At 44.9% G+C, this 72089-nt stretch overlaps 1 protein-coding gene across 7 annotated transcripts; it reads left to right on the top strand.

Annotated features, from left to right (window-relative positions):
* The first annotated feature begins 26109 nt into the window (after positions 1 to 26109).
* On the top strand, positions 26110 to 70443 carry LOC115479198 (hyaluronidase-like). Of its 7 annotated transcripts, none has more exons than XM_030217013.1 (5): positions 26110 to 26192; positions 39700 to 39782; positions 55592 to 56560; positions 68372 to 68461; positions 69993 to 70443. In XM_030217013.1, exons 3-5 carry the CDS (start codon positions 55628 to 55630, stop codon positions 70422 to 70424), a joined length of 1455 nt encoding a protein of 484 aa, XP_030072873.1. In that variant the 5' UTR covers positions 26110 to 26192; positions 39700 to 39782; positions 55592 to 55627; the 3' UTR covers positions 70425 to 70443. The 7 variants fall into 7 exon arrangements, with proteins under 7 accessions (XP_030072873.1, XP_030072871.1, XP_030072877.1 ...); XM_030217011.1 differs by lacking the exon at positions 26110 to 26192 and adding an exon at positions 26208 to 26364; XM_030217012.1 differs by lacking the exon at positions 26110 to 26192 and adding an exon at positions 28994 to 29010.
* Positions 70444 to 72089: the final 1646 nt, after the last annotated feature.

The raw sequence follows: 72089 nt of genomic DNA, 5'->3' as shown, positions 1-72089 counted from the left end.
AAGACAGCCGGCCTTGTTGTTTTCTGCATATTGGCTAGTTCTTGGTTGGCTAGTGAACTAAAAATGGTATTATATTTGTGTCTTAATTTAGTAATAGAAGTGAAGGTGTAAGGTGAGGGGGTTTTAATGTAATCAAACTCTAATCTTCTTATGTCATTCTCAATATTTGTTAGCTCAGATTTTTGTTTCTTCTGCCAGTTAGAGATATAATGGACCCTCTGGTGTAAGCCTTTAAGGTGCCCCACTATGAGGGGAGAGATGTGTCATCAGGGCTGTTAAAGTGAGAATAATCTACTATGGATTGTTTAATCTTTGCAACAAAATCAGGGCTGAGGGGAATTTACAGTTCAATCACCACTGAGGAGAAGAAGAGGTGGGGGATTGTAATGAAAAAAGGATCTGGCTCCCTCTTAAAGAACACATCACGTTCAAAATTTGTACAATACAATAAGTCATATGCAAGATGGAGTAAAGAGTAGAGGAGGGGAAGAGAGGGGGGTCAACAGGGGAGAGGAATAAGGGAATTCAAGGGATCAAGCAGGAGTGGAGCAAGAACGATTACACAGGTAAGTCTTTAGAGATTTCTTGAATAGGCTGTGTTCGGCTGTCTCCTTTAACTGTGATGGTAGAGCATTCCAGAAATGGGGGCATGTGTAGCTGAACGACGAGGCAAAGAGCAGCTCATATCTCAAGTTCCTGCAGTTAGGAAAGTGGGCGGGAAGTCGATAAGGCTAAACATATAGGTTGGGGCCTCTCCGTAGACAATCTTGTGAACAAGAACAACACAATAATATCAAATTGTTCATAAGCATCATATCAAGAGATTTACCCATATGTTACATGGCTATTGATAATCAAAGTTAGAATAAAGGTTGAGCAAAAGAAACTAATGGAATATGCTTCATTGTAATGGAGAGGAGAAATCCTCATGAGCTGCAGGAGAAAAGTCACTAGGTGGATGATAAGTTACCTGAGTTAAGAGTCCATAAAATCAATGTCTTGTTGCTCCAGATAATTGCCAGCTGATGCTGAGCGTTCATTCAATCAAGCAGCGTCTCGCTTGATTGAATGAACGCTCAGCATCAGCTGGCAATTCAGTTCGATTGTCTGGAAACTCCTTCTTATATACTGTGAAGATATATTCTGACCCCTGAGTCAGGCGCTTGTGCGCCGAAACACGGCCCGTGTCAGGTCTTTTTCACAATAAAGGACAGCTATTATCTCTTTCTTGAAGGCCCATTGTTGCTTTTTTGTCTGTACTGTATGCTTGTATGCTGTATAACCCTCTCTTCTGTGACTGCGTAAATTGAAGATGGAGCATCTGAGTTATCCATTTGGAAAGGAAGGAGACCATATCGGGACACTCCAGTAAGCCAAGGATGCAGAAATTGCACCGGAGGGAGCGATTGCTCAGGTCAATTTCATGCTCCAATAGCAGTGTAACAGAATAGTTTTGGGAGGGCCTGAAGCTGCACCTCGTGCACATTGAGCCTATTCTCAGAGTGCTCCACTTTTAGTGTTAAAGAGGACATCTCCTGTTTGAGATCAGCCATATCTCTTTTGATGTTGGTAAGAGTGTCCAAATTCTCTTTGAGTATGTCCTTTATGTGAAGGATCTCCTGCATAACACTGTGAAGGGACATCTCTTCGGTTTTACAGGAGTCCAGTTTGCTCAGTGAGGGAGGCTAAATATTGGTGCGTTTCACTCCCTGTCTGTGTTGCTTCTGATTTTTTTGAGGAAGCCATCAGGAAGAAAGAGAGCTCATGGATGGTAAAGAAAATGCAGGTTAAAAGTCCGGATGATGGGAGGAAGTGACATCACTGGGAAGCATGGTCGTCTAGCTTCATAGCTCCCTCACCCACCACTGAACTATCGGGTAAAATAGCGATCTAATGGGAGAAAGGCTAAGCAACAGCTAGCGGATTCCTCCTCTAAACAGCTGACAAAATGAGTAAAACCGCTTCTACTCGGAAAAAAGAAGTGGACAAGGCGGAGAAAAGCATGGCGAGCAAGGCCGCGAAGCACCGCGAATCTCCTGAGCGTGCCTCCCTGTCGGACTCGGACTCAGCGTTGTCCATGTCTGAAGCGCGAGCCCCCCCTTCAAAAAAAGGTATGACCGGCGAACTCCGCAAGTTTCTCTCCAATATTCAGATGGAGATTAAACAATCCAAAGATGAAATACTGGAGTGGATGGACACGCTCAGCGCCGACCTCAGGGAACTGGGAGGCAGAGTGGAGGAGGCAGAACTGAAAATAGATGAACACGCCGAAACCTTAAATAAACATGCCACTCTGCTACAAGAGATGGAACATAAAAATGCACACTTGGAGTACAAATTAGATGACCTTGAGAACCGGGGACGGCGGAATAATCTTCGCTTCCGTGGCATCCCTGAGGGTGGCGAAACAGAAAACGTGGCGGAGATAGTGCAAACTCTTTGTTCCACCTTGCTGGGCCCCGAGGAAGGAGAACTCCGGTGTGAGTTGGATAGAGCACACAGAGCAGTGGGGGCGCGAAAGATGCAACAATCGCGTGATATCATTGTGAAGTTCCATAAATATGAGATCAAGGAAAGGGTCTTGGCGTCTGCCAGAAAGACAAAGACCTTGGAATATGGTGGAGCTCAGATCCAGGTTTATCAAGACCTCTCGCAATATACCCTCCAGTTAAGAAGGCAGATGAGACCAGCGTTGGAGTCCCTGAATAAACATCAGATACAGTATAGATGGGGATTCCCTTTTTCTCTGAACTTTACACTGAAGGGCACTAAGCACCGGGTGCAAACTCTACAGGAGGCTTGGGAGGCCTTGTACGCTGCTGACCTTGTGCCCGCGAAAGCCCCACCTGGAGCAGTGGCGCCCGCCACGAGGGCAAAGCTTCAACTGTGGCAAAGAGTTCCAGAATCTCCCAAGAGAAGCAAGCAGAGTCGTTGAGCTGGACTGCGCAGGTTTGATGGGAAAGCAGAGACTGTGTTTTCAAGGATCTGGAGAGCGGAGAGAGTTCCCTTTTGGAGAACAAATTAACAGGCTGCCGTGAGTGCCGGTTCTGACCCGCAGACTGTGAAGCCTGTGAAGGATAGGCCTTTAGCAATATACTTAAAACTCATGGGGAGAACTGAATCGGTAATGATGATGGATAGGATGTATATTGAAGTATAAGGTGACTGGATGGGGGTTAAATGTGGGGGAGGAGGGGGAATCAGTGAATGTTTAGATCTCGTAAGAGTGGGGGGGGTGGATTTGGGGCTGGGGACTATGTGGTGGGTGGGTAACTTCCTCGATTCCCACTTGAGGGACATAGGCCTTTCAGGTGGTGAGACTGATAGGGGGGGCTTTCAGGGGGGGGGGTTCGGGTGGGGGGTGGTGATATTAGATGGGGAGGGGGGAGGACATGGCTGGGAACAAGGTTGACACGGTACAGAGGTGCCATGGAAGGACGTTACAGACTAGCCCTGATTAATTAACCAGTGATGGGCACAGATTTAAAGATACTATCCTATAATGTAAAGGGGCTAAACATGCCACAGAAACAACAGAAGTTTCATAAAGAATTGAAACAGCTTAGGCCACATGTGGCTCTCCTGCAGGAAACACATTTGAGGGGTAGACATGAAAGACTTCTCTCCCATTCAGAGTATCCAGTGGTGTACCACGCCTCAGCAGCAGAATCTAAAAAGGGGGGAGTAGCGATATTAATCCATGGAACAGTTGGGGCACAGGTGATTAAGGTAAAGAGGGATCCGGGTGGACGTTATCTCTTCTTACATATCAGAATTGCTCAAGTGGACCTAACAATTGCATCTATATATGCACCAAACACTGGTCCGGCGCACTTCCTTGAGAGAGTTAGAAATTCTTTGGCCACTTTTGCACAGGGCTCCCTTGTCATTGGTGGGGATTTCAATGCTGTGATGGACTCGAACCTAGACCGTACAGGAGTTCCTAGAATTGAGGGACAGAGGGATTCAATGGCTTTGAGATCTCTAGCGCTCTCACTAGGCACACTGGACTTGTGGAGGGTGAAACACCAGAGGGAGCGAGACTACACATTCTATTCACCAGTCCACAACTCCTATTCCCGCATCGATTATATTTTCCTAGATGCTACACTAGCGGAGTGGGGACCTGCAGCGGGGATAGGTAGCATGACCATCTCGGACCATGCTCCAGTGTGGGTAACTTTGCCAAACATCAGAGCAGAGCATAAGGATAAAAGATGGTCATTAAATGTTGGTCTATTGCAGGCAGGGGAAGCGGTGGAAGGCTACAAAAAAATGCTAAAAGAATATCTTGAGTTTAATTTGGAATCAGGGCCCCCGCTTAGCACGGTATGGGATGCCATGAAGGCAGTGTCTCGGGGTTACTTTCTGCAATTGGCTAGCAAACAATCCAAGACCCGTAAGGCACAGATAGCACGTTGTATGGAGGGTATCCGCCGGTTAGAGGCTCAACATAAGGCTAATGGGTCTGCACGAGTCTTGCAGGAGCTTACTGCACAACGTGAGTTGCTTGACTCCATTTATTCAGAACAACTCAGTTTGCTACAAGCAAAGACAAGAGTGAGCTCGTACGAATTTGCCAATAAGGAGGGGCGCCTCTTAGCCATCAGGATGCGTAGGCAAAAAGCTGAGCGGACCATTTTAAAGATACGTGAAGCAGGAGGGAGGGATTTAGACAAATCTGAACACATACGTAAGCGGTTTAGGGAATTCTACCAAGATCTGTATGCCCAAGAACTTAGCCCCTCTCTGGACTTAGTAGACCAATATTTACAAGGTAGTGAGCTGTCCTTTTTGAGTCATCATCAGCAGGCATTGTTAGATGAACCGGTAACCCCTAAGGAAATTCAGGAGGCCATTCGTATCTTGCCATCGAGTAAATCACCTGGGTTGGATGGCCTGCCTAACGAGTTTTATAAGAAGTTTGCCCCAGAATTAGCTCCCCTTTTAGCAGATTTGTTTAATCAGGTGGGGAGAGGGGAGCCCCTGCCGATGTCTATGATGGAGGCATGGATAGCGGTATTACCTAAACCAGGTAAGGATCATTGTGAATGTGGATCCTATCGACCTATATCGGTCTTAAATGCCGATGTAAAAATCCTGGCCAAGGTACTGGCAAACCGGCTGGCCCCTTTTCTCCCAGTGCTTATTCATCCTGATCAGGCGGGCTTTGTCTCCTACCGGAAAGCGATGGACAATATTAGGAGAGTGGTGGGCATCATGTATCTAGCTAAGCGAAATCAGAAGCCACTTTGTCTTTTAAGCCTCGACACGGAAAAAGCCTTTGACCGGGTTCACTGGCTCTTTTTGCATAAGGTTTTGGAAACTATGGGGTTTGGAATGCAGTTTAGGAGGTGGATTCAGGCCTTTTATGAATCCCCAAGGGCCTGCGTCCGGGTCAACGGTGGAAATTCCGAGATGTTTACGTTGTATAGAGGTACCAGGCAGGGGTGTCCTCTGTCACCCTTGTTGTTTGCTATGGTGATGGAGCCCTTTGCAGCTCGCTTGCGCTCGGATCCTAATATCTCAGGAGTCAGAATAGCAGATAGAATCCTTAAAATAGCCCTATTCGCTGACGATGTATTGCTGCTGGTACCACGGCCTCTAACCACCTTTCCACATCTTGAGAGTATAATAGCGGAATATTCTGCCGTGTCAGGATTCAAAGTCAACATGGCAAAATCAGAGGCCCTGAATGTGACGCTTCCTGAGACTGTGGTGGAGACCCTAAATGTCGCGGCTCTGATGTCACTCTGGTGTTGGTGAGCTCTCGAGTTTTCCCGAGCTCCAGTAGGCCCAGGAAATAACCGAGCACCCCGAATCTTCACCCGCGGCGACCGCCGTTCACCGAGGGTTGAGCCCTCAGCTGCGGGCGGCCAGCAGGACTGCTGGAACCACGGGGTGACGGCTGGCCTGGCTGGATGTGGGTACAGAGTCCTTGGTGAGCGTAACTTAGGCGGGCGGCCAGCTACGCACTGGGAAAGGATACCGTCTACAGAAGTGACTAGCAGGACGGCTAGCTGACAACAGGAACAAGCACAGTCTTGGAAGAAGCTAGCAGGACGGCTAGCTGTCACGAGGAACAAACACAGTCTTGGAAATAGCTAGCAGGACGGCTAGCTGTCACGAGGAACAAACACAGTCTTGGAAGTGGCTAGCAGGACGGCTAGCTGTCACGAGGAACAAACACAGGCTTGGAAATAGCTAGCAGGACGGCTAGCTGTCACGAGGAACAAACACAGTCTTGGAAGTGGCTAGCAGGACGGCTAGCTGTCACGAGGAACAAACACAGGCTTGGAAATAGCTAGCAGGACGGCTAGCTGTCACGAGGAACAAACACAGTCTTGGAAGTGGCTAGCAGGACGGCTAGCTGTCACGAGGAACAAACACAGGCTTGGAAATAGCTAGCAGGACGGCTAGCTGTCATGAGGAACAAACACAGTCTTGGAAATAGCTAGCAGGACGGCTAGCTGCCACGAGGAACAAACACAGTCTTGGAAATAGCTAGCAGGACGGCTAGCTGTCATGAGGAACAAACACAGTCTTGGAAATAGCTAGCAGGACGGCTTCAAACAACAAAACGGAAGCACTGGATCCCCTCCGTGCTTCCGTTTAAATCCCCCGCTCGTCCTGGCAGGCGAACAGCTGGAACCAATCCTCTCCGCCCAGGCCGGCAGTGAGGACCGGATTGGTCCTCTCGTCCGATGGGCGGAGTTCCCACGTGGATGCGCCAATCCGGCGCAAGTGGGCGGAGCCTCCTCGCTGGTCCTGCTGCAGCGAGGAGGACGCCGACGCCGGCGCCGCCATCTTGGCCGGCGGATCTTCTTCTCCGAGGCCGGCGTTAGTTCTTCTGGATCGCCGGCCTCGGAGCAACTTGCAGTCGCGGCGATCCCCGTGGCAGCCTTCCCTCGACGCCCCGCATCCCACGGGCGCCCCAGCCTCCCGCTCCGGCCCGCGGACCGCCAGGTAAGGGCCCGGAACGGGACAGTATCCTCCCCGGAAGACCCCTTCCTCCGGGGCCCGGGTTTGGACGGATATCGGGCGTGGAAGGCTTTGACCAATTCTGGAGCATGCACATTAGTCACGGGTTCCCAGGAATTATCTTCGGGGCCAAAAGATTTCCATGATAACAAATAATACAGTCTTCCCCGCCGCCACTTTGAGTCGAGAATCTCTCCTACCTCGTACTCCGGGTCCGGGGCCACCTGGAGATCCTCTTCTCGGGCTGGATGCGGGTGCCACCCGGATTCCCGGAACCTTTTCAATAGCGAGATATGGAAGGCGTTATGTACTCGTAGGGTGGCGGGTAACCGCAATCGATACGTTACCGGCCCAATTCGTTCTTGGATGGCATATGGTCCCGCATATCGAGGTCCCAGTCTTCGGGAAGATCCCCGGAGTCTCAGATGTTTCGTGCTTAACCATACTTTCTGTCCTGGTTGGAGCACGGGAGCGGGCCGCCGATGGCGGTCAGCAAAGATCTTGTCCTTGGTCGCGGTTTTCTGTAATTGTTCCCTAGCCCTCTTCCAGACCTCTTGTAGGTCGGCTACGACTTGGTCCCCCGCCGGGGTCATGGCGGTAGCCGGGAACGGCCCAGGAAGCCGGGGATGTCGTCCATATACCAGGAAGAACGGGGACTGCCCGGAGGATGAGTGGTCACTTTGGTTATAAGCGAACTCGGCCCAGGAGAGTAGAGAAGCCCAGTTATCTTGTCGTTGATTGACAAAGGCTCGTAGGAATCCTTTCAGGGTTTGGTTAATCCTCTCAACCATGCCGTTGGTTTGAGGATGGTAAGCGGATGAAAAATGGTTCTCCACCCCCAAGGCCGTGCACAAAGTTCTCCAGAAGTGGGAGGTAAATTGGGGCCCCCGGTCACTGATAATCCGAGTGGGCAGTCCATGTAGTCGAAAAATGTGGTGAATGAACGCTTGAGCTAGAGAAGCGGCCGACGGAAGGTTCGCGAATGGGACAAAGTGAGCCATTTTAGAGAACCGATCTATCACCACCCAGATCACGGTATGACCCTGGGAACGAGGTAAGTCCGTGATAAAGTCCATGGATATCTCCGACCAGGGGCTGGTCGGTACGGGCAGTGGTTGTAGGTCTCCCACGGGGGGTCCTCCTACTGGCTTGGTTCGGGCACATACCGGGCACGAGGTAACAAACTGGAGGATATCTCGTCTCATCTGTGGCCATCGATAATGTCTCGTGATGAATCGGAGTGTCTTTTGGTACCCGAAGTGCCCGGCCCATCTAGACGAGTGCCCCCATTGCAGCACCCTTTTCCGGTCGGCGGCCGCCACGAATTTCTGGATTTGGGCAACCTCCCCTGTGGCCGCACTGAGACAAGCGGGGTCTAACATCGGATGAGTCTCCTTAGTCTCTTCTGGTACCTCAAAGGCCCGGGAGAGCGCATCTGCCGGGGTATTCTGGGAGGCCGCCCGGAACACTAATTGAAAATGGAACCTGGCAAAGAATAATGACCACCGGGCCTGTCGGGGGTTCAGCCGCTGGGCCTCTTGGAGGTACAGGAGGTTCTTATGATCAGTGATGACCGTGAACCGGTGTTCCGCTCCTTCCAGTAAGTGTCTCCACTCCTGCAGTGCTAGTTTCAGCGCCAAGAGTTCTCTATCCCCTACCGTATCATTCCGCTCGGCAGGAGAGAATTTACGTGAAAAGAAGGAGCACGGTTGACGCCGGCCTTCGGGGTTGATCTGAGAAATGACCGCCCCGGCCCCTAGGGCGGACGCGTCCACCTCTACAATGAAAGGTTTCTCAGGGTCGGGGGTCAATAGAATAGATGCGGCCTCAAAAGCCTCTTTTACCTGATGAAAAGCCGCTTGCGCCTCTGGCGGCCAATCCCTGACCCTCGCGTTCTTATGGGTGAGCGCCGTCAACGGGGTTGTCAACCTGGAGTACTGGGGAATAAATTGGCGATAGTAATTGGCGAAGCCCAGGAATCGTTGCAAGGCCTTCAGGCCCTTCAGTTGAGGCCAGTCTCGAATGGCTTGAAGCTTGTCTGGCTCCATCTGTAACCCCCCTGGAAGCAGGATATGCCCCAAAAAGGGTAAGGATCGCTGATGGAAAGCGCACTTACTCAGCTTAGCAAATAGGTGGGCTTGACGTAGGCGGTACAGCACTGCACGTACATGGCCCGGATGCTCCCTGGGGTCCTTAGAGTAAACTAGGATGTCGTCCAGATATACAATCACCGTGGAATTTAGCAATTCTTCTAGTACGCAATTGATAAGACGTTGAAACACCGCAGGGGCATTGCAGAGACCGAATGGCATTACCCGATATTCAAAATGTCCCTCGTGGGTGTTGAAAGCCGTTTTCCATTCGTCCCCTGACCGGATTCGTACTAGATTGTAGGCCCCCCGCAAATCTAACTTCGTGAAGATCTGAGCTCCTTGCAGTCGGTCCAAGAGCTCGGGAATGAGTGGCAGCGGGAACCGATCCTTCACGGTGATGGCATTTAATCCCCGATAGTCAATACAAGGTCTCAGGGTCCCATCCTTCTTGGTGACAAAAAAAAACCCTGCCCCGGCTGGGGATGTTGACGGCTGAATGAACCCTTTCCGTAGATTCTCATGGATATAATCTCGCATTGCCTTGAACTCTCCTCGGGACAGTTTGTACAGTCGGCCCCGTGGGGGTACCGTATCTGTCTTCAGATTAATAGCACAGTCAAAAGACCGATGCGGCGGTAGTACCTCCGCCTCCTTGGGACTAAACACATCTGCAAAGTCTCTATAATCCATAGGCAGGGAACCTAAGTCACCCGGTCCTTCCCCGGGCAACATATTTAAAGCCGGACAGCTGCCAGCCCGATCCTTACAACAGGTCTCTTGACAGGAATTGCCCCATGCTTGAATCTTTCCCCCGGTCCAGTCGATAACCGGGTTGTGGTATCGTAGCCATGGCAATCCCAGAACCACAGGGTGGATGGTCCGGGATAACACTAAGAATTCGGCCTCCTCCCGATGGTCCTCCCCCACTTGCAGTCCCAACATAGGAGTAATCTCAGTGACCGGCTGGGGAAGGGTAGTTCCCTGGATGGAGGTTATCCGCAGCATTGGCCTCCGGGGGAGCGTGGGCCAGCCCATTTGCTGCAGCAGTTCGAGCCCAATAAAATTGCCCCCAGACCCCGAGTCCACCAGGGCTCGGGTCTGAACCGTGGCCTCCTGCCACCGTAAGGTCACCGGTAGGATGATCAAGGTGTCCTGTAGGGGAGCGGAGTGCCCCAAGAACCCTCCCCTCAGGGTGCCTTGGGGAGCGCATTTCCCGGCCGGATGGAACAAGTCCGGAGGAAGTGCCCAGCCTGCCCACAATAGAAGCACAGTCCATTAGACTGTCGTTGCTGTCTTTCGGCGGGAGTCAACCGTTGCCGGCCCATCACCATTGGCTCTTCCCCGGGCTCCGTAGTCTCCCGGTTCCCCTGGCGAGAGGACGGCCCTTTGCTCATCCGGGAGGCCCCTCGTGCCCACTTCTGCCGCTCCACCCGGGCTCTGGCTCGCTCCTGGAATCGGGTATCCACCCGGATACAGAGTGAGATGAGGGCATCCAATTGTCCGGGAATCTCCCGTCCCGCCAATTCATCCTTGATTCGTTCTTGTAATCCCTCCATAAAAATGGCCATCAAGGACTCCGGATTCCAACGCAGCTCTGCGGCTAAGGTACGAAACCGGATGGCATAGTCGGCCACCGTACCTTCTCCCTGATGAATCCGGAGCAGTTCCGATGCCACGGAGGAGGGTCTTCCCGGAAGGTCAAACACCATCCGGAACCGGCGCTGAAATTCACTATAATCCTCCAAAATGGGATCATGTTGTTCGTCCAGGGGGGCCACCCAGTCCCGGGCCTTTCCTTCACAAAGGCCCATAATGTAGCCCACCTTACTTTGGTCCGAAGCAAAAGCCTCCGGTTGCATCCGGAAGGCCAGATTACACTGGTGGAGGAACCCTCGACAACCTCCCGGGTTCCCGTCGTAACATGCGGGTTCAGGGAACCGAGGTCCCACGCGGAACCCTCCCATACGGGGAGCCGCTGCGGCCCCTTGGACCGCAGCGGCCTGGTTCTGTACCTGAAGCGTGGAAAGTTGAGAACATACATTCTGGAGCGCCCCAGACAGGGCATTAAGCTGTTCCTGTTGCTGCTGGAGAACCTTAGCCAGGTCCCGAAGATCAGGTTGCGTCGGCGAGCTCATGGCTTCCGTTTTCTGTCGCGGCTCTGATGTCACTCAGGTGTTGGTGAGCTCTCGAGTTTTCCCGAGCTCCAGTAGGCCCAGGAAATAACCGAGCACCCCGAATCTTCACCCGCGGCGACCGCCGTTCACCGAGGGTTGAGCCCTCAGCTGCGGGCGGCCAGCAGGACTGCTGGAACCACGGGGTGACGGCTGGCCTGGCTGGATGTGGGTACAGAGTCCTTGGTGAGCGTAACTTAGGCGGGCGGCCAGCTACGCACTGGGAAAGGATACCGTCTACAGAAGTGACTAGCAGGACGGCTAGCTGACAACAGGAACAAGCACAGTCTTGGAAGAAGCTAGCAGGACGGCTAGCTGTCACGAGGAACAAACACAGTCTTGGAAATAGCTAGCAGGACGGCTAGCTGTCACGAGGAACAAACACAGTCTTGGAAGTGGCTAGCAGGACGGCTAGCTGTCACGAGGAACAAACACAGGCTTGGAAATAGCTAGCAGGACGGCTAGCTGTCACGAGGAACAAACACAGTCTTGGAAGTGGCTAGCAGGACGGCTAGCTGTCACGAGGAACAAACACAGGCTTGGAAATAGCTAGCAGGACGGCTAGCTGTCATGAGGAACAAACACAGTCTTGGAAATAGCTAGCAGGACGGCTAGCTGCCACGAGGAACAAACACAGTCTTGGAAATAGCTAGCAGGACGGCTAGCTGTCATGAGGAACAAACACAGTCTTGGAAATAGCTAGCAGGACGGCTTCAAACAACAAAACGGAAGCACTGGATCCCCTCCGTGCTTCCGTTTAAATCCCCCGCTCGTCCTGGCAGGCGAACAGCTGGAACCAATCCTCTCCGCCCAGGCCGGCAGTGAGGACCGGATTGGTCCTCTCGTCCGATGGGCGGAGTTCCCACGTGGATGCGCCAATCCGGCGCAAGTGGGCGGAGCCTCCTCGTTGGTCCTGCTGCAGCGAGGAGGACGCCGACGCCGGCGCCGCCATCTTGGCCGGCGGATCTTCTTCTCCGAGGCCGGCGTTAGTTCTTCTGGATCGCCGGCCTCGGAGCAACTTGCAGTCGCGGCGATCCCCGTGGCAGCCTTCCCTCGACGCCCCGCATCCCACGGGCGCCCCAGCCTCCCGCTCCGGCCCGCGGACCGCCAGGTAAGGGCCCGGAACGGGACACTAAAGATCTCCTCTCCATTCCGATGGGCTCATAAACAAATTAGGTACTTAGGAGTTAACTTGACTGGGGAGTACTCGGAACTCTTTAATGCTAATTAGTTATAAGGGTTTGGGCAAAACTATTGCGGAGGATTTAGAGCGTTGGGGAGAATTGGGAATATCCTGGTTTGGGCGAATAGCTATTCTTAAAATGAACATACTACCCCGCCTACTTTATCTTTTCCAGGTGCTGCCTGTGATGATGCCCAGGCGATTTATAGCTTCCTTGCAAGATAAATTGGTGCGGTTCGTCTGGGCAGGAAAGCACCCTAGGTTGGCGCGGTCGCTGTTATACAAGGAGCGGAAGGGGGGGGCTAGGTGTGCCCAATCTCGCCTGGAACTATAGAGCAGCGCAAGGGAAAGCGGCACTCGAATGGCATCAGGATTATCCTGACCGTCAGTGGGTGCATAAAGAACAACACTCCATGGGCGAGACGCCGCTGAGCGCACTTATGTGGTTACCGAAGTCTTTCAGAATTCTGGAGGAGCGAGCCTGCCCCTCCATAGCTATAACACTTTATTACTGGGACAGTTTTTTCCTAAGAGACAATGCATATTGATCCGAGGCACCCCTATAGCTTTTAATCCTTTATTCTTGCCAGGTACCACCAAGGGGATAGTTACTAAATGGTATGAGACAGGGGTGAGAAACTGGGGCCAAATGTTTGATGGGGACTCACGGCTGTCTTTTCAGGCCTTGAAAGACAGATACCCAGGGGTAGAGGGAGGTGAATTTGCATATCGTCAACTAGCGCATTTTCTCCAGACTAAAGCGGTACGAGAGGTGATGAAGCGTCACACGCTAGTCACCTATACCTCATCATAAGTAAGCAAACACCTTGTAGTGATGAGCACAGGAATAGATGGGAAAGGGAACTGGGTATGTGCCTGGGAGAGCCTGAATGGGAGAGAATAGAAAGAAGCGTGGTGGGAGTGTCGACACATGTTCCCCTGCAGGAGAACGCAGTGAAAGTATTATATAGGTGGTACCTTACACCTGCTCGTTTACAGAGGATATTTCCGTCTTCCTCGGGTATGTGTTGGCGGAGGTGTGGCCACAAGGGCACAATGGGGCACATATGGTGGGGTTGTATCAAAATCCGTGCATTTTGGAGAGCGGTCCACTTTAGGATGCAGAAGTGGTTGGGAGGTACAATCCCATGGGCTCCTGAGGTGTTTCTGTTCTCTGCTCAGATTGCAGGCTTAGCAACATGTAAACAGACCCTGGTGAAACATGTGGTGGGAACGGCAAGGGTGGTCGTAGCCTCTCATTGGCGACGGGAGGGAGTTCCCCCAATAACAAAATGGCTTCGCAAACTGAGGTATGTGTGTGAAATGGAGAGATTGATGGCTGAGCGCAAACATCAGATGGGAAAATGGAAATTAGTTTGGAACAATGTCCCTTCTGAAGATCTATCAGTCTAGCCTGTTGATTATTGGAGTGCAAGTTGATTGTCAATGGCCAGCTGTGTCCTTTAGGAGGGTGGGTGGGTAGTGGGGGGGGGGGGTCTATTGTTAGACTGGGGGGGGGAGGAAAAAAAATCGACACAAATTTTGAAGTTCTGTGATGTTAATATTTGATGGTGAAACTGTTATTTACCACAGTACAGAAAGTATTAGTAGATTATTTGTATTTACAATGGAGCAGTACTTGCTTGTTGATTGTGCAATGTACTTTATGTTATGTTTCATTGAACAATAAAGACTTCTTTCAAATTAAAAAAAAAAGTCCGGATGATGAAGGATAATGTCGAGGGTCTGTGGAGCTTGAGCACTAAGCAGCCATCTTTGTCCACGCTTACGAGCACCCCCACCCCAATTTACAGTAAATTCTGCTGCAAGGAATGGAAGAATAAGTCATTATTAAGATGGAATTGGGAAAATTCACTGCTTATTTCTAGGATTAACAGCATAAAATCTGTTTTACTGTTCTGGGATCTTGCCAGATACTGGTGACCTGGATTGACCACTGATCGAAATAAGATACTGGGCAAAACTAATAAAAGAAACATCTCATGAACAAACTAGTGCCATGTAAACAAAGTGGAAGAAGAATGACTAACATGTCTTGCAAAGTTTGGAATCAGAGTAATGAAAATGGCATCTGCCTTTCTCTATAAAAAATGAACCAACTGGTACTATAGTCACAGAGAAGGGCATTTTCTGTATGACGTCTAAGTGCAACTTTGGACATTTTGCTAAATACGCCTAAAATTCAAATGAGGAATATAGCTATTTTCAAAATAGAAACATGTATTTTTTTTGTTGTTGAAAATGGCTGTTTCCTAGATGTTTTTGTGCTCTGTGCGTTTATCCTTTTGGCCTCTTTTTGAAAAAAAAAACTTCCAAGTGAAAAACATGCAAAATCAAGCCATTGGGATGTAGGAGGAGCCAACATTCATAGTAGACTGGCCCCACAGATCCCAGGAGAACACTGGGGCACTGCCATGGACTTTAAATCAGTGGCGTAGGAAGGGGGGGCGGGGGGCGGTCCGCCCCGGGTGCACGCTGCTGGGGGGTGCCGGCTCCGCGCTGGTGCACTGCCCTCTCTGCCCCGGAACAGGTTACTTCCTGTTCCGGGACAAAGAGAGCAGTGAACCAGCGCGGAGCCGACACACCCCAGCAACGTGCAGTCGGGGCGGATCGGCTCTCCCGCCCGTCCCTCGCCACAGGTATGTGCTCCGGGGGGGGAAAGGTATGCGCTCCGAGGGGGGGTGCGCTCCAGCAGGAGGAGGGTACGCCGTGCTGCACCCGGTGGGGGGTGCGCAGCGGCGACCCGCCCCAGGTGTCAGCTCCCCTCGCTACGGCTCTGCTTTAAATAAATGCTTCCAGGTACACATCTCACCGTTGCTCCCTTATCTCTGCTGAGCTCCCTAAAACCCACTCCCCCCAACTGTAAACACTACAGTAGCCCTTATGGGTGAAGGGGGCACCTAAGTATGGGTACAGTGAGTTTCCGGTGAATTTTGGAGGGCTCACAGTTTCCACCACAAGTGTAACAGATAGGGGGAGGTATGTGTCTGCAGTGTACTGCACCCACCACTAGACTTTTCCAGGGACATGCATGCTGCTCTATTATACCTAAATATAACACGTGAGGCTGGTAATGTTTTTAATCACATTTTTTTTTGGGGGGGGGGGGTGGGAGAGGGTTAGTGACCATTGGGAGAGTAAGGGGAGGTCATCCCTGATTCCCTCCAGTGATCATCTAGTCATTTAGGTCACTTGCGTGGCTTATTTGTTAATAAAACAGGTCTAGACCAAAACATCCAACTTATAGCCTTGGAAGTTTTCGTTTTGTTCCATTATGGCAGAATAACATCCAAGTGTTCGGAACGCCCAGATCCCACCTTTGACATACCCCTGACACCCCCCCTTGTGATTTGAATGCACTTCTGACAGACATCATAGAAAAACATCTAAAAACACTTTTTGGGTGTTTTTCTCTTTTGAAAATGAGTCCCACAGTGAACATAGAGTGACTGGCAGGTTGCACAAAACTTAGTGAGAAAAGCGTCTGTAGCTTAATGAAAATGAAAAGGTGGATCTAAGATGGCCGACAGATAGGATGCTGAGATCACAGCTTCCCAAACACAGTCTTAAAAACTTTTTTTGTTTAAACTAGTTTTTGATAAAGTTTACCTTCTATGTTTGTGGAATGCTGAAGAGAAAGGGGAAATCGAGGGGACCTCTTCCTCCTAAGGTGGAAACCTCTTCTCTTCGCCAAACATCGATCTCGGCATTCTTGGCTTCCACGCCGACGGGCGTTTCTGCAGCCGGTGCTGGGGAGAGCACCGGCTTGGAGAGTGATTTTTCACTCAGCCCAGCTGGCCCTTTGACTCCTCCGTTCCCGCAGCCGACCGGAGTATTGGTGCCGGAGAAGGTGGAACCTAAGTCTCCGAAGGAGAGGCAGACACCGGAGAAGTCCAAAGAGGCGCGGGAGAAAATGGAGGAAGCCCAGCGTTCTCAGGCAGCAGAGGAGGTCCCGATGCAAGATCTTACCGTGTTACAAGCTGAAACAACTTTATTGTTGGGGACACAGCCTCTGATCAGACCGGCCGAGATTTCGCTGGAGACTATTTGGACTGCGCTGGAAAGCCTCCACAAGGTCTGTCTATCTTTTATTTCTGTGTCCCTGAATAATGCAACACAAATAAAAACTATGAAAACTGAACTAGAGACTATTTCTGCTAAACAACTGAAAATGGATGGAGAGTTGAGAAAATTAAGTGAAGTCCAAACCCCAATATTTGGAGAGAAATTGATGACTATGAGAAAAATTGAAAATTTAGAAAACTCTTTGCGAACTCAAAATTTAAGAATTCTGAATTTTCCTTTGAATGACTTAATATCACTGAAAGAGATGTTTCTTACATTTTTGAGAGAAGAGTTTAAGTATTCTGAACAAATGTATCCTCCCGTTCATAAAATGTACTATTTGCCAGTTAAACAGGAAATGTTACAAGAACATGAACAAGGAATTCAAGATCAATCAAAAGACCAAGTAGAGGGTTTGGATTTAACCACTTTTCTAGAACAATCCACTGAAGAGGAAACAAAGAGATCCACATTAATTGTGAAGTTTGTCTTCCTCCAAGATAAGGAAGCTTTATTGAAACTTTACTTTCAGAGAACTACAATAGATTTCTTAGGAGGGAGAATGCTTATCTTTCCTGATGTATCTAAGTGGACACAAATGCGTAGAAAGAAGTTTCTGGAATGAAGACAAGATGTGACTGTACTACAAGCTAGATTTCAATTGCGTTTCCCATGCAAATGTTTGGTATTACACAAGGACAAGAAATATATTTTCTATGAGGTTGGTCAACTTTCTGATTTTATAAAGGCCAGGAGGCAATCTGGACAACCCTCATAGTTATGGGTCTAAGTAATAAGTGAAGCCTACATTTTTGTTCTATTACTACTTTTTGATTTATTACCAACTCCTCTTGGTTAATACTTAGGACACCTTGGATCTCAATGTGTGGACTAATTAGAGCAATGAGCACTTCCATCATTTACAATGTATTGTAAGCCACACTGAGCCCGCAAATAGGTGGGAAAATGTGGGATACAAATGCAAATAAATAAATAAATTGAATTATATATTTAAAATATTACCTATTGAATTAATGTGTATCATGTGCTCTGTAATATTTCCTCAAAGGTATTTATCTTTGTAAACCAATGTTTAAAATCAATACATAAATAAAAAAAAGAAAATGAAAGGTGCCCAGATCTCAAAGACAAATAGTGCAAAGCTTACCAAACAATAGTGAGTTAATGATCTGAAAGTACCACAGCACACAAATCTACTACTACTTATCATTTCTATAGTACTACTACTACTACTTAACATTTCTAGAGCGCTACTAGGGTTACGCAGCGCTGTACAATTTAACAAAGAGAGACAGTCCCTGCTCAAAGAGCTTACAATCTAATAGACAAGTGAACGGTTGGTCCGAGAGGGGTAGTCAATTGGGGCAGTCTGGATTCACTGAACGGTAAGGGTTAGGTGCCAAACGCAGCATTGAAGAGGTGGGCTTTAAGCAAAGACTTGAAGACGGGCAGGGAGGGGGCTTGGTGTAAGGGTTCAGGAAGGTTGTTCAAAGCATAGGGTGAGGCGAGGCAGAATGAGCGGAGCCTGGAGTTGGCGGTGGTGGAGAAGGGTACTGAGAGGAGGGATTTATCCTGTGAACGGAGGTTACGGGCGAGAACGTAAGGGGAGATGAGGGTAGAAAGATAGTGAGGGGCAGCAGACTGAGTGCATTTGTAGGTAAGAAGGAGAAGCTTGAATTGAATGCGGTATCTGATCGGAAGCCAGTGAAGTGACCTGAGGAGAGGGGTGATATGAGTATATCGGTTCTGGCGGAATATGAGTATATCGGTTCTGGCGCTTTAAGACATACGCAGTGCTGTACACTAAATATGTAAGAGACAGTCCCTGCTTGACAAAGCTTACAATCTAATCAAGACAGACAAACAGGACAAATAAGGGATAAAGACAAAGAGTAGTAAGATTCCGGAATCCCAAAGAGTTGCAAGATTCCAGAATCACAAAGAGTAGCAAGATTCCGTGCAGAATCCTAAAGAGTAGCAAGATTCCGGAATCCCAAAGACTACTACTTGTCATTTCTGTAACGCTACTAGACGTATGCAGCGCTGTACACTCGAACATGAAGACAGTCCCTGCTTGACAAAGCTTACAATCTAATCAAGACAGACAAACAGGACAAATAAGAGATAAGTCAGCTTCGGACACGTGAAACCAGTCCTACTAGCAAAAGGGGACAAAGCATGCACTGTCTAAACCGATATACAATACTACTAATTAAAAACAGATTTAGTGGTTTCAAACCTCAGCTAACAACGGTGCCAATGCTTGATCTTGCCAGATACTTGCACAAACACTATCAAATGCACATAGAAATAAAATATATCGCAGACTCACCCAGATGGCGGGTAGCAAGCACAAACTGAACTGCATCTAGGTGCACTGTAGTATCCACTACAACAGCCAATGAAAGAACGCACATGCGCACAAAGAAGCTAATAAAAAAATGTCGACAGTGTAACAGTCAATGGCATTACAGAGCACTACTATTATGTGCAAACAGGAGAAGTCATTTTACTGCTAGATGGAGTGCCAAAGAGGCAGAGGCATAGCTGGGTGGGGCGCCACTGAAGCGGCCACTCCCCCAAATGGATTTTGAATGAAATGGTGCCTATGCAGATCAGCCTTACATTGTCACCTATATTACAAAAGGTCTGCTCCCCCTGACGTTTATGCTTCTGCAAAGAGTATATTTATTTATTTGCTGCATTTGTATCCCACATTTTCCCACCTCTTTGCAGGCTCATTGTGGCTTAAATTATGCCGCAATGACAATCGCCATTAACGGAACAGAGTATTTGAAAACTCTGAGAGAAGTGCGTTCATAACTTTGAGAGATGTAGTCCTTTAGGGTCCCGAACTGGCGGGAATTGAGCTCATTTTTGAGCAGGAGCAATCTGGGAGACGCAGCTAAGGTTCAGAATGCAGGTGAAGTAACAGCACCTGGAACCAATTGCCATGCTGTGACTGATTAAAACAAAGAGCCAGACTGTTTGTAGGAGAAGTGGAAGAGGGAGCAAGACAGAATTTGAAAATCATCCAGAAAGGTGGAGCCAAATGGGTTTAGTTTTCAGAAAAAAATTAGGTAGGAGCTTAGAAACAGAGAAAATGATGGCAATCACCTAGTCAGTCTGCCTATCTGTACAAATTATTAATCTCTACTATCTTTTCCTCTCCCTTAAGAGATCATCTACTACTACTACTACTACTTAACATTTCTAAAGCGCTACTAGGGTTACGCAGCGCTGTACAATTTAACATAGAGGGACAGTCCCTGCTCAAGGAGCTTACAATCTAAAAGACAAGTGAACGGTCAGTCCGAAAGGGGCAGTCAAATTGGGGCAGTCTGGATTTACTGAACGGTAAGAGTTAGGTGCTGAACACAGCATTGAAGAGGTGGGCTTTAAGCAAAGACTTGAAGATGGGCAGGGAGGGGGCTTGGCGTAAGGGCTCAGGAAGGTTGTTCCAAGCGTGGGGTGAGGCAAGGCAGAATGAGCGGAGCCTGGAGTTGGCGGTGGTGGAGAAGGGTACTGAGAGGAGGGATTTGTCCTCTGAACGGAGGTTTCCGGTGGGAACGTAAGGGCATCTGTGCCTGTCCCATGCTTTCTTGAATTCGGATACAGTCCTTAACTCCACCACCTCCGCTGGGAGGCTATTCCACATATCCACCAGCCTTTCTGTAAAGAAGTATTTCCTTAGATTACTCTTGAATCTGTCCTCTTTCATTTTCACCCTATTCTCCCCTGGTTCCAGAGGTTCCCTTGAAGCCTGCCTCTTATACCACCAAGGTTTTTATGAGTCTCTATCACAAGTTCACATTTCCCCTATCCTGCCTTTCTTCCAAAGTATATATATTGAGATCTTTAAGTCTGTTCCCCTAGGTTTGGTGATGAAGACCACTAACAGGCTCATTTTCGAAAGAGAAGGACGTCCATCTTTTGACACAAATCGGAAGATGGGCGTCCTTCTCACAGGGTCGCCCAAATCGCATAATCGAAAGCCGATTTTGGGTGTCCCCAACTGTTTTCCGTCGCGGGGATGACCAGAGTTCACTGGGGGGTGTCAGAGGTGTAGCGAAGGCAGGACTTGGGCGTGCCTAACTCATGGGCGTCCTCGACCCATAATGGAAAAAAAGGGGTCCCTGACAAGCACTTGGACAACTTTACCTGGTCCTGTTTTTCTTACGACCAAGCCACAAAAAGGTGCCTGAACTGACCAGATGACCACCGGAGAGAATCGTGGATCACCTCCCCTTACTTCCTCAGTGGTCACTAACCCCCTCCCACCCTGAAAAAACATCTTTAAAAATATTTTGTGCCAGCCTCAAATGTCATACTCAGGTCCATCACAGCAGTATGCAGGTCCCTGGAACAGTTTTAGTGGGTGCAGTGAACTTCAGGCAGGGGGACCCAGGCCCATCCCCCCCTACCTGTTACACTTGTGGTGGTAAATGTGAGCCCTCCAAAACCCACCACAAACCCACTGTAACCACATCTAGGTGCCCCCCTTCACCTGTAATGGCTATGGTAGTGGTGTACGATTGTGGGTTTTGGGTGGGGGGGGGGGTTGGGGAGCTCAGCACACAAGGTAAGGGAGCTATGTACCTGGGAGCAATTTATGAAGTCCACTGCACTGCCCCCTAGGGTGCCCAGTTGGTGTCCTGGCATGTCAGGGGGGGCAGTGCACTATGAATGCTGGCTCCTCCCACAACCAAAGGGCTTGCATTTGGTCGTTGCTGAGATGGGCGTCCTTGGTTTCCATTATCGCCGAAAATCAGAAATGACCAAGTCTAGAGATGACTATCTCTAAGGACGACCTAAATATCAAGATTTGGGCGTCCCCGGTCGTATTATCGAAACAAAAGATGGATGTCCATCTTGTTTCGATAATACGGGTTTCCCCGCCCCTTCGCCAGGATGTTTTGCAAGGACGTCCTCAGCAAAACTTGAGCATCCCTTTCGATTATGCCCCTTCACGTATTTTAGTAGCCACCCTCTTAAATGAAATGGACTCAGACATGTCTTTTTAAAAGTGTGGCCTCCAAATTTGTACACAGTATTTTAAATGAGGTCTCATGAAAGACTGATACAGAGGCGCTATTGCATCCTTCCTGCTACCTATTACTGTCTCTGTACACTCAAGCATCCTTATGGCTTTTGCCATCACCTGTTCTACCTGTTTGGCCACTTTAAGATCATCAGATACTTCTGTGTGTGAAAGAAGAGGAGGAAGAGAAAGACAAAAGGAAACATATTGAACTGTGAGGGGGATGTGGGTGGGAAGAGTTACTGGACCCAAGTTGGAGGGTGTGGGATATGGGTGGGAAGCTACAGGGAGAGATTCTGGCCCCAGGGGGAAGAAGGGAAGAGATAGGGGAGGAACAGGGACACAGAGGAGTAATGCTGATCACAGGGGGAGGGGGAGGGATAAGGACACAGAGGGGGAAATGCAGGATTGAGCAAGGCGCACACAAAGGGGAAATGCTGAATTTAAGGGCTGGGTCGGGACTCTGAGAGGGCATACGCTGAAAATGGAGGAAGGTAAAGGACAGGGACACAGAGGGGAGATGTTACGATGGATAAGGATGCAGGAAGAGGATGGTGGTCACGGAAGGAGAAGAAATGTCAAATGGACTGACCACAGCAAAGACAAGAAAATAAAGACAGAGAAAAGGGACACTGGGACCAAAGGGAACAGAAAAATAAAATGCTCAGACAACAAAGTATTTTATTCTGAATGTATTAATTGGAATATATTAGCTTTTGGAAATGCACCTATACTACCACAAGCCATTTTCAGCGCACCTTTGAAAAAGGGCCCCATGATCTCTAAACAGGTATCACATGCTAGCAGAATACCGCACCATGGTCACACGTGAAAAACACATGGCGCGACAAATGTATCACAAGGGACCAGAGATCAATATAAAGAGAAAAAAACTGAACTGAAAACCTCAAGCAGTCAGACTCTGCATACAACAATACTAGAGAAATTAAAACTAAAATGCAAAATATCAGGAATGGGCATTTCCAACAGCAGAGATGGCGCCTATGGCTGGGAAGTGGGGTGGGGATGGGCAGTGGGGTAAAGCAGGTATGCCTTTGTGTACAGGGGCGTAGCCAGGCCTCGGCGGGTGGGGGGGGCAGAGCCCGAGGTGGGGGGCACTGTTTAGTCGCCTCCCCCCACCGCCGACCGCCCCCCACCACTTTGGACCCCCAGCTGCCGCAACCGCAACCCCCCCCCCCCCCCCCCCCCGCCACCATCGCTGCCACCCGCCCGCCCCCTGCCCCGCCGCCACATCAGGTACCTTGTTTGCTGGCAGGGGTCCCCAATCCCAGCCAGCCAAAGAGTCTTCTTCAGCGCCAGTCGACTCCGGCGCCTTCATTGTGTGATCATCTGTTTCTGACGCCTTACGTCCTGCACCGTGCATGTAGCCCCGTGCAGGACGTAAGGCGTCAGAAACAGATGATCACACAACAAAGGCGCCGGAGTCGACCGGCGCTGAAGACGACTCTGGTGCTGAAGAAGACTCTTCAGCTGGCGGGGATTGGGGACCCCCGCCAGCAAACAAAGTACCTGATGCGGTGGCAGGGGGAGGGGATCAAATGTAGAAGGGGCCAGGGCGTAATCTGTGGGGGCCCATGCCCCCGTGGCCCCACATAGCTACGCCCCTGGTGTGGCTCAATGTACTTTAGTGAGCTGCTGCCAATGTTCCCAGTATGTAGGCATGGGCCAGGATCTTGGGGGGGGGGGTGTTAGGGGACCCAGATATCTGCAGCCCCCTAATTTTAGCATTGCATGCTAAGTGGAGGGAGTGCCCCATTATTAGCTGTCTTTAGATATTCTGTACATTCGGATTTCAGTAATATATTTTTTTCTTTCTTATTGAAAAAGCAATAACGTATTGCAACAAAAAAAGGGACCTCAGTGCATGTGACTCTGCCTATGTATGGTGCTTGCACATGAGTGGTGCTGTGATCCTGGGGGCAATGCTTCACACTCACCTTTCTAGGCTGCTCCTTATAGATCTCCATGCAGATGGTGGTGGTATTTCATAATTTGTGAGGACCAGGATCTCTGTCTCCTCCACAGAGAAATTTGGTTCCCTTCTCATAGACATCGCTGGGCACTCTGAGGAACATTCCTCCAGGTGCAGAAGTACATACACATGTTTTGCATGTGGAGGGAATGTCCTGCTATTGCCGCGGATGTTTTTCCCCATTGGGGACCAGTACCACTGTTGCACATTTTGCGTCGGGTATTTTCAGTTGGTGGAAACGTTTCTCTCTGCACCAGGGGCGTAGCTAGGTGGGGACATGGGCCCCCACAGATTTAGCCCGGGCCCCCTCTACTTTCGACCCCTGCGCCTCTGACCCTCCCCCACCGCTGCCAGGTACCTTTGCTGGCGGGGGTCCCCAACCCCCGCCAGCCAAAGTCTTCTTCAGCACCATTCTCTGGCGCGTTCGCTGATCTGTTTCTGTGAGTGAGGTGCGGGGAAGGGTCAGCAACGGCAGGAGGAGAGGTCGGCAATGAGCTAAACTGTGCCCCCCACCTCGGGCTCTGGACCCCCTCCCCCTGAGGTCTGGCTACGCCCCTGCTCTGCACATCTAGAAAGTTTTCAGTATGTCTTCTTTCAAAACGTTTTTTAGTTTATTTTTGAATATCGGAAAATGTTTAGTTTTTGTCTTCCATTACGAACTTCAGTTTTTAAGTGTTTTCTGATAAACATTTATTTTGTCATTTGGATGTCATATCAAAAATGCTCCTCGTCGCCAACAATATTGCTACTAACAACATTTTACTTGCTATTTTCAACTTTAAATAGCTTCCTATCCCCCCTCCCCACTGAGATACACAGCACCCACACTCACAGTATATTACATGAATGTGATATGAAATACATATATTTGATTATTCATCTGAAAATGGCAAAGACAAATCAGGATCAACTCCAAATACCAGGAAAAAAAGTCCACACACATTTAAAACCGTTTCAGATTTTAATAAATGCCCGCTAATTGCAAAAATGTTTTGAAGACCGGGCCCTGTTTACTAAGGTGCGCTAACATTTTTAGTGCATGCTAAAAATTAGTGCACCCTAACCATATAGATGACCGTAGGAATATTATGGGCATCTACACGGTTAGCACACGCTAATGCTTAGCATGCATTAACTGTGTAGATGCCAAAAAAATGTTATTTGAATGTTCTTTCTTTTTTTTTTTTATAATAAGTTTATTAAATCATAACAATACACCACAGAAAATGCAACAGAACAGAACAAAACACACAATATGGTACAGAGTGCTGAGTTCTAACCCTAAAATTAGTCCTTATTGGATAGAAAAAGGTCTAAAGACTTCCATTTGCGGATAGCTGATTTGTGTCCAGACAGGGAGAGTACTGCAGATTGCTCATATTTTTTATAAAGCAGAATCCAATTCCACCACACCACCACATTCACATGGGAATTATCCTTCCAGTGCGAAATGACCAGTTTCAGCGCAACTGGAACCAAAAAGTCACACAATAACTTATCATTGTCCGTGTAGAGAAATGATATACAAACAGATTTCCATATCACATATTTAGGTAAAAAAGATTCTTGGAAACCAAAAATCTTTTCCAATTTTTCCCAAACATCTGACCAAAATGTTACAAGAGGTGGACATTCCAACAGTAGGTGTGTGAGAGTTCCAGTTTTGTTTTTACAATGTTCTAATTGTGTGCTTGTTAGATAGTCCATCATTATTATGCTTATAATGTATTATATCTCTGTTTTTTTTTTTTTTTAATGTGTATATTTTTGATTCTCTCTCAATTTGCTGCTTTCAAGTTTTCTTCTTTCATTCTATGTCTTTACTTCATTTTACTATTGTTATGCTGTTAACAAAATTGTAAGTTTGATGTTAAACTGTACCTACACCGCCTTGGGTGAATCTCTTCATAAAGGTGGTGAATAAATCCCAATAAATAAAACCACTAACGCTCCTCTAGCACAACGTAGTAAACAGGGCCTCAACTATCTTTCCAGAGAATAGATGACTGGTTTCAAATATTATAGCCTTAATTACAGTACACAGAGTTTCTTCAGTACTGTCAGACTCAAAGAATACCTAGAGGTCCCAGGATTCTGAAAGAACCACAACTGTTCCTTGATAACCGGGTTTTCCTAGATTAGTGGCGTCTGATTTTAAATGTGTTCTTTGGACTTAATGATTTTATATTGTTGAAAGATCAGGGTCCTTTTAATAAAATGGCTGATTTTATTTGCATACCTTCTGTACTTGTTTTTACTCCACCCAGTGGTGTGCTGGAGCAGGCTCGCAAGAGCCGGTTGTTAAGTTTTTAAGAATTTTGGGAGCCGGTTGTTAAAGTAGGGCCCTCCATGGCTACTTTAACAACTGGCCACCTCTAGCCCTTCCAACTGCAGAGCTGGCTATGTCCAGAGAAAAAGCCTGTTAAAAATTTACCAGCACACCCCTGACTCCACCCCTTGTATGTTGTTCTTGCTTCTCTGTGGCGTTTTGGACTTCCCCTCCTTTTTTGCTGTTGTTGCTTTGGAAGAAGGAACATGAACTTTCAGCCCTGGGAAAACATTCTGAGTTTTCCCAAAGATCGTGGTCAGCAGCTTTTACACCATGCCTTACCATTTGACGAAGGTGAGTCTAACAAGTGGCCAGAAGTTGTTAATCTTAAGAAAAATATTGTACGCAATGAATTACACTATGCAGCGATTCTTAAGTTCTGTGGGACTCAAAGGATACCTAGAGGTCTCAGGATTCGGAAAGAGCCACGATTGTTCCATGATGACCAGGGTTTCCTGGCTCACTGGTGAGTGATTTTAAATTACTGTTCTTTGGACGTAATGATTTTAATTGTTGAAAAATCAGGGTCCTTTTAATAATGCGGCTGATTTTTTTTTTTTTTTTTTGGCATACCTTCTGTACTTGTGTTTACTCCACCCGTTGTTTGTTGTTCTTGCTTCTCTGTGGAATTAGGACTTCCCTTCCTTTTTTTTGCTTTCAGATATGATAGGCCTCACTAGTGCATTTTCTATAGCCTCCCAAAATTACCCAGGAAAGTAAGTGCAGGCCTAATCTTCCTGCAGAACAACAGATCAAAGTACTGTCTAATTGCCAGAAAAGCAGGGGCTGAAGCATTATAGTCTGATTTGATAGGTATTTTTATTTCACCCAGGATTTTTCTTGTATTCTTGGTGGTTCTGTTGCTAATTAACAGTGTGTTAGAAAAATTCTAAGTCTATCATTGCAAAAAAATGGTGTATATAAATGAAATACTCTACATTAATACAATTAAGCATTGCAAATTCTTCAACAATTTCTTCAAGTAGTTAATTATGTATATTACAAATTGTGAAGATGAAGCTTCTGCTTCCACTCACCAACAGGCCACAGGCCTGAACAGGACTCCAAACAGTCTCTTCCCAGAATCCTGAGCAATCCAACCTCAAGCTCCTAGGTCCCTTTTTCACTCAGGGTGAGCTGGTTCTCAGTATGCAGATTAGCATGTTATCCTTTCACGCTCAGGGTGACCTGGTTCTCCAGAGGCAAAATTAAACAGGTCTTACCAACAGCATATTCAGGCAATTCTTTATTCCAGCCCCTGCGCACAGTTCTTCTAGCTTAAATACTTTATACATTTACATATCTTCACACTGAGCCTCCCCACACAGATTCCTGGGCTCAGCATTGACCTCAATACTTTGGGGACTTCTAACCCCAGGCTTTGCAGCCTGCTTCTTAGTACTGGGACATACAGCCCTACTTCTTCCTTGAACACACAGTCCACCACAAGTCCATAGGGTTTAGCCAGTTCTTTCCAGGGGGATTCTCTTTCTTCAGCTACCAGCTCTCTTCTCTTTTTTTTTTCACATCTCAGGTGGGGTATAAAGTGGTTAATAGCTAAACAGGACCCAGCCCATAACCACCTGCACCTGTAGCTATCCTAGGACTCTCCCCGGTCCTAGCGACCTCCATCTATTCTCCTAGCGCCCTCTAGTGGCCTACCCCGGACATCCTGGACATTTTTAGGGGAACAGCGCCATCTAGTGGCCTGCCCCGGCTAGGACAGCCTCTTATTTATCACAAAATATAATCACACATGGTTATCTGTGTGGGTAATCTAAAATTCTTATTAAGAGAATGAGGTATAATGTGCAGTTCAATTCAAATTTTGGATCAGATGTACAAAAAGATTTATCTCCTTTTTCATGGAGGGAAAAAAGCTTAGTGGGCCTTTTACAAAGGCATGCTAGCGTTTTTAGCGCACGCTAAAAATAAGCATGGGCTAAATGCTAGAGATGCCCATATATGGTCTCTAGCATATAGCGTGCGCTAATGATGCTACCATGCTTTTGTAAAAGACCCCATTAGTGTATCAGGGCATATAAAAATTTAAAAACAGTTCTGATTGCTATGAGCCACATGGTGGCACTATAATCTTAAATATATTGGAAGGTAAATAGAGAAACCTAAGCAAAAGTTTCAATTTTATCACACAGTTTAAAGAATTGTATAATTTTATCATTGGGTTGGAACTTGGATTACAAAGGGATGACATAGAAGGAAGAGGTTGGTTGTTGGGAGTTTATTGTATGATACGAGGCCGTGAGGGAGGAGTTGGAGAGTTTTGGGTTATTTAGTTGTTTGCTATGTAAAGTGTTTTATTATCCGGTTAATATTCAAAAGTCTAGGGAGTGGAAGGTTATCCACTTAACAACAGGCACACAAAAATGGACTAGAATTTTCAAAACTGAAATAATATCCAGAGAGCCACCTGCACAATCCCAGGCGTTAATGGTCCATAAATAGCGTCATTTCAAATCAATTTGACTGCAGTACCAAACATATTTACCTAAGCTGTGAAATACCCATGATGATTTTTCTTCACAGATTCAGGGGCGGACTGACCATTCAGGCACCCGGGCAGTGCTCTAGGTGGCCCAGAGGCTCTAGGTGGCCCAGAGGCTCTGCCCGGATGCCTGCCGCACACTACAGCCCTGTCCAGTCTTACCTTCAAAGGCGTGCCGCTGGTGATCTAGTGGCCTCTGCGGGAGAGAACATGTTCTTTCCTGCCCGTTGTGCTGCCTCTATTCCCTCTGCCCGGCACCGCCGTACTTTGAAAACGGCAGCCGAGACACCCTGTGGAAGTCTCGCGAGACTGTCAAGACCCACGAGATTACCGTGGGACGTCTCGACCTTCATTTTGAAAACATGGCACCAGCAGGCGGGGGAATAGCGCAGCAGGCAGGAAAGAACATCCTTCCCCCCTCCCCCTGCAGAGACCACTAGACTACCAGGACCCTTCAGGTAGGATGCAAAGCAGGCAATCAAATTTAAATACTTATCAAGAATTTTAGTTTAAAAATCAAGTTTTTTTGTAGCATAAAGTTAATTTCTCTTTCTCTCCCTATTTCAGTTCAATTTACTTTCCTGGTAAAACTTTAAAACATCACAGGTATGCTACTGATCAATTTTACAAGCATTTTGAGCAGCTACAATAGATGCTTATAAAAGAGCTGCTCTTAAATATAATCTCACCCTAATCACACACTGTGGGGACCAAAAACTATGAAAAAATAAATCTATGTCCCAAACATTTCATCTGCAGGATATTTATAACATATCAATTTTTATATATATGGGGAGAATCAGATCAACTGCTTATCACAACCATATGAATAGTTTTATTCTTTCGCACAGGCGAAATGGTGTGTAGCAAATCCTCATATACTTCCCCTCCTGTTCTCAAAGGCTGTGCAAATATGCATATCACTCCCAAATACGGTATATATGCTTAAAACAGGAGGGGAAGTATATGAGGATTTGCTACACACCATTTCGCCTGTGCGAAAGAATAAAACTATTCATATGGTTGTGATAAGCAGTTGATCTGATTCTCCCCATATATATAAAAATTGATATGTTATCAATATCCTGCAGATGAAATGTTTGGGACATAGATTTATTTTTTTATAAAAGAGCTGCAGCATATTATTATTATTATTATTACTATTATTATTATTTATTACATTTGTACCCCATGCTTTCCCACACATGGCAGGCTCATACATGCGGAAAAGGTTGTCAAAAAACATAGCACCTACTTTTTTGATTTGCTTATATGTTTTAATTGTAATTTGTACTTGAATTCTAATATGAACACAAACAAGAAACGAACCTAATCCACATCAATGAGAAATGGAAGCGAAAATACAAGAAAAGAAAATCAAGACAAAATATGATCTACATAAAAAGCTTGTATATCTTGATTGGAAATATGATTGGAGTTATTAAATACTTTTTCCTGCTGTTTGGATTACTGGTAGCTGCCTAAAGGTGGTGTAGATCTCATGATGTAGAGTTGAGAACTGTTGATATGAAAATTTAATTTCTTCATATTTTTTTCTGATTCTTTTCTTTATCATGAACATATTGTATTAATGATTTTTAAAATGCAATAAAAAGAAAAAAAAAAAGCCTGTATATATGTTAGGCCCTTACAAAATCAAACTGCACCATCATCAGAAACTCCTTTATCTAAAAGAAACCTCTCAAACTGAATAGAATCAATAAAGACATTCTTGTAAGTACATTAACTATCTACAGAGAACTCTAAGAAAGAAAGGTGACTCCACTGCTAGAGTGTTGGACTTTTAAAGCTAGAAAGTTAGCACCTGGTTTTATGCAACACTCGTAGGCATTTTCAGATATGGAGAATGGGTGGAGTGGGGGGCAGGATTGGTACGTGTAGTTTATAAAATGCTTTTCCTGCATCTAGAGACTCTCTCATCCTTCATCACCCAAGTTGTAAGAAGCTTCATTATAAATCTATTCATAATGCGGGCTTTACTTATCAAGGTACGAAGCTATGGAATTCTCTGCTTAATTCATTGATTTATTATTTATTTATTGCATTTGTATCCCACATTATCCCACCTCTTTGCAGGCTCAATGTGGCTTACAATTCATCATGGGTACTGGAAATAGAAGTGAATATACATTAGGTTTACAGAGGGTTTGTGTTACATGGTGGTGAAATACATGATGGTGTTAAAGCAAAAGACATTATAAGACAGTTCTAAAAGTTTTACAGATTATACAGTTACACATGTTGATCTTTGTGATCTATCTTGTCGAAGAGATAAGTTTTCAGTAGTTTGCGGAAATTGGTCAATTCATAGACCGTTTTCAGGTTACGTGGCAGCGCATTCCAGAGCTGCGTGCTCGTATAGGAAAAGGTAGATGCATGCATTGATTTGTATTTCAAACCCTTACACTTGGGAGGATGAAGAATGAGGGGTGTGCGGGAAGATTTTTTTGCGTTCCTGGGTGGAAGTTCTATTAGATCTGACATGTAGGCTGGGGCGTTACCATGGATGATTTTATGGACTAAAGTGCAAAGTTTGAACGTGATGCGTTCTTTTAGTGGGAGCCAGTGTAGTTTTTCTCGTAGAGGTTTCGCGCTTTCGTATTTTGGTGTGCCGAATATAAGTCTGGCTGCCGTGTTCTGGGCTGTCTGGAGTTTTTTAAGTATTTGCTCTTTACAGCCAGCGTAAAGTGAGTTACAATAGTCCAGATGACTGAGTACCAATGATTGTACCAGATTGCGGAAGATACATTACCAATTAAGCTGTTGAAAGCATTTTTATTTAGTAAATCTCTTACTCACACTTGTAATTGTTAACTCTTGGACATGCTTGGAACCTGCTGTTGTTATTCAATAGTAGTGAATATTGTGAATGATATTATTACTACTTATGCTAATTGTATTTTTTTTGCAAATGTTTATCGTTAGCCACATTGAACCTGAACTTGTTTGGGATATAAATGTTATAAATAAATAAAAAATACATACACTTGTTGATTCTTACGGACATGCAAGAAACTTGCACCTGCCTTGGGTATAACTTTGTGTGAGATCTTTCAGGTAGGTTATATGATCCAAAATGGCAGTGCCTGAACCCCCTAGTGGTGTGTTGCGATGCACCACTACAGGTCAGTCTACCAAATGAGGGATTGCAATCAATACAACGCCTTATTAAGTTATTTAGGCTTGAAAGGGTTAGAAAACATAGGGGGGTCTTTTACTAAAGTTTAGCTCAAGTTATCTGCAGGAGGGCCCATTTTATTCCTATGGTCCCTGCTGCAGATAACTCGAGCTAAGCTTTAGTAAAAGACCCCCATTGTTGTATGCAGGGACCCTTGGGTGAGGAGGAAATTCTTCAAAATAGTAATAATGTGGTTTCTACCTCTGTGCCCTCATGTTTTGTGGCCTCAGTTATTGAGGTGTGCTCCTTAGCTTCCCTTTGGTCATTATCTATATGTCATGATGTTACCTGGAGAGATATATTAACAGGGCTAGTTCAAGAGTATTAGTCATCTGAGGCGGGGGAGGGGGGGCTTCAGCGTTATGCCCTCTCAGTTAACTTTTCAGGTCCCTTTTCCATTGAGATTTTGATAATTAAACTTAGCAATTATGATCACCTCAACACCACCCCTCCCCAACAATCCTATACAAAGGCACAATTGGACTTCTAAATATTACACTGTATATATTTTATTTTATTTTGCTGCATTTGTATCCCACATTTTCCCACCTATTTGCAGGCTCAATGTGGCTTACATTATGTTGCAATGGCATCACAATTAACAGAGTAAGAGGTTCAGCATATTGTTACAATTAATGTGAAAGAATAACAGGTAAATAGGGTAAATAAAATGACAATACATAACATATAAGAGAGAGCAGGATAAGATATAATGTTCAATAATGATAATAAGATAAAATAATCAAATTAGAAGGGATCAATATTGGTTCTGGTATAGATTAGGAATCAAGTCATTAAGGAGGATCCTTTTTGTAAGTCTCTTTGAACAGGTACTGTATGTCTTCAGTAACCTCTGAAAAGTTATTATTATTACATTTGTACCCCGCGCTTTCCCACATAATGCAGGCTCAATGCGGCTTACATAGTAATTTGAAATACAAAGTTAATAGAATTTTAATAAAACAGTAGAAAACAATGTAAAGATGGGCTTAGTAGTGAATGATAAGTTGAGCTAGATAATATATGACTAGGATAAAAGAGGGTAGACATAGGCGCCCCGTATAAGAGGCTTGGGGAGGCTAAGCCTCCCCAGCCCAGCTGTGAGCTTCGCGGCAGCCCCACCTGCCTCCCTCTCCAAATCTACCCCGACGAAATCTTCTGCTGCCGCCGCTTCTATTGAGCAGCGCAGCGGCAGCCGCTTCTCTCGGAGCCAGCATAACATAAGAAGAAAAAGAAGCGCGGGGCCGCAGCAGCGTTCAGACATGCGCTGTCGGCTCTGCCGGTCTCAGCCCCGTGACGTCAATTTCCCATTCTGGGGGCAGAGGACCGGCAGAGCCGACAGCGCATGTCTGAACGCTGTTGCGGCCCCGCACTTCTTTTTCTTCTTCTGTCAGCGCTGCTGTAAAGAAGCCTGGGCCGGAGGGAGAGAAGAGAACGTGTGGAAACGGTAGGAGGAGAGAGAAGGAGAGCAGGGGAGAGCCAGAGAGCGATAGGGAAAGAAAGAGGGGACATGGAAAAGAGCAGGGGAGAGCCAGGGACATGGAAAAAAGCAGGGGAGAGCCAGAAAGAGATGGGGAGAGAAAGAGGGGCCATGGAAAAGAGCAGGGGAGAGCCAGGGACATGGAAAAAAGCAGGGGAGAGCCAGGGACATGGAAAAAAAGCAGGGGAGAGCCAGAAAGAGATGGGGAGAGAAAGAGGGGGCATGGAAAAGAACAGGGGAGAGCCAGGGACATGGAAAAGAGCAGGGGAGAGCTAGAGAGAAGATGCTGGATGGAAGGGGGTACAGAGAGAGAGAGAGATGAGTGGAAAGAGGAGACATGGGTAGGAGAGAGAGAGAGAGAAGCTGCTGGGGAGAAACTGGGGGAGACCCTAGCTGTCAGACTGAGAAATGCTGGCTGGATGAAATGAGGAAGAAAGAGGAAAAATGCTGGAAGGAGGGAAGAAACTGGCAGGGAGGGAAAGAGGAAAGACACTGGAAGGATGGGGTGAGAGAGGACATGCTGAATGGAAAAGGGTCAAGAGAGAGAACTGTCTAGAAGGAAGGGGAGATAGAGGAAGACAATGGTTGGAAGGATTGGGAGAGGATAATGGGTGGAAGGATGGAGAGAGAAAGAGGGATGACACTGGATGGAATGGTAGGAGAGAAAGAGGGAAGGTACTGGACATGGATGGAGGAGAGAGAAGTATATGCACACGGATGGAGGGGAGTGAGGAGAAATGCTGGATATGGATGGAGGGAAAACTATTGAATTTAAGAGCTGGATTGGGATACTGAAGGATAGGGACAGGGCTACAGATGGTAGACAGGACGCATAAGGACACAGGAGGATGGTGGACATGGTGAGAGAAAAAATATCAAATGGAAAGAAGACACTGCATAAAACAGAAGACACTGGGACCAAAGCGAATAGAAAAACTAAATGATCAGACAACAAAGGTAGAAAAAAGTATTTTATTCAGAATTTATTAACTGGAATATGTCAGCTTTTGGAAATGTGCATCTGTGATATTTTGCATACAAGTTTCAATTTTTCTAGTATTGCTGCATGCTGAGTCTGAGTTCTTGAGGTAACTTTCCAGTTTTGCCTTCATATCTGTTGTGTCATGTGTTTTTCATGTGCAATCAAGGTGCAGTATTCTACTAGTGTGTAGTATTTACAGCCCATTTTGGGGTTTTTTTTTGTTTCACTAGGTTGTGTACTGGTGTTTTAGAGCCCAGTGTAATTACAGTGCTGCCTTTCCACGCATAAGGTTGTAGCTCGTCCTGTCCTTGGAATTAGTGCTGTTATGGTTTGCTAAGGTTATGAGTGTGTTTTTGCACAAGTTTGTGTATAGTGTTTTGCAGTGGAGAGATTGTGTGTTAGCCTTACTGAGGTGGCACCAAAACATCAGAAAGGGTGTAGAGCCTGAATCATGACACACTACCTCTTGAAGGATCTACATATAGTCGTTCATAAAAGGAGCTCATTGTGAACACTATCCACCCTAAAAGGGTGTTTTGTGGCTCTACATGAGAATTGTGATATTATGATCCCTTGTTTCATATTGTTGACGGTCTGCATTTTCCGTATGGGTGGTATATTGGTTTATTAGGGTCTGCCCAGTGTTATGGTACAGTAAGGTTTATGAGTGTGTTTTTGCATAAATTTGTGCATAGTGTTTTACAGTTGAGCAATTGTGGTTAGTACATGCTTTGAGCAACCACTTTATTCTTTGACATATGATACATATTTAATATCTAAATGTAATAAAAGGTATTGTGTCTTATTTTTTTTTCTGTGTTGTCAGACATTTATGGGTGTAAGCCCCGCCCCTGGCCCCCCTAACCCCACCCCCTTTAGCCTCCCCAAACAGTTGGGCCACCGACCGCCTATGAGGGTAGACAGGATAGGATAGTGTAATTTGGGAGAAAGGGTAAGGAGGGATAAAATTAAGGAGAGATGGAAAGAGAAGGATGGGAGGTTGGTATTTAAGTCAGAACAGAATTGGGGGTGGAAGTTGGCGAGATTAGGTTGGGGCATTTGGGTAGACTCGCTTAAAGAGATGAGGTTTCAGCATTTTTCTAAAGGGCAAGAAGTCGTTTATTAATCAGATTGGTCTGGGTATAGGAATGGAAAACAAAAATGAGGATGTTATAATGCCTTTGTATCGCTCCATGGTACGACCGCACCTCGAATATCGTGTTCAATTCTGGTCGCCGCATCTCAAAAAAGATATAATAGAATTAGAAAAGGTGCAGAGAAGGGCGATGAAAATGATAAAGGGGATGGGACGACTTCCCTATGAGGAAAGGCTAAAGCGGCTAGGGCTCTTCAGCTTGGAGAAAAGGCGGCTGAGGGGAGATATGATAGAGGTTAAATGGGCAGTATTCACAATGTTGTCAAGTCGTGGGTTGTTTTTATAGTATTCGGTAGTTTATTCCATAATTGTGTGCAGAGGTGGGCGAAGCTAGATGCATGTATTGATTTGTATTTAAGTCCTCTGCAATTGGGGTAGTGGAGGTTTAGGAAAGTACGTGATGAACTTTTGGTATTTCGTGCTGGTAAGTCGATTAGGTCTGACGTGTATGATGGGGCCTCTCCATGAATGATTTTATGAGTTAAGGTGCAGATTTTGAATGCAATTCGATCTTTCAATGGAAGCCAATGCAATTCTTCTCTATATATGGATTTCATCTATATATGGATATAGATGTAAACTAATATGCAAAGTACGGTCATAATTCTTTCAGTCAGTGTGACTGTCAGAGTGTATTGATTTGCTTTGACTGCAGCAGATCTAGACCTGCCACCCTGAAGCTGGCGCTCTAACAGTGCTTAAATGTAGAGCCGACACTGCATGTTTGAAGAACGGTGTAGTGTTCTTGACAAGAAAAATTAGGGGAGTGGAAGGGTCTTGTGACCAATATGATTATAGTGACAAGCTTGACACCGTTTGTAAGCTATGAATGCAAATATCCTAATTCATAGGTATTGCCAAATATGAACACAGAGCTTTTATTCCTTTGAATTCTGTAACAGGGGCATTAAACCAGGATGTATTCATCCATTAGAGCCGATACCCTAACACTGGTAGCTCCATCACACAAGCAGTATTCCAGCTTACGGAGTATTTCAATATGCTACTGTATTTCACGTTAAGACAATCGAGCAGATTTGGTGACAGAAACTTGGCCGTAAGTCCTAATGAATTCATAAAGTCTTTCATGTGAAGAGGTTGCTAAGTTCATTGAAAAGCAACTATTCTGTTCTCTCCTGCTTACTCCCTGGGAATCGACTTCTGGTTTGTTCTCATGCACAGCACAACATGCTGTTTCAAAAATTTATGGCAAGTCCTGGTTGAAATATAAAGTTAAGGATGTATAAAATGGATATTGTCTTGCGTTCCTTGCATTGTGGAAAGTACCCCTTTGGGAAGAAATTGTACTTACTGTACGAAGTCTAATAAATGAATTCTTCCAGTTTATTATTTAAGACATGCCACATGCTTTTTGTCATTCATCATTAACAGCAGAACCCCCACTGCAGTCATCAGTATTTCAAAGCTAATATGTGACCCTGGTTTCCTAAACTTTTATCTCATACAGAATGTAAGAAAAAAGTTTAGTAGATTAGATCCTGTAAACTGTTTCTACTGATCTAATGACTGAGAGACAACTCAGTAGAGAATGGGGACACTGAAGCATTAATCCTTATATATTTGGGAGACAGGTAGACAGAGCTGCTAAGTAATCTATTCCAGGAGGGAGACTTTTTGGCCGGTTCCAGATTTCTGCCAAACTCATCCTGGTGCATTATGGGACCTGCAGCACTGAGTCATGGACTACAAATACTACATGGCTTTGGGATGTAAGCAGTGGCGTTCCTAGGGGGGGGGACGGTGGGTGCGGTCCGCCGCCGCTGGGGGGGTGCCACGCGCCTGTCGGCGCCGCTCATTCCGTGCTCCCTCTGCCCCGGAACAGGTTACTTCCTGTTCCGGAACAGAGGGAGCACGGAACGAGCGAAGTTGACAGGCGCGCGGTGTCGTTTTGCCGGGGGGGGCACATTGGCGATCCGCCCTGGGTGTCAGCCGCCCTAGGAACGCCACTGGATGTAAGTTTAAAACCAGGACTAGCCAAAAAGGTTTCCTCCTTCTGGAATTGTAACTTCACAGCTCTGCCGTCCTCATTCTCCTACCTCCCCCTGCAAATATTGAATCTTCTGCCCCCTCCTACCACAAATCCTTGTCTTCCTCTTTGTCTCCAATCCCAGGCCCTCCCCTTTCATTCACACCTATGCCTTGCTCCTCTGTTACATGGAGCTGCTTCAATTTTGTAATATGAAGTGTGAAGTGGTGACAGGTCCTGCCCGGGACGGACCTGTGGAGTTCATTCAGCCTTAAGAAGAGAGTGTTAGATTAAAAAATCTATTATGTTAGCCTAATAAAAAGGTTTTGTCTTGTTTATTAACCTCTATTTTCACATGCACTAGACACAGCAACCACAGTATCGGTTTCTTTATTTGGACTTAACTTACACCTTTTCAATAGCAGCTCAAAGCGAGTTATATTCAGGCACAACAGGTATTTCCTTGTCCCCAGAGGGTGTACAATCTAAGCTCACACCTGAGGCAGTGGTTAAGTGACTTGCCCAAGGTCACAAGGAACAGCAGTAGGATTTGAACCCTGGCTAAAACTTCATAGGATAGAGCCAGCATAGTAAGCTCAAAAAAAAAAAAAAAAAACCTGCTTGTCTGACAAGTGTTTTACAGTAAGTTGCAAAGCTGGCAAATTACCCAGTTCCAAGAAAGAGACCTTTTAGTCGGTACTGGTTTTAAACTTACATCCCAAAGCAGTGTGGGATTTGTAGTCCTTTATTCTACCCATTGACATCAATGCTGCAGGTCCCATAATGCATCAGGATGAAGTTGGACTTGGCAGAAATCCAGCACTGGTGAAAAATCTCCCTCCTAGGACTGGATCATTTAGAAGCTCTAGAAGTATAGAAGAGTAAAAATTTGACTAAATCTGAATTTGTGAGGAGAGACCCTTTCATTCCCCTTGAAAAACAGAATGTTCTATTTGTCATCTAACCTTGAATGGCTACCAGATGAAATGATGACTTTCTCCAGAAAATCCTTTCATTTCTAGAGCTAAACTGCACTTCCACCATAATTATTCACTTTCTAGCCTCTCCCTACCAAGAATATTGGGGTTGTCAAACCTGTTTTTAATTGGGTTTCCCATTCAGACTTGAAATGATTAGCCAACACACACCTGAGACTTGCCTGGTCTGCGATTAACTGGGTCACAATTTGCAATATACCATCCCTTAAAGAAAAAGGAGACTGTTCATAGAAACTTAGCGTATCATCCTGTAAATGTAGATGCTAGTTTCTTGATGCAGTAACATTTATCTATCACACTTCAATTTCAGCTGAAAGAGTGGATGCACCTGACCACTTTTTGGAGGTGATGTATGGGTGAAGTCATTGGGAGTGGGGAGGCCTGATAGATAGAAATAATCTATCATTTGCCTGAGGGTTAGTATTCAGGTAGTTTTTCCATACCCCTGGGAAATTTCATGACTATGAAAAAAAGCAATAAATAATAATTTCAGATTTCTACTAACGTGTAGAAACTATGCTGTACTTAAGGGATCTTGTTCTCCTCTTCTGAATGGGGTTTCTTGGTTTTAGGACTCTAAAGACAAATGATTTTTTTATTTTTAAATTACATTTTGCTATCCTTTCCTGCAGACAAGTACATACACCTGTGAAACTGGTAGCTGGCAGCCCCCATGACCTGGTATGCTGTAACTTCCATTCCTTTGTGATCTGTATTGCGGTGTAAAATGTCTGGCTCCCAACTATGAGGTGTTTGGGGGTTTTTTTTAATTGACTCCTGGAGTAGGCCAAAAGTAATGCATTAATTGGTCCCCAGTTCCCAGCCCTAACAATTTGTGCTGTTAACTCTGAAGTTAGTGATGTGGTAGCCTTCTTCAGCATAAGGGGATCCTTCACATGCTCATCTTCAAATGTGGTATATATCATTCAATGTAAGAAGTGTGAAGAGGGGTGCTATATTGGAGAAACGAGCCAGATGCTAAAGACAAGATTTGATCTACATAGGTATCATGTGAAACATGACAAATGCCAACCAGGATGTCACCTCTGTGGGACAGCACTTTACAAAACCAGAACACTGCATCAATGATTTGATAGTGAGACTGCTAAAAGGAACCTTTAAGATAATCCAGGAACATAAGACCTTTGAAGTCAAAATGATGAAATATTTTTGCACCCACCAGACAGGACTTACCAAAGATCTCTGTTTTCTAGCCCATTATAAACCATAAAATTATACTGCTTTGTCCTAACCTGCCCCACCCTCTTCCTGTGAGACTGTCATTGGAATGCTTTTGTGTTTCACTTATCTATTCTGATATTAGTCAACATTTGATCTGAAGGAGGATTACCTTCAAAAGCTAATCAAAAAATGTATTGTTAGTCCAATAAAAAAAGGTATCATATTTTGTTTTATTACTATTTATTAACTCTGAATTTAAATGTATAAACACACATCAATATTAACCACTCCCACTTTTCATTCCTTCTTAGTCTACCTCCATAGCTTGTACTTGGACAGGATTTAAGTAATCAGCAGAGGACAGCACCTGTGAACTGGAGCGGAAAGTGTATAGGTGAGGTTACATGGATAAAACTTTCAGGAAAAATATCCACTTACCCTGTAATACAGATCTGAATAGAAAAGAAGACTATTTAATTTTGTGCCTTGGCTATTAGTTAATTTCCCTTACCTGTTTGAACAGTACAGGTATAATTTGTATGGAAACTCTTAAGCAGGCTATTTATAAAGGTAAATAAGTGTTTGTTGTTAAATCTTGTAAGTACATGTAGCAAACCTCCTTGCCCAGAAGGTTCTTGGGTTTGATTAGCTGAAGCACAGCCTCTAAGGGAGGAGGAAATAGACTTTCAAACGTTAACATTGAACTTGCAGGGCTTCTCTTATTCCCAGTCAGTGGTGTGTAGAGGTGAGTACTGCTCTTGGTTTACTAATGAGGATCAAAAGTTACCTGAAGGACCCCTTTGTTCATTGTCTAGTCCTAGAATTTTGATTTTCACGTCTGAATTCTTATATCTATTTATTGGAGAGCTGTCATCCAAGTGATTACTGCATTAGGTGCTGTGTAATGCTTGTATGACATGTATTCCCACAATACCTATTCCAGAATGATATTTTTAAGGAGAATTATAGCTGATCATGAAAGTTAGTTATTTTTGGATGAGAAGAGGAAATCATGCAAACTCTGTTACCAAAAAGTATAAAAGAGATCTGCATATCAAAACAGGGGGTCCCTGAATATGAATGTTTTTAAAAGAAACTGAGCACAGGGTAGTATAGACCCCTTTGCGTTTATAAGATTAGTACAGAAAACATTTTGTCTGTGTAAATAACAGGCCTGAATACCTGCTCCAGAAACTGCGAATTTTTGTGACTTAAAACTTTCTAATCATATGTGTATAAGTTGAGATTAAAAAGCTGGCAGGGCTGCATTGTTTTATTTAAATTACTTTTAACATTTTAGCAAAAAAAAGTTGCACGAGCTTTTCAGCTTGTATTTTACCTACATTTGTAGATACAGACACACTTTACCCAATCCAACAGCAGGGGGTGGTATATATGGAGTATGTGTGCAAGGAGATGGATTGTGTTTGTGTGTGGGGAACTGTGGGACATGTGGATAGAGGTTTGAAGGAGTATGTGTATTTGGTTTTGGTGTTAAAGATGTGGGATGTATGTGTGAGTTATGGGAAATTGATAGCAAACCAATATGCAGGAGGTATGGGAGTGTGTGGGGAAGTGCCATTGTGTTTGTTTTTTGGAAGCGTGTGTGTATTTTTTTTATGAGGAGGTACACAGGGGATTTTGGCATGTATATGGTGGGGATATGCTGTCTCCCATCCAGCCCTCCCCTGCTTCTTCCTCTCCTATCCACCACCTTGGTTGACGCTATTACTAAAAGTGGTCCTGGGCTCCCTGCCACCTCTTTCTTTCTAGCCAGTCATAATCTTTGGATGGTGTGACTAGGCTTTCCAATGCTGCCTCTTTGTGATATCACCACTAGTCTTTGGGTGGCAGTGTTGGGCTTCCTACTACTTCCTGTGTCTGTCTGCCATTGTGGATCCTACATATTTTGGGTTATAGGACTCCGGCTCTCCACCAGATCCTGTTCTCTCTGTACATGTATGTGTGTATTGTGTACACATATATAACATACATACAGATGAATGGACAGACACAGCCTTGTAACAGGCTTTCTTGCTTCATGCAAAATGTGCCTAAAAATGCAAAGATACATAAGTATTGCCAAACTGGGACAGACCAAAGGTCTATTAAGCCCAGCATCCTGTTTCCAACAGTGGCCAATCCAGGTCACAAATACCTGGCAAGATCCCAAAAATGTTCATTTTATGCTGCTTTTCCCAAAGTCATTTTAATAATGGTCTATGGACTTTTCCTTTAGGATGCCATCCAAACCCTTTTAAACCCTACTAAGCTAAATGCATTTACCACATTCTCTGGCAACGAATTCCAGAGTTTAATTTTTTTGGATGCTTTTGGATCAACTTTTCCCAGGTGCTACTACTTAATAGCAGAGGTATGCAGTACTTAAAATTCCAGTGTGTGCTTTGCAAACTGGCTGTTTTGTTGAAACAGCCTTGTCGGTTGACCCAGGTCACCTATAAGATGCTGATTTGGTTGTGCCTGGAGAATTTATTTTGTTTTAATTTAATTTCTCTCTTATACTGCCTGAAAACTATTGAAGTGTAGAGCCAATAGGTATATTTATATCCCCACACAATCTAAAGGGGTCTTTTACTAATGTGCACTAGTGTTTTTAGCTCATACTAAAAAATCAGCTGGCGCTGAAACACCCATATAATGGGCATCTCGGCGTTTAGCAACATTTTTTATATTTAAACGGTTTTTATTGATACTATAACAAAGGAACAATGATAATACTGGTATTGCATTCCTCATCTACAATCTCAACGATACATTGACTTGAAAATACAGAACAGTACCTGAGAACTTTTACAATTTTCACCCTGAACCCACCCTCCTCCCTCTCCCCTCCTCCCTCCGGTACTGCAAACTTTATAACATAACTATCAGTAGTACTGAAGTCCCACTGAATGGAGGAGTGGCCTACTGGTTAGGGTGGTGGACTTTGGTCCTGAGGAACTGAGTTCACTTCAGGCACAGGCAACTCCTTGTGACTCTGGGCAAGTCACTTAACCCTCCATTGCCCCATGTAAGCCGCATTGAGCCTGCCATGAGTGGGAAAGCGCAGGGTACAAATGTAACAAAAATAAAATAGATACTATTGGAGATTCTACATGGAATGTTGCTACTATTGGAGATTCTACATGGAATGTTGCTATTCCACTAGCAACATTCCATGTAGAAGGCTGCGCAGGCTTCTGTTTTTGTGAGCATCTGATGTTCTGCACGTGCAGGACGTCAGACTCGCAGAAGCCTGCGCGGCCACATTGGTGATCTGCAAGGACCGACTTCTACATGGAATGTTGCTAGTGGAATAGCAACATTCCATGTAGAATCTCAAATAGTAGCAACAGTGGAGGAGTGGCCTAGTGGTTAGGGTGGTGGACTTTGGTCCTGGGGAACTGAGGAACTGAGTTCGATTCCCACTTCGGGCACAGGCAGCTCCTTGTGACTCTGGGCAAGTCACTTAACCCTTCATTGCCCCAGGTACAAATAAGTACCTGTATACAATATGTAAGCCGCATTGAGCCTGCCATGAGTGGGAAAGCGCGGGGTACAAATGTAACAAAAAAAAAAATTAAACTCCAATATTGGGAAACAGAAGACCCGACAAACTTCTAGATAAGATTTGTATGTCTCGTATTCATTCTCTCCTCTCTCCCATGTATTTCCTTCCCCCCATCTATGCCTCTGGAGGTCTGATCTCTGATAACCCCCTGAGACGATGAACGGGATATTCCTAAGTCCAATCCTCTATACCTCCCCCCTTCCTTTATCCAGTACTCCCTAAATGGAAAGAGGAGGGGGGGAAAACACCAATTAACTATTTCAGATGTGTGCAGCAGGCAAGGGCCCCCGAGCCAACATCATCCAATGGCGCTTCTATCATCTTATTGAGGGTAGTTCTTACATAGTATTCAAAATCTGACTTCTCGCCCTATGAGGTAAGGATTGTATGTATGCATCCCATATACTTAAAAACTGTTTCTTTTGTTTAGGAGAGTTACCAGCGCTCTTCCTGTCCAACAACATCAGTGCATGTAAACGATTTCTCCACGCCCAAAATAGCAACATCTAATTTTGAATGTGAGCTAAAAACGCTAGTGCACCTTTAGTAAAAGACCCCCTAAATTTGTACCTGAGGCAATAGAAGATTTAGGGGTCCTTTTTACTAAGGTGTGCTGAAAAATGGCCTGGAGTAGTGTAGGTGTGTGTTTTGGCCGCACACAAGATCATTTTTCAGTTCACCTGTTAAAAAAAAAAAAAAAAGCCTTTTTTTGGGGGGGGGGAGGGGGTGAAAATGAATGTGTGGCACAATGAAAATTGGCACGTGTCCATTTTGGGTCTGAGACCTTACCGCCAGTCATTGACTTAGTGGTAAGGTGGGTGGTAATGGTCAACATGTGTCCAAATGCTCCAAATGCTGATTTTACCACCCATGTACCGGAAAATAAAAATATTTTCTGTCACGTGTGTCGGGCGCACGTCAAAAATGAAATTACCACCCAGGCCACGTGGTAGCCGGGCGGTAACTCAGAATTTATGTGCATAGGGCGTGCGTTAGCGCTTACGCAGCTTAGAAGGATCCCCTTAGTAACTTGCCCAAGATCACAAGGAGGCAGTGGCGTAGCCACAGGTGGACCTGGGTGGGCCAGGGCCCACCCACTTAGGGCTCAGGCCCACCCAACAGCAGCACACATTTAGTGGTAGCTGGTGGGGATCCCAAGCTCCGCCAGCTGAAGACCTCCTCCTGATGGTACTGAAAACATTGCTCCCGACTTCAGAAGTCTGAGCTTCCTAAGCTGCCGATACTGGCAACTGCGCATGCTCAGTTTTCAGCGCATGCCTGCTGCAGGCTGCCAAGGTAGAGAGCAGTGTTTTCCTACCAGCTGAGAGATTTTTTTAAGTTGGTGGGGGAGGGGGGGAGAACACTTGTAGCCACCCACTTCTTGTCTAGGCCCACCCAAAATCTGCTGTCTGGCTATGCCCCTGCAAGGAGGTGCTGTGGGATTTGAACTGGGCTCTTCTAACCATTAGGTTACTCCTCCAGATGTAGCTCTAGGTGAATTATCAGGACAGAAGTATAGCTATTTTGACTGCTTTCCGAGTCTTCTTTCCAGGTTGTCTTTTAGTTTCTCTCTTCCCCCCCCCCCCCCACCCCACCCCGAGTATGTTTTATTATGACTTGGCCCCTCATTGTAATCTCATTACCCTAGCCCTTTCTCTTCGTCCGTAATAGGCCTTGGTGAGATGATTGTCGTTGTAACATATTGTAAGCCACATTGAGCCTGCAAATAGGTGGGGAAATGTGGGATACAAATGCAGCAAATAATAATAAACTGAATGAGAAGGTGCCACAGCACTCTACACATGGGATCAAAGTTGACGTACCAAAAACTAGAAGTCGCAGAAATAGGAAGTTACCTCAGAGGAGGGCGGGACACAGTGAGGGAAGGCCCGACGAGCCGATTTTTCTTTTACAAGCAGGGCAGATGCAAGGCGCAGGGTGGTGGCAGGAGAAGGAAGAGGGCTGTCGGCTGTCATCGGAGTTGGTAGACAGGTCAGGTCGGGAGGGGGGCTCAGATGGGAGAAGGGGACTTGGGAGGGGCTCAGATGGGAGAAGGGAACTGGGGCCAGGAGGGAAAATGGGGCCATGCCTGGGGCTGGTGGGAGAATGGGTCTGGGGCTGAAAAGGGGGGCCCTAATGCAAGGCATGTGGATGAAGGGGGCTGGAACTGGGGGCTAAAAAGAAGGGTAGGTGAGATAAGGGGGCTAGTACTGGGACTGGGGGCTGAAAAGGGGCAGGGGCTGAAACTGTGGGGACTGGGGGCTTAAAAGGGGACAGGGAGAAGTGGCTGGGGCTGAAGCTCGGGGCTGGTGAGAGAAAAGAGCTGGGGTTGAAATTGGGGACTGGTGGGATAGTGGGGATGAAACTGGGGGCTGAAAAGGGGGGGGCAGGTGGGAGATGTGGGCTGGGGTTAGAACTAGGGGCAGGTGGGATAAGGGGGCTGGAACTGGGGGCTGAAAGGGGCAGAGAGAGAGAGGGGACAGATCCTGGATGGAAGGGGGGGAGCAAGAGGGACGGCAGACCCTGGATGGATGGGAGAGGGAGGGCAAATGGTGGATTGAAGGGGCAGAGAGAAAGGGCAGATAGTGGATGGAAGGGGGAGAGAGAGAGGACAGGCAGATGGTGGATGGAAGGGGCAGAGGTAGAGGGCAGATTTGGATGGAAGGGAGAGATAGTACAGACACTGGATGGAGGGGACAGCAGAGAGGGCAGACACTGGATGGCAGAGAGAGAAAGAAGACAGATGTTGGATCGAAGGAAGACAGTGTAAAGAAGATGAGGAAAGCAGAAACCAGAGACGACAAACTGTAAATAAAATATATATTCTTTTTTTGCTTTAGGATAAAGTAGTATTGTAGCTGTGTTAAATGTTTCTAATAGAACATATAAATAAGGTAATCTTTTTATTGGACTAATTTTAATACATTTTGACTAACTTTCAGAGAACAAAACCCCCTTCCTCAAGTCAGAATAGGATACTGTAACAGCACTATACTGTATTGACCTGAGGAAGAAGGTTTTGGCCTCTGAAAGCTAAATTTGAGCCTGCCATGAGTGGGAAAGCGCGGGGTACAAATGTAACAAAAAAAATGTATTTCCAATAAAATGGTATTTTATTTTCTACATTTGTTTTTTTCTATTTGTTAATTTGTAAAGTGGTGATTGGTATTTGTTTTTTCAAATTTACATCTGCTGTCGGGACATTTTCTGTGGCATTGCATTGTATGCAGAGTCTAGCATCTTGGGGGTTCAGTTTAATTTTTGTCTAAATAGAAAGTTTATGAATACTTATTCTATACCGGATTAGGTGTATCTGTGTTTGTGAAAAAGACATGCCTTTCAGTTGGCCATTGACTGTGCAGGATCGACGATCTGTACTATTCTGTCTTTCATTTTACAATAGGTGAATTGATGTTCTAGTGCTCACTGTAGTGTTTAAGATGCTTTCCTTTTCCTCGTGTGACTCGTAGAAATGACTGCTTATGGTATGGTAGAATTGCTCTATTGGTCCTGAGTGTTTTGAATTCTTGGTATGCCTAGTACTGGATTTTGGAGGGGGGGTGTTAAAAAAAATGACCAGTCCCGGATGTCAACTACCCTAGGTATGCCCTGCCGGCTCCGGACCCCCCTGAATTCAAATCATAGCGCCTCACCTCGCTCCGTGTGAAAGAAGTGCAGCAGCGGCAGTCTGCAGATTGCCTCCCTTCAGGCCTTCCCTCCCTGTGTCCCGCCCTCGTCTGACGTAACTTGCGCAAGAGCGGGACACGGAGGGAAGGCCTGAAGGGAGGCAATCTGCAGACTGCCGCTGCTGCACTTCTTTCATATGGAGTGAGGTCGAGGTGAGGCGCTATGATTTGAATTCAGAGGGGCCCGGCCTGGTGGTGGACGGAGGGGGGCCCCAGGCCCGGCCTTGTCCCGGGCCCGGCCCAGTCTCTCGGCGGCCCTGGGGAAGCCACTGCTTGCCCTGGGATTGGTAGCATGGAATGTTGCTGCTTTTTGGGTTTCTGCCATGTGACCTGCATTGGTCACTGTTGGAAACAGGATACTGGGCTAAATGGACTATTGGTCTTACCCAGTATGGTAATGTTCCCTCTAAGGACAGAGCTGCAGTGAGCAAAAATTTTCCATTACATTACCTTGTGAGCATTTCTTACAGATGCGCGCGCACACACACACACACACACACACACACACATACATACATATACATAAACACTCGCAGGGAGGTTGGAAAGAATTCCATGAGCCAAACTCTGCATGCTTTCTCTACTTGTTTGTAGTTTACAGCTCCTCTGAATTTTACTCAGATACTGGACATTTTGCACAGGTTAAAAGGGAACACGGCTCTCCTGTATGAGCACCACTCTTAATAAAAGGGGTGGGGCACATTTAAACACAGCAGGGAAGAACCCCAGCTGTCTTCCCCGTACCTCCGTTAGTGATGGTATTATACACACTGTATGCATTCTAGTGAATTTATGTACCAAAGCAAACAAAATAATAATTCATTGCAAAATAATACATTGAACATAATAGTATTTACAGTATTCTGGAAATATATGCAGATTCTTTAACACTTGGATCTTGGTAAGCCCTAGCTCCCCAGTCTAGTATCTTTCTGTTTGCCATGTGAACAGTAACGTTCAGCAGTACTGTAACAATTTCTGAGATTACTGGCAACTATAATCAATGTTGTTGGAAGGTTGCCAAATGGTCACCAGATTCAGCTCTGCTAGGCTTTGTTTGCTGTTGAGTTACCTAACATTATGTACTGCAAATACAAATATGTATTAGCTGTGCCTAATAGGTAGAGCAGCAGGCTGAGAACCAGGGAAACCATGGCTCAAATCCCACCAATGCTCCTTCTGATCTTGGACAAGTCACTTAACCCTCCATTGCCTCATTAGGGACAGCAAAAAAATACCTATATAGAATATGTAAACCACTATGATTGGAACACAGAAAGGCAGTATATCAAGTCTCGCTCGCTCTCGCTTGCTCGCTCTCTCTTCCCCCCCCCCCCCCCCCCCCCAGTGGGATCTCCAATGTACATACCTATGGCTGCTGGTCCTGCCCCCTCTGATTTCACTTTTTCTTCTAGGGCGTTAGGCTATGTACAGTGAGGTCCCACAATGGCCATTTTTGTTTTGCTGCTGCTGGTTTGGGGAAGCAGCAATGACAGGGTGGTGCGGGAATTAGAGCAGGTCCCAGTGCACTGGCAGCGCCGACGGCCAGAACTGCTGTATGGTCTCTTATCAAAAGGTGCGCAGGCAGTATCTTCAAGGGGTCCTTGCTGGGGTGAGAGAGGTAAGGGAGAGGAGGGATCCTGCTGCTCTAAATACTGTACAGCTCCCATTATGATTAAGCCCAGGAACATCAGGGCCATGTGTTAATAGCCCAATGTGCTTCCAGGCAGCAAAAACACCAGGCTCAAATCTGCCATTTAGTTTTCTATGAATAATGCAGTTTGTGAAGTTCAGTGCAGGCTGTATCATTCGAATTGCACAATAGTAGGTTGTTTTGCATCTCATTTATCATGTAGCCTCCAATAACTAACGTGATATATAATAAAATAATGCCTGATTTTGCTGGGGGTGGGGGAGAGGTTAACACCGTTCAGAGCAAATATTGTATGTTGTTCCCTTAACATAGGTTATTAATTTACACCTTAATATGTTCACTTGATGTAAAGTTGTTTTTTTTTTTTTTTTTTTATGTATGTCTGTACAATATGCTTAATTCCTGTTTTGGGTTGTTTTTTTGTATGTGTGTTTTTTTGTTTTTAGGTTTAGTAAATACCACCTAATAGCGGGTACAGAATATGACTGTTCAGTTGAACTAAATTAAACATGTACTTGGAGTTCACTTCAGGGTCTGATGTGGTTTCACTTTTCCTTTTGGTGTTTTACTTGCCAACTTCTCAAGAAGAGCAAACAGTTACATCATTTTATTTCCATGCATTTTAAATGTCGCCTTCATCAATTGGCAAAAGTTACATACATCTGCTATAAAAGTACCTGCAAAAAAGGTTATATGTAAACTGCTTTGACTGTATCTGCAGAAAGGCAGTATAAACATATCCACTATAGCAATGCAAATGACAGACAAGGCATTGGTGGGGGGGGGGGGGGGGAGGATAAGCCTAATCACATTACCAGGCAGGTTTGATGAATCGTGCCGGTCTTGATGTGCCACAGAACAGAGTTGCAATGGAATACTGTCCTAAGCTTGTAAAAGCATCCGAATGTGCCATCACCACATCCAAACTTGAATCAAATATGTCATCTATAATATATTCAAAGACTTCCAAACGTTAAACCTTGATAAGAGCTCTATATCTATTCTTATCTGCCCTCATTTATAATGGCCCTTCATGTCTTTCTGATTTGTAAGGCAGAAAAATTCAACAGTAATTCACATGTTCAAATTCTTTAATGTGTGTTAAGCTTGTTACATGTATATAACCCAAATCTATGCAGGGTGGTAAATTTTGACTTGCCAACCCCAGAGGGGTATAAAAAAAGAATTGGTAAAATGGGTTCTGTTGGGCAGGGAAGGCAAATTGCCCCAGGCTTTCACTGGGTGATGTCTTTGTGACAAGTGTTTTTTAAATATAAAGGGTACGTGTCCACCCAACTGTGCACTATACAATCAAACATCAATTTAAAAGTGCACACTGAAAAATAAAAAATGAATAGCAGTCCTATTTTTTTAGGGCTGCCAAATATTTAAAAAAAAATTCTCTGTAAAGTTCTGGTTGGTTAGACCACTTCCAGCTTCCTCTTAGACACTCACAAAATACAATTTCCAGAACTGAGTATATTAAAAGCAAGAAGCCAGCAAACAAATCGGTTGGACCACTAGATTACCGAGGGGTATAGTGCAATGCAAAATCTTTCTACTGGCAGGTATTGTGAAGTAACACCAGGGCTTTTTTTGAGGGGGTACTTGGGGGTACTGAGTACCGGCACCTTTTCCATTGTCTGATAAAATTGACCCATGCTCTCCAAGTTTTAATGAAAGAGCTCAGGCTCTACACACCAGTTCTGCCTTGTCATAGATTCTGTGACTGGTTGCAGGGAGCCTGGCTACTGTGGGGTGGGTCCCTCAGTGATCACTCCCACCCCTGAAGGGTGGCCTGCCATTTGAGTACCGGCACCTTTTTCGCTAGAAAATATGCACTGAGTAACACAAATCTCTGCAAATATGCTACTTGGAAACTATGTAGCAAATAGAACATAAGGACAGCAGACACAGTATTTCCACCCGAGACTGGTCATAGCAGTTTATCTTTGGGGCTAGCTGAACTAGCTTGTACCAGCAGAACTAGGGACCAGTTATGGAGATTTCAGATATCTGGTCTTTCCAGCTTGAAGGTACATCTGTTAAGGAAAGTACAGGCTTGCTGTTCATGCCAAACTTACTGGGACATACCTCCCACCTTCCCACCTCATAGGACACACTGGTTGAGAACCACTGCGTGTTAATGACTTTATGGGGAGAATACTAAAAGGAAATCTTAAAACAATCCAGGATGAAATATTGACACCCTCCAGACAAAAGATCTGAGTGTCCTATCACATTATAAACTTTATACTGCATGGTCACCCTCTGATCATCCACTTCTCCTGTTTTCCCATTCCCATCCTCTCCTGTCTTTCACTGTGAGGTGCACACTGGAATGCTTTTTACATTTTCACTTTTATATATTTTGATATTCGTCGTTGTCTGCTCATTTCTGATCTGAAGAAGATGTTGCCGAGACTCATCAAGCCTAATGACTGTTATCCAATGCTGCTCATCCATGTTGGCAGAAATGATACTGCTAGGTACTCCTCCGAATGTCTCAATAGTGACTCCATGGCTCTGGGAGAGAGGGTGAAGCAGACAGGTGGTGGTCTCATTGATCCTCCCTGTTGAGGGTAAAGGCCAAGCCAGAGAAGCTCACATCCTGGAGAGGAATATCTGGATGTGCAGATGGTGCCAAGAGCATTTTGGCTTCCTGGACCTTGAGATGCTTTTCCAAGAGCTGCTGAGCAGAGATGGTGTCCATCTATCAAAGAAGGGAAGACTGCTAACCTACTGAAGAGGGCTTTAAACTAGAACTGTTGGGGCAGGGTGATCAAAGCCCCGGGGTAAGTACAAGCCCTCAAGTAAGTGAAGCATTAAATACCTTTACACCAATGGGGGGTAGGGAGGGGCAACATCTGGAAAGCAGTATAAGCTAATGCCTGAAGAATGGGAAATAATGTCTTAAATCTTGAGGTTGTAATGGAAGAGGCTGATTTGGCTATAGTGGTGATCACAGAAATATGGTTCACGGAGAAATATGAGTGGGATGTAATTATACAGGGTTATAATCTGTTTAGGAAAGGGAGGGAGAAGTAGCATTATATGTTAAAAGCCACAAACTTGCAGGACCTACAGGGTAAGGAAGAGGTATTGTGGGTCAATCTGGAAAGAGGAAATGGAATATATATTTATATTTACATTGGTGTGATTACAACAGGCCTCCTTCACAGACACAAGATGTGGCCAGAGATTTTACTGAAGACATTCAAAATATAGCTGTGAAAGGGGAAGTGCTACCAATAGGTGACTTTTTTTTTTTTTTTTTTTTTTTTTAATGCCAGATGTTGATTGGGGTATCCCTACTGCAGGGTCTTTTAGAAGCAGGGAGATCCTTTGTTGTCTACAGGGGGAACTATTCCAGCATGTGGGATGGGGCCATACTAGACTTAGTGCTTACTAATGGGGAGAGTGTTTGTTTCTGATGTTATAGTAGGTGAATCCTTCTGGCATCCAGTGATCACCAGATGGTGTGGTTTAATATTAAGATAGGTGTGGAGAGGGTTCATTCCAAAATGAAGGTCTTAGACTTAAAAAAAAAAAACACTAACTTTGTTCAGATGGGGGATTACCTCAATAAATTGTTGTCTGGATCAGTGGCGTAACAAGGGCGGCTGACACCCGGGGCGGGTCGCCGCTGCGCACCTCCCCCCCCCCCCCCCGGGTGCAGCACGGCGCACCCCCCCCCCCTCGGAGCACATTCTTACCACTGGCACTCCGCCCCGAGTGCACGTTGTCGCTGGGAGCTGCGTCGGCTCCGCTGGTTCCCTGCTCTCTCTGCCCCGGAACAGGAAGTAACCTGTTCCAGGGCAGAGAGAGCAGGGAACCAGCGGAGCCGACACCCCTGCAGCGGCATGCACCCGGGGCGGACCGCCCCACCGTCCCCCCCCCCCCCTCCTTCCTACGCCACTGGTCTATTTAGCAACATCTGGGAAAAGTTGGAAAACAGTGGGCAAACATAAAAGGAGTTATTGTAAGGGCAACAAACTTTTTTTTTTTTTTTGTAATGAAAGTAAACAAAAGAGGAAAAGGAGACCACTTTGGTTCTGAAAAATAGTAGCTGAAAAGGTAAAGAAAAAGAGGTTAGCTTTCATAAACTATATAAGAGATCGCAGAAAGAGGAAGATGGGCAACAATATCTGGAAAAGCTAAGATGGTGGAGGAGTCAGGAAAGCAAAGACGCAAGTGGAAGAAAAATAGCCAATACATTAAAATGGGGGAACAAGACTTTTTTTTTAGATATGTCAGTGATAGGAGGAAGTGCAAAAGTGACATTGTGAGACTCAAAAAGTTGAAGAGGAGGAATATTTAGAAGCTGATAAAGATAAGGCGGAATTGCTTAACAAATATTTCTGTTCTGTGTTCACGGCTGAAGGGCCAGGAGCAGGACTGCAAAAGACAAACACAAATAGGAATGGAGGAGTGGTAGTTCCTGAATGATTTTCAGAGGACTCTGTTCACGAGGAGCTGGCCAAACTAAAGGTGGACATAGCAATGGGGCCAGATGGCATACTTCCGAGGGTACTGAAGGAACTTAGGTAGTTCAAGTGGCCTTTTTCAATGCTTCTCTAGAGTTGGGAGTGGGTCCAAAGGACTGAAGAAGAGCAGATGTGGTCCCTCCTCACAAACCGGAAGTGAAGAGAAGGTTGGGAACTACAGACCAGTAAGTCTTGACTTCTGTGGTAAGTAAATTTTAATAGAAATAATTTTAAAAAGAATAGTAAGGTATTTGGAATACAATGGATTACAGGACCTGAGGTAACATGGTTTTACTAGAGGCAGCTCTTGTCTGACAAATCTGAATTTTTTGACTGAGTGACCAGAGAGTTGGAACAAGGAAGAGCGCTAGATGTGGTACATTTAGACTTTAGCAAAGCCTTTGACACTGTTCCACATAGACATAAATAAACTTGAGTGCCCTAAAGTGAGTGGGTTAGGAACTGGTTGAGTGGAAGGTGACAGGTAGTAGAGCTCATTCTGAGGAAAAGGATGTTAAAACAGTGGTGTGCTACGAGGCTCTGTTCTGAGGTCGGTTCGTTCTTTTTAATATTTTTATAAGCGATATTGCTGAAGGGCTGTAGTTTGCCTCTTTGTGGGTGATACCAAAATCTGCAATAGGGTGTAGACACCTGATGATGTGAATAACACGAGGAAGGATTTAGCGAGGATAGAGGAATGGTCTGGAATCTGACAGCTTAGATTTAATGCTAAGAATGCAGGGTCATGCATTTAGGCTGCAAAAACCCAAGGGAAAGGTACAGTTTAGGGGGTGCATGAAAGAGAAGCGGGACTTGGGATGATCTTAAGGTGGCCAAACAGATAGAAAAGGCGACTGCGAACGCTAGAAGGATGCTTGAGTGCATAGGGATGGCCAGTATGAAAAAGGAGGTGACAATGCCCCTGTATAAGACTCTAGTGAGACTTCATTTAGAAGAGACCACACTTTGAAAATGATACAAACAAGATGAAGTTGGTCCAGAGGGCGGCTACTAAAATGGTCAGTGGTCTTCTTCATGAGGTGCATAGGGACAGACTTCAAGATCTCTATGTACACTTTGGAAGAAAGGCAGGAGAGGGGAGATATGATAGACAGTTAAATACCTATGCTGCATAAATGCACAGGAGGAGAGTCTCTCACTTGAAAGGAAGCACTGGAACGAAGGCGCATAGGATGGAGGTGAAAAGGGATAGACTCGGAAGTAACCTGAGGAAATACTCCTTCATGGAAAGGGTGGTGAATCCATGGAATGGACCAGGTCCGGTCCTAGGGTCTCTGGTCCCCCCCTGCAGACTGAGTTGGCGCCCCCCCCCCCCAGCATCTCCTTTCTCTCTTCTCCCACCCTGCCCCTGTCCAGCGATTCTCCTTCGACCCCATCCCCCTCCCATTTATGGCCACCCTGCGTGGTTTGTCTTTTTTAATTTACCTCTGTCCCAGCAGCAGCGTCATTTCAAAGCCCTGCCCGTCTCTAGCCTTCCCTCCCTTCGTGAGTTTGTTCCCCAGAGTCCCGCCTTCTGACATCATTTCCTCGAGGGCGGTACTCTGAGGGAACGTACTCACGAAGGGAGGGAAGGCTAGAGATGGGCAGGGCTTTCAAATGACGCGGCCGCTGGGACGGAGGTAAATTAAAGATTTATACCCCCAAGGGTGGTGTGGTATGGTGCCGCAGCTGCGCCCTTGAAGGCAGGCTTACCCCGCTTACCGGGTTTGACCGGCCCTGGAATGGACCTCTCATTGATAGTGGCAGAGATCTCGCAAGCTTTCTTGGGTTCAGATACTGTTCAAGTACATAGGATCTCTAAGGGAGCGAGAGTAGATGGCCTGGATAAGCAGACTGGATAGGCCATATGGTCTTTATCTGTGTACATTTATGTTTCAAAAGCTAATCAAAAATGTATCCTCTATTTTATTTTCTTTCTTTTGTTCTATTTATTACCTTAAGTGGACTAATACAGCTACTGCACCACTTTACTTAAAATATTAATGTAAGCATAAAAACATGCCTGCTCAAAAGCAAGTATAAATGCCTGCACCTAGATTAAGTATACACATACATTTTATTATATCTTATAACCTACACATGTGCTTGTGAAATCCGACAAGGCTCTACTCAATATCCACCCCAAACATGCCTAGTGGTAAAGGACTTTACCAACATGCATACTTTTACGCAAGTTGGAATTTTATAACTGCCATCTATGTGCGCATGTGGTTTTCTATGCATGAAAATAGCTTTATAAAATTATCCCTAGAAAAGTATCTTCATGAAATAATTAATGCTCAGAGAGCCAGAGAATGTGATAAATGCAGTTAGCTTAGCAGGATTTTAAAAAGGTTTGGACAAGTTCTAAAAGAAAAGTCCATAGTCCTTTATTAAGATGGGCTTGGGAAAATCCCCTGCTTATTCTTGCAATAAGTAGCATGACATGTTTTGTGGGGAGGGGGGGGGGTGTTTGTTTTTGTTTTTTAACACCTTTTGGGATCTTGTCATGTATTTGTGACCTGGACTGGTCACTATACTGGACTTCATGAACCTTTGGTCTGTCCTGGTATGGTGATACTTATGTAATTATATCCCATAATAGCATCAAAACAATTTGAAAATAAAACAGCTCAAATTACCTTTAAAATGCTCTCATTTCACACTTTAAAAAAGCCCAAACCTCAGCTCACTCATAGCACTTTAAAAGTAATTGTTAAAGAAATTTGAAAACATTTTAACATTTGATCTAGTCTACTCTGTTTTTAATATAGCTTTCTATTCTTGCTTATGCTCATTCTTTAGGAGGCTGCCAGAATCCAATTGGAAAAACTATAAACCATGTGGGAAACTTCCAAGAAATTCTGCTTAAAATGGCTACCAATAATAATGATGATCATCATGGTCCCTTGTCAAGAAATAAAACAGGCAAAGACCCCTTTGTTACCTCACAAACCTTTCATTGTTGTGTGGAATGCACCTACTGAACAATGCAAGTTACGCTTCAACATGGACCTAGATCTCAGTGTGTTTGACATTGTAGCAAACTCCAATGAAACCCTTAGTGGTTCCAATGTTACAATATTTTATCATACGCAGCTGGGCTATTACCCCTATTTTACAGACAATGGGGATCCTATGAATGGAGGTATTCCACAGAACCAAAGTCTCTTAAAGCACCTAGATAAAGCAAAGTCCGATATAGATCGCTTCATACCACTCAAAAACTTTCACGGTCTCGGTGTTATTGACTGGGAGGACTGGAGACCTCAGTGGGATCGGAACTGGGGCAATAAAACCATTTATCGAAATAAGTCAATCGAACTTGTCAAGGCACGTTATCCACACTGGTCGGATGACAAAATCCTGAAAGTGGCCAAGGAAGAGTTTGAAATGGCTGGTACGAGTCTTATGAACAGCACTTTGCTTGTGGCTAAACAGCTGAGGCCAGATGGTTTCTGGGGGTACTACTTGTACCCCGACTGTTACAATTATGACTACAAGGAGCAACCACATACATACACAGGCGAGTGCCCAAACCTTGAAGTTTTACGCAATGATCGGCTGCTCTGGTTGTGGAAAGAAAGCTCTGCCCTATTCCCTTCCATTTACCTAGATTTCATCCTTAAATCCAGCCCAAACGCACTGAAGTTTGTTAACCATCGGATTAAAGAGGCCATCAGAGTTGCCTCGATGGCTGGGAAAGACTGTGTTTTACCTATTTTTCCTTATGCAAGACCATTTTATTCACATACGCTTCAAGTCTTGACTGAGGTAAGTGAAGTCTTGCAGTTTTCAATATGTTACAAGTTGAGCATGCCTTTGGCAAATGCCTACAATTTATATTTCTGTAACTTTCTTTTTTTTTTTTTATTAAGAAAAATGTGTTTTATGGGGTTTGGGTTTTTTTTTGTTGTTGTTGTTTGATGTTTTTGTTTTGGTTTTTTTTTTACAATTTTGATATTCAATAGTATTTTTGTTAATGTTTGATATACTGCCTTATCTGATATACAAGCCAGAGTGGTTTACAATTTAAAGGGGTCTTTTAGTAAAGGTTAGCTCAAGCTAATCTTTAGTAAAAGATCCCCTAAGGGAGAAAAGAACGCTAGCCAAATAATAGATTAGATATTTCACACACAAAGACATTAACATTGGAACAAAGTAAGGCCACAGCACAAATGTACAAAATCCCAGGAAACTGCACCCTTCTGAGCTTTGAGGACAGTCACATTTTAGTAGTGTAATCTGATGAATCCAAGATTGAAACAGGTGACTGCTGCTCTTTCCTCCACTTGCTTAACTTTGTCATTTTATAAACTTATTTTTTTCTTTCCACAAAGGGGAACACGAGGGCTTAACCTCCTGATCCTTTTGCCCATTCTCAGCCATCAATCGAGCCCTTCATAGGCTGGACAGATACATTACTAGAATGTTTGTTTGAAACGGAACCCCAACTGGACACCAGAGTTCCACTGTGGTCTCGAGTCTGTATACGGTGTGGTTGTCGGGGTAAAATGGATTTGGCCCGCTCATGAACCGGGGTATGAGGTGCTGCCCCTAAGCCACAGGATAATGAGGCTAAGAAAGGGCAAAAGACTTTCTTGTTTTATCCCAGCTGAGACCTGAACCCCACGGATCTGGACTGGTTCTTGGGGGGGGGGGGGGTCCAACCTTTTTTTATTGATGAAATTGAAAGTAAATAAACAACCAGCTCTACAAATTGCATGTTAGAGCCAAATTTTCCAAACATGAACATAAGAACTATCATATCATCAACAGTTTGACTTTTCCTTCCCACCCGTACCCCTTCCCTACCCTCCACTTCTAATTATAAACAATTTTATTGATGACTCATCATAAGAAACAGCCACCCAATTCAATATGCAATGAAAAGAGACAGCATAAGCTAAGTACAAATGAAATACTAGGTTTGTCATCAAGCGCTGTTTGATCGTTTTCTTCTCCCCTCCCCAATTTACCACCCAACCCCTCTTCTATACACTATTCTTCAAACAGATCAAAAAAAAGGAAAAGGGGGGAGGGAGTGTGTTATGCTGGTTCAGGTATCAAAATGCTGCTCGTGGAGGGTGTGTTTTGTGATCCGGGCCTGGGAGCTCCCCCCACCTGTGCCCGCTCTCCTAGCACGGCATCACGTGACCTCCTCCATTTCAGGGCTGAGTCATTTATCGACAAAAGTTAGATAATAGTTGAGTTGGCCAGAGGTAGATTAGAGGGAATTGGTCAGAAAATGAAAAATAGATGTGAGTTAAGTAAACATCCCAAGATCTACTGTACAGGGAAAAGAGTGAGGGGTACAAGCAGTGGTGTGCTGGAGCCGGCTCGCAAGAGCCAGTTGTTAAATTTTTTTAAGATCTTGTGAGCCGGTTGTTCTGCACAGCGAGCTGGCTCCGGTAAACAAGGTAAACATGGCAGGAGCTTACCTCACCTCCCACAGCCCTTGTTTGCCTGCGCCCGCCCCACGCCGCCTGGAGGGGGTTTAAATCTTTTTTTTTTTTTTATTTTTTTTTTTTATTACCTCCGTCGAAGTGGCCGCGTCATTGAAAGCCCTGCCCATCTCTAGCCTTCCCTTCATGAGTTCATTCCCTCAGAGTCCCGACTTCTGATGTCATTTCCTCTTTCCTCTGTTGTCTGTCTATGGATCTTCAAGACCAAGTTTAGGAACTTGGTGGTATGAGGGTTATGTCATAACAAGGACTCGGTGGTAATACATTTTTCATGTGTCTCCTCTTTCTTGACTGTTTTGTTCAAAAACAGGTTTCCCAATAGGCAGATTTGAACTGCCTGGGGACGGCCATCTTGCCTCTGGAAGATTTGGATGAAGGAATATGAGGTTGGCAGGGTGCTATAATGTTTTGATCTGTATTGTTGTTCATTTTAAATTGCTGGGATCCTCTCCGTAATCAAGATGAAATATATGAAATGCCATCGTTGTTCCACATCTAGGCAGGCTTAAGGGGCCAGCAGTGCAGCTCTAGCAGCAGGGAAGCTCTGTAAAAGTTAGCATTGCTTGTGGGTCTTTAGCATCCCAACACTCACATTCATGCTTGAGGCCTGCAGCACCTAGGAGTGGAGAAGCAGTGAGTTCAGAACCTGGAAAGTGAGATTCCAATCCCACTGTGGCTCCTTATAATCTAGGGCAAATCACTTAGCCTTCAAATGCCTTGGGTACAAACTTGATGCACAAAATAATTGCTGTTAAACTGCTGTATACTAATCGTTTTGGCGTGTTTACTTGGGCGGTTTGTTCCGCACAAAGAGTTTGACTTTCTGTCACCTGAGTGGATTGTTAAGCTGAATATTATATCCCAGGTAAACATCTTACACTATGTTGATTTGCTGAATTGACCCCTGAGGCAGGCGTCACTTTAGACCGAAACACGGCCTGTGTCAGGTCATTAATACTTGTAGCGTTCTTGAAAGACCTTTGCTTCTTTAACTGCTGTATACTGCCAAAAGGCTTGATCATTTGACTCCACTGTTAAAACATGAACATTGGCTCCCAGTAGAACATCAGATTGTGTATAAGACATTGTAAACTTATATTTGGGCTCCTCTTCATTTTCATCCTCCTAGCTTATACCCTGTGCCTCGCCAAGGGCTTGCACTCGCCAATAGTACCTGGACTATACCTGTAGTCCAAGACATCTTATTTTCTTTAGCTTTTAATACATGATCTAGGTTGGTCTAAAAGTGGATTGCTTCAAATCCTGGGGCCTATTGGAATGCCGCAGTCCATTGGTGTCGCTCCTTTGTTATAGAAAGGAGAAAATTTACACTCTGATACATGTTTATATTGTATGTAATCCACTTTGATGGTCTGATTCTAAGCGGATAATCAAATAAACATAACCTTGAACCTTTTATTTTCATGTCCCTAGAGGGTTTACATCTAACCCCTTGAGCTACAACTTTAAAAGGGGTGAACTAAATCCAAAATCTGTTCCCTCCCTCCCCCTCCCCCCTTTTCCCTTCACAGCAGCTTTTAATTCCCTGCTGCTGTTGTTCTTGGCTGTGCCGCACTGTGCTGCCACTCCTCCCACCACACCTATACTTCTGTTCCTGTGGTTTATCGTTTATTCATTTTACTATACAGTCTCAAATTGTGGTTACAAAACAGAAACGGTTTACATATTAATATAAAAATAGTAATAAAAACTTAAAAGAACTCCATCAAGTTGATAGGAAAGCAAACTAAAACAGCCATTCATTAAAAGATAAAACACCAATTTTGCTAAACAGTCATTCATAACAACAACATGACTAACATATAAATTTTACTGCATAGTCAATTCTTTTTTTTTTTTTTTTTTTATTTTATTTTATTTATTTATTCACTTATTCAAATTATTACAAGAAACATCTTGTTTAGGAAGTGTCATACATAAGTATAAATTTATCTCTGGAAAAACTTTAACACCAAAAGTAAAATAAATTCACTCTTCAGGAAATTGGCACTCAAGTCCATAAATGAGGGGTCCAAAATGTAGGAAAAAGTACTGGAAATTAACAACAGAAAAAAATTTTAAACAGTTATCGCACTCCAATAAGAGGTGATGCCTAAAATTATTTTAGCGTTTATCTAATTTAGCTGAGGCTATAAGTGCGGAAACATGAGTTGGTTCCATAAATACATATTTTTTCCCCCCAAGCCTTATTATGCACTTGCAGGGGTATCTTAAAAAAAAAGGTACCCCCCAAGTGCAACACTTCAGGCTTTAGGAGCAAGAATTGTTTCCTCCGCCGTCTAGTCTCCTTAGAGACATCTGGAAACAAAAGGATTTTAAACCCTAAAAAGGGTTTATCTTTATTACGGAAAAACATGCGGAATATCCAATTCTTATCTGGCAATAATGCCACGGTTGCCACCAACGTGGCAGCCGAGGCAAGTTCAGAGACAGTAGTTTCAAGCAAAAGAGAAATGTCAATTGGTTGATCGGGTATCTGGTTCGGATCTTTCCTGGGAATATAATAAACCAAGGTAAAAGGTGGTAGGTTTTGTTCAGGGATCTCCAAAATCTCACGCAGATAACGTTTTAACATTTCTTGAGGAGTTACATTATGTAGTCTGGGAAAATTAACAAATCTTAAATTATGACTTTTAGTATAGTTATCAAATATTTCAGTCTTCATCCTCAGACTAGTCAGATCTTTTATCATCGTGGTTTGAATTACTTCCAAATTCGATATTTTTTTTATCCATATTCTCTTCTAATTTCACAATTTTTTCCTTCAAATCTTTAAACTCCTCTTCTTTTTTTTTACATTCAATCTCCAAAGATTTTAGTCTTGGTAATGTCTCATTATTTTGCTTAAGAAAAATTTGACCCAGGTTAGAAACCAAATCCCATAACGTATCTAGTGTCACATCTTTTGGTTTTTTCCACTAACTCTTTAGGAATTTCAAACCTTTTAGGAGTCAACTCTGGAGTCCGACCTTGTTCCTCAGCTTCTCTCTCCTCACTCCGTGGCGTTTCACTGGGCAAAATGCCCTCCGCTCTCTTCTCTGATGTTTGCTGTGCTTCCAATCGACGCTCTGCAGGGTCCTCTAAACCTTCCGGGGTAGACCCTGTCGATTCAATGAGAAAGGAGCTCGCGCCAATCGGCTGAGGAGGTGGTGAACGCATTGCGGGGCTTAGCGTAACATCCGGGCCAAAGGAAGCCGAAGTTCCCAGTTCGACGGCGTTTCCAGCTGGCAGCATCCCGCTAGAAGAGGCAAGACCCGCAGGTCTAAAGAATCGATCAATAGTTCCAGGCAATGGGGTGGGGAGCGGGGAAGCTCTTGCCGCTACTCTCCCACGACGTTTAGGCATTGTTAAGGTAAGATCCCGACCTGCAGCGTCTTAGTGAGGTGCGGCCATCTTCCTTTTTTTTTGTTTTGTTTTTTTTGTTACATTTGTACCCCGCGCTTTCCCACTCATGCCAGGCTCAATGCGGCGTACATGGGGCAATGGAGGGTTAAGTGATTGCCCAGAGTCACAAGGAACTGCCTGTGCCTGAAGTGGGAATCGAACTCAGTTCCTCAGTTCCCCAGGACCAAAGTCCACCACTCTAACCACTAGGCCACTCCTCCACTGTTGCTACTATTTGAGATTCTACATGGAATGTTGCTATTCCACTAGCAACATTCCATGTAGAAGTCGGCCCTTGCAGATCACCAATGTGGCCGTGCAGGCTTCTGCTTCTGTGAGTGTACGTGCAGGACAGCAGACTCACAGAAACAGAAGCCTGCGCAGCCTTCTACATGGAATGTTGCTAGTGGAATAGCAACATTCCATGTAGAATCTCCAATAGAAGCAACATTCCATGTAGTATCTATTTTAGTTTTGTTACATTTGTACCCTGCGCTTTCCCACTCATGACAGGCTCAATGCGGCTTACATGGGGCAATGGAGGGTTAAGTGACTTGCCCAGAGTCACAAGGAGCTGCCTGTGCCTGAAGTGGGAATCGAGCTCATTTCCTCAGTTCCCCAGGACCAAAGTCCACCACCCTAACCACTAGGCCATTCCTCCACTAACTAGTATTGCCATTTTATCACAGATTATTTTCGACTGTCTCCTGGAATAAATACGTTTTCGAAATTTAATGTAAGACTCTTCCAATCTAAGATGTTTTAGGAGACAATTCCAGAGAGGGGGGGCCAAGAAAAAAATATGCTGAATTTCTGGTGGACTCCCATCTAGCCTTTAGTGGAGAGGAGATAATCAATCTGTTATCTGTAAGAGAACGAAGAGTCCGCCTGGACGAATATGGCAGAATAAGATTCGATAAGTACGATGGAAGGAGTGAATATAGTACTTTGTGAGTCAGTGTAGAGATTTTAAATTTTATTCTGGCTTCAACTGGAAGCCAGTGAAGTTGATATAAAAGTGGCATCGTTCAATCATATTTTGAGGCCCTGCAGATGATACGAGCTGGAGTATTCTGTATCATCTGTAAACGTTTTATATTTGTCTTTGTAAGTCCTGCATAAACACTATTACAATAGTCCAGACGTGTTGTAATATATGCATGCGTTAGTGTACATAATGAAGCTTTGTCAATTGAGTTTCTAATTGAGCGTAGTTTTCGGAGATGATAAAAAGAATTCCTGACTACCACAGATATTTGTGGTAAGAGAAAGGGAAGGAGGAGCATGCAGGACACCTGGGGGCGTGGAAGAGTAAGGGGGGGGATTAGGGAAGAGAAGGAAGAATGTTGGACTATAGTGGACTGGGGCAGGACAGGGGCTGTGTGGCTGATAGGGCCATGCAGGCTGGACGGCTGAGGCAACATCTTGAGGAACAATCCCTCTGGCCTTTCCACAACTTACAATTTTGAAGGAGGGCAGTCCCCTCCCCCAGTAGGAAGGGAACAGCCAGAGGGTTTACATTTACCCGCTGCCTGTGTTCCTCTGGCTCCAAAGCATCCCAAATTTAAGGTATGATTCTGTTTCTAGTCCTTCACTTGCTGTGTTTTTCACTCCTAGTTCCTGACTCTCTTGCTTGAAACAGCAGGGCAGGATGCTTACAGCCTAGTTAAGGATTTTTTTTTCTCTTATTGCTAGAAGTGAAAAGATGTAATAGTAATGGTGTTGAGATGTATTTACTGGAATGTTAGTTTCTAAGCACTTAAAACCGGTTTAAGCTTTTTGAACAGGACAAGTTACCTCCTTACAGATTCCATTCTGTCCCTCTTTGACAGGCAGTGGAAGTTAAGTGGCTATGTTCTCACTTTTTTTTTAAATTCAGAGGTGTGAAAAAAATAATCTATGCATAGGAAAAAAAATAAACTCCATGTTAGATTAAATGCCCCTGAGCCCAGTGCAACATTAACCCTTTAGTGGATCCTCCTTGTAAAATGCATTTTGAAACTCCCAAATTAGCCCCATGTGGGGCTAAAGGTAAAAGACTGATACAGCGGGATCCTCCCGGATTCAATTCAGGCATGGGCCTGCTATGCTTCATAAAGACTAAAGATCTATGCGCAGGGGTGAGGAGAATAGAAATCTGCCCTAGGCGCTGTTAAAAATAATGCTTCCGAGAATAGCCCCTACTAATAAAAAAAAAAATAGGGGGGCCTAGGTATGCACCTGTTTTGCCTAGGCTTTAATCCTGCCTTCTAGAAACAACACACACATTTTCAACAGAGCCAGTTAAAGTTTTGCTGATTTATTATAGCGGAATATTTCATGCTGACATCAATGTGATTTGTGATGTAAGAGTGCCACCTTGTGGTAAGATGAGTAATTATTTGAAACCTTTACTAGGTTATCAATAGAAATCAAACAAAATAAAACATGGAAAAGAATATAAGATACCTTTTTTATTGGACATAACTTAATACATTTCTTGATTAGCGTTCGAAGGTTGCCCTTCGTCAGATTGGAAATAAGCAAATGTGTTAGTTGATAGTATATATAAGTGAAGCATCAAAGCATTTCAATGACAGTCTAGCAAGGTGGGGGTGGGTAGGAGGTATGCATGGGTACATCAAAGCATTTCATTTCATTGATAGTCTAACAGGATGGGTGTGGGTAAGTGAGAGGAGAGTGATAAATAGAGAAATACAACTTTATGGTTTATAATGGGCTAGAAAACTCAGATCCTTGTTAAGTCCTGTCTGTTGGGTGTCAAAATATTCAATCATTCTGACTTCAAAGGTCTTACATTCCTGTATTATTTTAAAGTTACCCTTCAGGATTCTTACTGTGAAATCACTGGTGCAGTGTCCTGGTCTTGTAAAATGTTGGCCCACCGGGATGGGAACCTGACTGGCACCGGCTATCTTCATATGATGTCTGTGCAGATTGAATCTTGTCTTAAGCATCTGGCCTGTTTCTCCAATATAGCATCCTTCGTTACATTTTTTACACTGAATGATATATACCACATTGGAAGATGAGCATGTGAAACCTTTACTAGAAATCCAAGAACAAAATATTAGCATTTTAATACTTAAACTAATCATATGATATGATTTCTTAGTAATGTAGAAAAACAAATTAAGCACTACCTCCTATTCTACCCCAGTCCCTTTCATTGGTGCTAGTTTTACTTTGAGGTGTATTTCAAAGAACTTGTATGCTAATGGTTACATCCATCTTTTGACCTTTCAGTGAACTCGGTTTCTAAGCTAAATTTTTACAATGCTATAGTTTTACATTTTTGTTTTATGTCCTCCCCCTCTTCAGGGGAAAGGGGTTAGCAGACATCTATCTATTTTTTAACTTTCGCTCATAGTCCTTTGTAATCAGAGTGCAATAATGAACACATCTGCTAGCAGATGCCCTGGATAGTGATTTTATACAATTTTTTTAAAATTTAGGTTAGAAACTGATTTCACTGAGGTCAAATATGAATGTAACCATTAGCATATGAGTGTTCAGGTCTTCTCAGGATATAATTATAACAGGAAGCAATTTCAGGAATAGTGCTGACCCTTGGAGAACATGGAGGGTTGACGTTCCAGGGTATTTCTAGTGACATTCATGTTTGTTCTTTCTCACTGCCATTCCTTAAAAGTAAAGATGAGGAAAACATCGCAGTTTCTGGCCTTAACTGCAACGTTTTTCTTGCCTCTACTTTTAAGGAATGTGAGGCACTAACATGATTTTGCAAGAACCTAATGACCTATCTCCTTTTAATTTATGTACCAACTTTTATATAAAGACATGGTCAGATCACTCCCTGAACCTAGTTGAACGTGTGGCAAGAAAAATGTAATGCAATTTAATATGCTTTGCATTACTACTTTAAATGAGTCAAGAGTAGGTCACGCAACTTATACAGATTATTATTTTTCTGAAGTTTCTTTATTGAATAAATCACAGATAATTTACTCAGATGTTCAGAAGTATTGCTCCAGGGCACAGAGACTCCGTAATTCTGAGAGCTGTAGCAGTGCTTGGAGGTAGAAGTCTGAAGAGAAGCAGCTTTATTGCAGAGGTGAGAAATAGCTGAACAGATAGAAGTATCTCGGAGCTGGGTGACTGGAGTGTGCGATATCTCATTAGGGAGGAAATATTTTCAAGGTAAAAAACCAAGTTCGTTCCAGGGAGTTCGAAGCAGGACAGTGCTGCCTGAAGCAAGATGGAGAATGCCTCATGGTGAGGGGGAGGGAGAGGCTAAGAAGGGCTCACATAGGCCCAGGGAGGAGGGGGTAAATAGACCAATGGGGACAGAGCCTGCCATCGGGTAGCAAGGGGTGGTCCTAGATGACAGCCCTTGATTGGAGGCAAAGGTCATACCTGGCTGACCTCTCAGTAAGAGAGTAAGAATGACCAGGAAATGATAGCAGGTAGACAAAGGAGCCAAAAGAGAGGAGGTCTGAGCCACAGCACAAATCAATTATAACAGTTCTTGTACAGACCAGCAAGTGTGGCTGCGTTGCCTGTGAACTACATTCCACACAATGCATTGCTCACTTATCTTTGCAGAGAGAACTGCAGCAATGAAAATCCTTAGAAGTGAGAATAACAGTAAAAGCATTAAACACATTTTAGGATCACATTATAAACAGAGGACAGAACAAGTGATGCTTTTGTTTTCAGCTTGCCCGAATCATGATCCCAATTTGAGAAGCCCTGCTCTGACCCTTCCATCTACCTGTTTGCTTCTTATCCCTTCCTCAGCAACTTAAGGTGTATAAGACCCCGTATGAAAATTAAGCCTACTTGTCAGCCCTGACTGTCCCTTATGTTCCAGTTAGCTTTTCCAATCTCTCTTTGATCATAGGTTAGTAATATCTACCCCTTCTAAGTCTACATTAGAATCCACTGTGACAGTGCATTCTTTTTGTTAGTTCCAGAAATTTGGATTAAGCTTCTAAGTGCTATCGTAAGCAGATTGTCTTATAAAAAAAATTTAGATCACTTTTTTTTAAAATTTATCTTTTTTTACCTGTGCTTTTGGAGACCAATTTTCAGGGAGAGTCCCAAGACTGAGGGGAACTGCCTATGTATGTGTTAATGTCTGTTTTGCATTTAGGATAAGAGAGGGGAAAAGTACACTTCTCTGTCTAGTTTTGTTTGTGAGAAAGTATAGTATGTCTTATTAATTTGAGGGCTCTGTTACTAAGCTGTGTAGGCCACACGCCCAACGCTTGCCAGTTCACAACTACCGCCCAGCTACCACGTCATCTGGGCGATAATTTCATTTTTTATGCATGTCCAGTACGCGCGCTGGAAAATGTCTGGTGTGCAGCACTAACTGGACGGTAATTGGCAAAGTACGTGCACGGACTATTACTGCCAGGTTAATGCGCGAGACCTTACCGCTAACTCAATGGGTGGCGGTAAGGTCTCAGGACCAAAATGGACACATGCCAATTTTTGTTTTGCTGCACGTCCATTTTTGGCCCAAAATGCCTTTTTTTGCAGGTCTACACCAGCACAGGCCATTTTTCAGCGCACTTTAGTAAAAGGACTCTGTGCTTTCATGTGAGAGGAAAGCAAGTTACTCCTTTAATCATCATATAAGAAGCAGGGGCAGCAGAATTCCTTTCAGGGGGGTCACACTTTGTCCTCAACCACAGCATCTCACCCTCCATTCCCTACAATTCCATAGTCCAGCATGACTCCCCTAGGTCTCCCCCATGTCATCTAGCATTTCTTTCCTTCCTTACCTCTCAAACCCCCCTCCTCCCCCATGGTCTCCAGCATATTCCTCCTCATTTCCTTTTGCACAGGGGCGTAGCCAGACCTCGCCGAGAGGGGGGCCAGAGCCCGAGGTGGGGGGCACTGTTTAGCCGCCCCCCCCCCGAGCCGCCGCCGCCATATTGGACCCCCCTGCCGGCCTGCCGCTGCATCAGATACCTTGTTTGCTGAACCCCACCAGCCGAAGAAAGTCGTCGTCTTCAGCACCGGAGTAGCACCTTCGTTCAACAAAGTTCCTGGTGTGATTAGCTGTTTCTGACGCCTTACGTCCTGCACGGGGCTACATGCACGGTGCAGGACGTAAGGCGTCAGAAACAGCTGATCGCACCAGGAACTTCGTTGAATGAAGGCGCTACTCTGGCGCTGAAGAAGACTATCTTCGGCTGGCGGGGTTTGGGGACCTCCGCCAGCAAACAAGGTATCTGATGCGGCGGCGGGGCGGGCAGCGACGGCGGGGGAGGGTTGGTGGCAGGAGAGGGGTCCAAGGGGATCGTCAGCAGGGGGGCCAGGGCCCCTCAGGCCCCACGTGGCTACGCCACTGCTTTTGCACCCCTCCCCCATCAGGTGTCCAGTGTCTTTACCTTTTTCCCCCCCCTGTTTCTGAAGGAGTGGAAGCTGACAGGCCTTGAGTATGCAGTAATGCTCAAGGCTCTGTGCCAGCCAGCTGTGATGTGTCCGCTCTAATGCGGATAGCGGCACTGCCTCCAAGGGAAGGGAGGTAAGAAACTAAACATTTTGCAGTAGAGGGTGGGAAAAAATGTGGAGGTGGGTTACCTCCATTCTGGTACTTATGAACTGGAGTTAGATTTCCAGTCCTTTTATTATGTAAAGTGCTGTGATCTGTTGAAATAAGAGAGGTGCTGTGCAAGTTTTCCCTTTCTTCAGTGTGGTATCCACCTAACACTCTTCAATGCTTGCTCCCCCCCCCTAGACAGACCTGGTCAACACTATCGGTGAAAGTGCTGCCTTGGGCTCAGCAGGGATTGTTCTCTGGGGAAGCATCCAGTATGCCAGCTCCCAGGTAGGAAATAACAGTCCTGAAAGAGAGAAAACTGAAGTTCAATTGTTTTATTTAAACTTTTTCTTGGCTGCATCGGAGCAGAGATTTTTTTTTTTTAAATTCCAATATTATCAATTAAATAAGAAGTGAGATGTCCTAGACTTGATTGGGGGCAACACAGATTAGGAAAAATCTGGTTTACACCGGAGGTTTTTGAATCATTTCTCACCAAGGTTTTGTAGCGTTAGTCTTTCTAAACACAGGTGGCAACAAATGGGACAATAACAATGTTTTTGGTTAGTTTTAAATTGCTGCTTTTAGAACATTGATTAAAATTTCCCAGGACAATTAAATTCTGGGAGAAAAGACTGGTAGGATGTTATCTCAATATCTCAAAGGAAAGCAAAAAAAAAAACTCCCAACACATTACCTCTATTAATGATATGTGTCAAACAAGCAGGAACAGAGTTTTTCACCAACTTTTATGAAAATCTGTTTCAATTTGAATTCCACTCAACTTCTGAGGAAATTGATTCCTTCTTAAAGTCTTGCTCATCCTCGATTAACTGGTAAACAATAATCCTTACTGGGAGGAAAATTTACAGAAAAAGAAATAGTCAATTCCATTAAATCTTTAGCAAATAACAAGACTCTGGGGCCAGATGGATACTCTAGTGTTGTTCAGGACTTTCCACTGCATCCATGATCCAACTTCTCACCTATTAAAGGGTGTGATAAGTCAAGGGAATGCATCTTCAATAAGAAGGTATTGACATCAGTTTTAAATTTTAATTCATTGTGCATATCCTGAAAACCTGATGGGACTAGGTGTGCCGCCCAAGGACTGAGTTGAGAAGCACTACTCTAGCTGATTTACAAAGTGGTGCTAAACCATGTGTAGCGATAACCTGATGTTCTCTTGTTCTTAGCATTTTGGCAGTCGGATTCCTAACAATTTCAGGGGCCCTTTTACTAAGCTGCGCAAGAGTCTACACGCGCCCAACGTGTGCCAAAATGGAGTTACCGCCAGACTACCATCTGGCTCTTGCGGTAATTTCATTTTTGGCGCGCGTCCGAAAAATAATTTTTATTTTCGAACGAGCATATCAGACGCACGCCAAGTGGCATTTGATGCACATAGGTCGTTACCGTGTGAGACTTTACTGCTAGGTCAATGGCTGGTGGTAAGGTCTCAGACCCAAAATGGACGCACAGCAATTTTTATTTTGCCGCATATCCATTTTCGGCAAAAAATTTTTTAAAGGCTTTTTTTTTTTTTGCAGGTGTGCTGAAAAATGATTCTGCGCGCACCCAAAACATGCGCCTACACTACTGCGGGCCATTTTTCAGCACACCTTAGTTAAAGGATCCCTCAATGTTTTGGCATACATTAGAGCATGATGGGCCAGTAGTGTATATATATATAACTTGCCATTATATGCAGCATATGGAACTATCCTAAGCAGAGCTATTTTAACAATATTGGACAAAGGTGGCAGAGGCCTACCTATAGATCAGTGGTTTGAAACTCATCACAGATTCTTTCTTTTAGGATAGCTGTTCCACTGTGAAAAAATACATAAATGGCCAACTAGGACACTACGTCATCAACGTGACATCCGCTGCCAAGCTGTGTAGTAAAGTGCTCTGCAGAAAGAACGGAAGGTGTGTGCGGAAAACCACCGACTCTTCTGCGTACCTGCACTTGAACCCTGCCAGCTTTAAGATCCAGACTATCTTCTCCGGCAGGGGCCCGAGGTTCCAAGTTAGGGGAAAAGCAAAGGAGATGGATGTCGGAGCTATGAAGGAGAACTTCCTGTGTCATTGCTACGAGGGCTGGACTGGATTCTTCTGCGAACTCCCAGTTCCGAGGTCAACTACTCCACTGACTTTCACTGTTCACAGTGGAGCGAGCAAAGGAATTCCTCATCGAAGCGTCATTTTAACTACAGCTGTGCAAGTTTTATTTTTCACCGTGTTATAAAATTGGGGGCGGGGGGGGATTACTAGTACTGTTTTTCAGGGGGGAGGGTTATAAGTATTGTTTTTTTTTTTCAATAAAAATAATATATGCTCACTAGCAGAAAGAAAACATTTTATGTCTGAATGTGCTTCTATTTCTTTGCTATTTGGTTCCATTTCCAAATAACTGTTCCATTACTTGGAGGTACGTTTTTGATTGTGCATTTTAAGTCAGGCTTTGGATGTTTTGTGCTAAACATACCAAATGCAAACGGGAAATATACCCATTTTTGAAAAAAGAAAAACAACGTTGGGTTTTTTTTTGGGGGGGGGGGGGGGGTTGTTGGGGTTTTTTTTTTTTTTTTAAATACTGTTTCGAACATGATTTTGTGCTTTGTGCGTTTTATATTTTTAGACTGTTTTTGAAAAAAAAACACAAGTTAACGCTCCAACTGTATACCTGGGATCATTTTATATGAAGTCTACAGCAGTACCCCATTGCTCTCATGCAGTGGCGTTCCTAGGGTGGCTGACACCAGGGGCGGATCGCCGATACACCTCCCCCTGGCAAAAGGACACCCCCCCCCTCCCTGGGTGCATTTTTACCTGCTGGGGGGGGGTGCCGCGGGCTTGTCAGCTTCGCTCGTTCCATGCTCCCTCTGCCCCGGAACAGGAAGTAACCTCTCCGGGGCAGAGGGAGCACGGAACGAGCGGAGCCAACAGGCACGTGGCACCCATCACCCCCCCCCCCAGGAACGCCACTGCGCTCCTGGGATGTCTGGGGGACCAGTCTACTAAAAATGCTGGCCCCCTTCTACATCCTAATGGCTTGATTTTGTGCATTTGTTTTTCCGAAAATGGCCTAAAGATAAAAGGATATCAGTAAAAGTAGAGATGGCAACACAAGTAGCAGATCCAGGAGTGTTATAAGGAAATCCCACATGGGCAAAAGTACAGGAGAAACACGTAGCCTAGGGCTCTGGACCCCCCTCCCGCTGAAGTCTGGCTACGCCCCTGCGTCAGGCCGCTACCTCGGCAGCGTGTATACTGTCAGCGTGCATACCGCACAAGGGTCTCGTTGGAGGAAATGTCTGATACGGAGATCGTCAATATGTACCGTCTGAATAGGGAGGCTACTTTAGAACTTTATGCCAAGATAAAATGTGATATTGATTCCCGCACTGCGCGATCACATGCTGTCCCTGGGCTGGTTCCCGGCTACGGGTTCTTTCCAGCATGTGGTTGGGGCTTGCTGTGGTTTTGAATGCCTTAACTGCACATCACAAGGCCTATATCTCTCCTCACCCCCCACCCTGCTCCTGTGGATGGGTTTGTACTGTGCCTTTGTTGCAAGGCTGTTAGCAGCCCCCTAATCTAGCCCTAGTGGACTTTTAGCAGCTCCCTAATCTTCCCCTGCCTGTAGTTGAAAGCACCTCCTACTGTTCATCAGATATAGCCAACTGCAGGCATAGACTGGGGATTCTACCAATTACCCGTTGTGAAGATGAGGCTATTGCGAAGATGAAGCTCCCAGCTCAGGATCCCACGTCCCTCTTTCACTCAGGGTGAGCTGGTTCTCAGTATGCAGATTTTATGCAAATTATTCTACTACCCCTTTCTGCTCAGGGTGACCTGCTTCTCAAAGGCAAACACAGTCAGGTCTCACCAACAGGATATTCTCTTACAA

This window comes from Microcaecilia unicolor, chromosome 10 (assembly GCF_901765095.1).
Source record: "Microcaecilia unicolor chromosome 10, aMicUni1.1, whole genome shotgun sequence".
In the NCBI taxonomy this organism is placed as follows: domain Eukaryota; kingdom Metazoa; phylum Chordata; class Amphibia; order Gymnophiona; family Siphonopidae; genus Microcaecilia; species Microcaecilia unicolor.
This window is presented reverse-complemented; position numbering and strand designations above follow the sequence as displayed.

What these genes read in the sequence shown, in the direction of transcription:
- LOC115479198 (XM_030217013.1), top strand. Translation starts at nt 55,628, where the DNA reads ATGTGGGAAACTTCCAAGAAATTCTGCTTAAAATGGCTACCAATAATA. An exon ending in CGCTTCAAGTCTTGACTGAG is followed by an intron (nt 56,561 to 68,371) that starts GTAAGTGAAGTC and finishes CCCCCCCCCTAG; the next exon opens with ACAGACCTGGTCAACACTAT. An exon ending in TCCAGTATGCCAGCTCCCAG is followed by an intron (nt 68,462 to 69,992) that starts GTAGGAAATAAC and finishes TCTTTCTTTTAG; the next exon opens with GATAGCTGTTCCACTGTGAA.